We start from the raw sequence: 62,332 nt of genomic DNA on the forward strand, positions 1-62,332 counted from the left end.
TAAACCTCATTGTTTTAAACAATGTACTCCAAAATAGTTAACTAAGAATACGACGGTCTAAAAAAAAATGCCAACTTTTCCAAAGTACTAAGTCTACAGAGCAAAACAAAGCTATTAAATAAAATTCTCCAACAATAAGTGCCCACTTTGTATTTAATACACTATGCTCACATAGGCTTACCCATGTTTCCTATTCTTGAACTTTCGTTGAAGTATCCAAAAAATCTAAAAAATATTGTGAAGATAAGGGTTGACTTATCAACAATTCAGTAAGTAGAGGACATATATTAGCATGCAAACATGAGCATTTATAGAGTACAGTATGTAGAACAAAATATTTTTCAGAGTTATCATGCAGAACAAAACATGTTTTTAAACGTAATAGAGTGATGATTTTAAGACATAAAATCCAGAGTACTTTGGTATAACATAACCTGAGCATCATCATCACATCAAAACAGAGCATCTCACATAGCAGAGACCATGTTCCACCCCGTGGTAGGGTTGTGCTATCCTCAGTAGCCAAACCGGACAGAGACAGAGGTGAAATCGTTCTCTTATTACTCTCGAAGTCCCGAGTGTGCACATAGGAAAGACCACATAAAACCACTTTGTTTTCAAAGTGGGTGCACTCAGAGACAGAGAAGTTGGTACCAACCCAAACAAAGCAGAGTAGAGCATAACATAGTAGAGCAGAGACAGAGTCATATACAAAATCAGTACACCATGCCAAAGGTTTTCAAATGCCATATTAAAACAAAACAAAGTACCAAAACATATTCAAATTATTCTCACATACTAAAAAAAAATCGGAACACCTTTCTAAATCAATGCAAAATTTTTCAGATTTTCAATATCACTCTTTTTTGAAATTTCAAAGACAATCATGACAAAATATAGATCATGTCTATACAATGCATGTCAGAAAATATTTTTATTTTTCATATAGATTTTATGAGTAATGCAAATAAGCGACCGATGTTGATTTTTCCCAAGTTCTTATTTCATCACAAAATATGCAAAATTTTCAAAAAGTTAACCTCAGTCTCAATAATTCTTGTAAAGCCTAGCGTAGGAACCCTGCTTACCTGGACTTTTAGCTTTTTCATAATTTCTCCACAACAATACTGAACGAAAATCAATCGTCACCTATAAAAAATAATTATATAATTTCTATAAATATCCAAAATTATCACCTTTTTCAATACTTGAACTTGAGACGCTAAGTAACCTATTTTCCTAAAAATCTAAATTTCTCGAAACCATAAAATATCATCCAATCTCAAATGCATCGATTTTCACTCAATTTCCAACGAAGACAAACTCTAAATTCTTTAGACCTTAATATCAACTGCCATTTAAAAACCTTAACTATTTTATGCCAAAAAACTTTTGGACTAAAATAAAGTGAGAAGAAACTCACATAAAATAATATACAAATTTTCTATAATTATCTTGAAACCCATCGTAAAATCATGTCCAAAATGGAACCATCCTAATGACAAGGGAGTTTTGGAAAATAACTCATAAATATGCATGGGCTTTTGGGAAAAATATGGAAACAGAAGGAATATGAAATTATGAAAACTACCGGACCAAAACCATGCTACAAAGGGGTGTCCCAAACTCACCGAGAGAGAGGGAGAGTCGCGACGGCTGATGAACTGGGTGGAGATCGAAGGTGGTAGGCACGGCGGCACAGAACTGTGAGAGAGATAGATTTGATGGGAGAAAGAGAATGGAGAGTGAGAAAGAGAGAGCACCACGGCGTGAGGGAAAGATGTTACCGAGAGGAGGGTGGTGACTTGAGGCGGCGATAGTGCAGTACAGTAGTGATGGCGTGGAGGAGGTTGGTGGTGTAAGGTGGTTGATTGCCTATGGTGACCTCCAACGATGCTATGTTTTTTAGAAGTAAAACAGAGTTTCATATGGTGGCTAAGCAAACTGTTTTGGTTGTTAATGGAGGGACACGAGCATGGAGTTGGGCAAAAGAAAGGTGACTTCTGTCCTGCAAGGGAGGTCTCATCACATTGCTCGAGCTATTGTGCTGTGAGGTGGAGGCCATATGTGTGTGCTAGTGGTGCAGGGGTGATGCTGTGGGGTGGCTAGGTTCACAGTTTGCCAAAAAGCTAGTGGTGCTCGGTGGTTCTTTGGTGCAGGGTGGCAACGGTGCAGTGGTTGGCTTCTATTTTGCTTCAGGGTGGTGAGGGCTGAGTAGTGGTTTGGGCACGGTGATTCGGGTGGTGTAATGGATTCGTCGATTGAGTTGGCGAATAAGGGATGAACATGTCGTTGGTTGCTCGACAGGGAGAATGGAAGTCAGCAAGCGTGTAACGGAGGGATCATCTCTATATACATGCGTGAGAAGACTAGCGGTTTCGAGGTTGATGTTTTGAAAGTTATAGTATCGGTGAGAGAAAAATCAGGAGATGATGGAGAAGAGAGATCTGGACATGGAAGTGGGGAGAATATGGAAAGAATTTGAAAACTGAAAGTAAGAGAACTTACATACCTAAACGAAGCCGTTTGGCACCTCCGTTGGTATGGGTATTACACTATAACTCAAAAATTTTATCCAATCTGGCATTGAATGACACAAGAAGTTCTAAAATAATTTAAAAGGGGGTGTCAATAAGTCATCTTAGATTTTTAAAAGTCTACAACCTTTGATCATCTTCTTTTTCACGATACCAATCCATGATATGAGATTGGGAATTGCCATGAATTTTAATGTCAGCTTGATTAAAAGGCATCCAAAGAGCCACTGTCGAATTAATGCTATTAACTATGGTGCAGCGCGCAGGCATTGCAGAAGCCTAGGCTAATGTGCTAACTTGTAAAGTTTATGCAGAAGTGGTTGGAAAACTTGATCCATTGATAATTATAATCTGCCACAAGAGTTTAAACAATTGAAACCACAGAGCCGTTGACCATCTCATGATAGGTGGAAATTCTACCTACCTCCTCCCTGTTTTGTATCTTTAGTTGAGGTAATTTCCCTCATGGTTTGATGGTTAAAGCTACAGTCGCTTCTTTTATAAGCATTTTAGCAAACCTCAAGAGACATGAAATTGGTTTATCTCGCACCGTGTCAAGAGTATGAGGGTTGTCGAACAGACAAAATGTCATGCTACATAACAAATTGTTTCTTCCCATGTCATTCCACAACTATAAATATCATTTTTAAAAAATCTAAGTCTTAAGTGCAGCTCAAAGTTTGATTGGTTTTATTTTTTTAAAAGTAATATTAGATACAATTTTAAGATATGCAAGTACCACATACACTCTCTTTAAAAAAAAAATAGGATCCGTCGTTAAAAAAATTAATTTTTTTATGTGAGATCTAAATTTACTCATATTTTTTTAAAAAAATACATAGAACTTGCAAACACTAGAGAGTGCAAATATCATTTGTACATAACTACAACCATCTACCTCAGACTAACAAGTATCAACAATCACCGCAGCACAGCTGCACAACACAATACAAGTTGTTGCCCCTAAAAAATAGCTCATTGTTTAGACAGCTACCAAAGCCATCAACCGCTGTAACCATTCTCTTGGAGTTTGGATCTAGAAAATACTTGACAGGATCCTTCTGATCTATTTTTTTAGGATTTGTTTTCCTTCTTTTATGTAGCTTTGTCAAATTTGTCTCAAGGCTTTTGTTAAGATTCTACCCCTCTATTGGTTTACATTTTTTTTTTTTTATGATATTGCCATTGTATAATGCTAAGAACAACGACAATAATAATAATTAGTAGAGGGTGAGGCATATGAAACATTTAGAAAAAGGTGCGAGCCTTTTCTCCAATCTCTCTCCAGAGGTCATTTTCTCTCTACCCAACCGTTGGCATCCTTCCATTTCCTCCGTCTAGAGGAGGGTTGGAGCTTCGGCTCCTCCCTCCCTCCTCTTGTTTGACCAATCCTAGAGCTGTCTATAGAGTTTTTTTTCCCTGCCCATAGCATCAAGATGTGCCGATCTACTACCTACTAGCCACCTACGACTACCACACGCCTCACCAGCTGTCGATCTGTCAGAAGGTCGAAAAACTGCTCAAAAGAGCGGCGCGTGAGTCTCACATGCGGCTTATACCGCGCATGAGTTTCACGTGTTGTTGTACCAGAGAGAGCCTTCTGCCATCACGCGTGGCACCACTGGGATCAGTAGTTTCGAATCTCTTAGATTTGACCACCGCCTTATTTCCTAGATTGGCAATGAACCACATGCGCCACCGCAGATAGTGAAGGTCCTATGCCGATGTATCTACGCATCCTCTGGTTGCTACATTCATATGTTCCGCTTTCCCTAACCAATAATCAAGTGAAAGTGGATGTAAAAGTCTTTTCCAGCCAACCCAAACCAACAAGATGTAGCACACAACTCTTCACTATGGCTTCTAGCCGCAGTATTATAGTCTATTTATCAGATTATATTAAAACCGCTTCAAGTGGCTTCCCCTGATGAGAAATGGGTGAGAGCCAAACTTTTGGCTCTAGATCTATTTTTTCTTATTTTCGTGATGTATCTGTTGGTTTTGAGAAGACTATAGGGGACTCCCACCCCTTTAGAACTTATATCTTGTAATTTACTAGTTTATCTATGAATATTTTACTTGCTAAGAAAAAAAAAAACATTTAGAAAATGTGCCATATTCATTGGCTTTCCAACTACAATGAGGTTGTTTGATAATGTAGCATTGTTTGGTGGCATGAACCCAAAAAACAACAGCTAAGTAATAATTTCCTAGGCTATAAATGTAACACCTCATATAACTGTATAAGTAGTGAATAAAATCGCACAATATTTAGGAAGAAGAACTTGTTGACATTTATATTGATTTCAATAATGCTGGAATTCTAACTTTTAACATGTTGTTTGGGATATAAGCCTTGGCGTAGTTTGAACTTTTCTTATGTTATTACAAATGATATTAAAATCAAACTGATCATTTTATAGTGTGGAACATAAGTGCATCAAAACATAACCTCGCAAGGGCATTACACATATTAGAGGGGAGATGTAACACCATATTTCTCTAGAAAGGTAGTGAATGAAATTTTACGTTGTCAAAGAGAGAGTTCTTGACATTATATATATATAAAATTTGAGTTTCACATATAATTTTGAGTAATTATTTTTTTTAAAATTTGAATTAATATATTATCTTAAAACTGTTACTGTCAAGAGTTTAACCGTGACCATACAAGCAATGCCATTAAAAGGTACCCACTGAGTCACGCAATTCTCCCATGTCATCTCTCCCAAGCATGGTCCTATTTGGCATATGGACATGGATGATCATATCAATAGGAGGATATTATTGGCAATAAAAAGGTTCTCTCAAGTTATTGCTTGAATTTAAGGCCCCTAAGAGAGAGTAAAAAGTGAAACGAGCCATACAAAATGAGCAATAAACCGTCTCAAGGGAACCTTAACCTTGTCGGCAGGCTATTAAGGTTTCGTTTATTTTTACAGATGAGATGAGATGAGATGAGATAAGTTGACATTAAAGTTAAAACTTAAATAAAATATTGTTAGAATATATTTTTTTAATATATTTTTTGTTTGTTTTAGGATTTGAAAAAATTGAATTCTTTATTTTATTTTATATGAAAATTTAGAAAAGTTGTAATAATTATATGAGATGAGATGAGTTGAAAACTTTTCTAGAAGAAAGAAACGAGGCTTAGAGTGTGTGCTGTGAAATTGGGCTTCTTGTTGCAACTGCATGTATCTTGCAAGTCAAGAAATTGATGGCCAGATGCCAATGCCTTTGTAACATTACTAGCATTGAAAAAGTCCATGTTATTCGGTATTGTTTGCGTCATTTTTCTCTCTATTACATTTGTTCAACGTGCGACTTAGTGGGTGGCAACCTCCAACATCAAAATTCAATGAATGACAGTGACCTTGTGGAAATTTATTAAATAAATAAATAAATAAATTATTTTATATGACAAAGTAGAAATTACACCAATCAAATTCTCATCAACCTCTCCCTGAGTTACACAACAGATGCCAAGAGAGAGATACCACATATGGATGGAGATCAAATGTAGTCAATGATTTGGAATCTCCCAATATTGTTGAGCTCCAGACATATTACTACAAATATTTCTGCAAAATTTGAAGCAAATTACTGAGAAGATGGAATCCACTCATCTCCTTGGATAAAATTCTTGACGGAATATGTGAGTATGTGCTCTGTTGGGATTTGGTTACTCCAGATTACTCTCTTGGACACATTAGAGCCTGGTCCAGAATTCCCAAATTCCCCATAATAGAGTGTTTGCAATGCAAAATCGCCATCCCATGGCATCCAGCCTTCTGGTGTAATAAGAGCTTCTAAGTTACAGTGTATAAAGACGGTCCTCGAGTACAACTTCCATGGCCTCCCTAAATAATTAAAGTGTACTTTGGGATTGTTATGATACAGTACCATGTATTCGTTAGTGCCATTTATCAAGCAATTCTGAAAAACAAAACCTGTGGATTGTGCAGGGTCGTTTCTACTATGTGCAGTGATAGTATTTTTTTCGCCCTTTGCTGGATCTACTTGCCGGGGGCAGATTAAGATCTGGCAATCTTGAAAAACTGATGCTGAGTTTCCAAAAATGAAATCCACATTTCCCTGGATGCGGCATGATTTATAGAATTGGCGGAGGGAGCGAGCATAGAGTGTATCTTGATGGCCTAAGAATTCGCAGTTCTCAATGACGGATAGATCACTGTCTGATCTGAAGGCCACTGCTTGGTGTGCATCAGGACCGGCCGTGTTTTGGATTGTGATGCCGCTGGCCATGAATCCATCGCCAAGAACAGCTATTCCAAAATGATTCAAACATAAGAACAAGAACGGAATTTGATTCAAAGCAACTCAAGAACAAGAAGGGAATAACAAAGCAAAGCTAAACTCATAAATTTTACGGCTTCCTAACATCTGTTCTCTAAGGACTTCTTCTACCATTTCATAAAAGAAGTCATCTACAATTGTAGTCAACATTTTATCTTTTGTTTTTAGTACTAACTAGCCCTTTTTCCTAAACTCTTGCAACTAAATAGTTAACTGTGAATAAGTTTGCAACCCAATTTCATTTGACACGGGCTCTACACGAGGACAAAAGCTGGAAGGATGGACTTGTGATTGCAGATGTTTAAATGAACATCAAACGCATTGACTGTTTAGTGAAAAACAGCCAAACATCGTGTGACGGGAGGGTGCCCAAGTCGATGGTTAAAATAATCATAAACTTTATTCGGTACGGAATGCATACAATGTAAGGTGACAAACTCATGGAAAAACCTAAGTGCAAGAAGCCGTAAAACCTAACATGAGCACCTCCCCAACAGTATTTATTGACTCCATCCACAACCTTGAAAATAAAAACACATATTCAAAAAGAAAAGACAAAACAATAACAAGGAAGAATGGCCACGCACAATGAAGTAATATGCATTCAAAAGGCTTACCAACTGTGGCTGTGTTGTATGTCCAAATCCCGGGCTGGCCAACGTTCAACGACCCCGTAATGACCGTTTTGCCCATCCCGTCTCCTAAAAACACCACGTTCTTCTTCTCTAACGGGATTCTGACGGTTTCCTCGTATACCCCCTCCTTTATATGTATCACGAACTTCCGTTCCCCGGCGTTATCAGGTGCGGCGTTCACTGCCTCCTGCACCGTCTTGTAGCACCCGCCACTCCCGTCCTTACACACGGTCGCATCCGCCTTTAGCTTCGACGGGAAGCCGCCCCGGAAATCCGACCCAGAGCCGCCACCTCCCTCCCAGAATCGGTCCCGCTCGGTCTTGGGCGGGGCCCACGACCCGGTCTGGTTCCCGAAAATACTGTACGAGAACACCATGCTCAGCGCGTTACTCGTGAGCCCAACCAACGAGTCCAGAAACGACATCGTCGAGTTCACCATCTGGGTATCGTTCGCGTACTTGAGCGCGGACCAGCAATCTTGTTGGTAGAGCAAGGAGGCGCTCATCCAGATTCTCGCATCCTTGATCCTGCCATGTGGCAGTGCGTCTTCGGTAGTCCGAGAGATCCGGTACTCGGAGCTTGTGAGGGACTCCAGGCAGTTTTTGGCGGCCGAGGTGCGATTCACATTCCCCGCGGACGAGTCCAGGATGGACTTGACCATGGATTGGGCGGTGTGGAGGTTCTGGGAGGAGACCCAGATAGCGGACTGGATGAGCTGGAGAGGGGTGGGGTTGGGGGGCACGTGGTTGGATTGGGTCAAAGAGGTCTCGCATGGGATAGGGAAGCGAGTAGCCTTGCAGGCCTGGCGGATCGCGGGAGAGATGGAGGAGGGAGCATCAGGACTGGGTTTGACGGCACCGGGAGAGAAGGAAAGAAAAAGGACAAGGGAGACAAAGAAGATGCAGGCCATGGAAATTACAAGAAGTGTGGATGGCTTAGAAAACAGGAAGGTGTTGGAGCTGCTTTTATGGACAAGTACTTCTGTGGATTTTCTTTGGTGACTAGTGGCCATATCGAGTCGATCCACTAAAATAGCGCGCACTGGGGAGAGAGAGATCAATTTGGATGGTAGTGGAGTAGGTGGACGCGGTAAGCATGAACGAGAAGGGAGGTGCGGTGACTCGGAAAAGGAAAATGGAAGGCGGGGCTGGGTTCACGGGAGATTGATGGGGATTGGTAAGACTCAAAAAGTCACGGGTTGTTATGGTTATTCGGTAGGGTAGAAGTTGAGTGAGCTGTGCGCCTGCGTCTTCGCATACAGACTCAAACCCTCAAACGGGTGGGGGAATGCTCTGTTTGGACTTTTTGGAGAAGAGGGTCGCGGGGGAAACCTTCTGGTGGGAGTGTCTCTTTTGCAGAGGAAATTGCTCGAAAGAAAAGAAGGGCAAGCATGAGCAGTCCACTGATGAACTTACTCAGTACCTGTCAGAGCCCCCAGCTCCAATACCAACAGATGTTCTGGAGTGGTGGAAGGTTAATAGTACACGCTACCCCGACTTTCTGTTATGGCTCGAGATTTCTTGACAGTTCAGGCAACTTCCGTAGGACCTGAAGATTTGTTCTGCAGCAAAGGTGATGATGTAGCGAAGCAACGATTTTGCATTCCGCATGATAGTACACAAGCTCTCCTTTGTATCAGGTCATGGACTCAAGGTGGAATCAAGTTGAAGTTCAAGTCCACTGAGATAGACTCTGAGATGTTGATGGAATTGGCAGCTGCTGCTTCAGCAGATAATAGTAATGCTGGTTCTGAGAAGAAAAGTGATGACAGTGACACAGCATTGCTTGGTGTATTATGGATATTTGCCATCCATTTCCATTACAAAGAGTGGGAACTCTAACCCAGAAAGATAAAGAAAGAAAAGAGTCATATCTTGAGATGGCTACGTGTAATTACCTTCCCATCTCAGAAGGGGAATCATGGGTGTGCAATTGACATTTTGCATTTCCTGTATTTATTAGGTGAACATTACGTACTGACGTACAGTAAAACTGAAAACGCAACTAGAGACGGAAACAGATGATAGGTGTATCTGATTATTTGAACATACGAATAATGTAATGAAGCAGCCAAGCAAAATCTTGTTGGTATTGTAGCCTACCTTTTTTGGAGCTCAAAAACATGAAAAAGTATATACATGGGTTGTGTTATCGCGTACAAATTGAAATCCTAGCTACTCTTTTTATAAGAGAGACACTAGTGTTTTATCTTTTAAATCTTGTTTCCATACTCGCCTCGTAGTAAATAAAATAATAGTCTTTTATTATAAGAATTCATAGATATCAGTTCAAAAAAAAAAGAAAAAAAAAACAAAATACTATGTTGGAATTATTTCTTCTCGTATATACCGCTCGTGATTCCAAGTAATGTATCATGCGCCCAACGATGTCGTTTTTTAATGAAGCACCAATTTAAGTTATCATAAACAAAATACAGAGAAAGAGGATAACGTCCTCTCTTAGAACATTCCTATTAGATTCTCCATATTTTCTCTATCCCTATAATTTACAAAAAATTTTAGAATTTTGAAGAAAAATCACTCCCCATCCCAATACCCATTTTTTGGTTAAGGTTTACGGTGTGTACAGTCGTTCCCCATATATGGAGAACAACTGTACATCCCATCACCTTCGGTTTGGCCTTCGTCTCGCATCTTCTTCTCTCTTGGTTGGCCCCTTCCTCGCAACACCAACGATAGCAACCCATCTCCATCGGCAATATTTGTAAGTTTGATTTCGGTTTCTTCAAAATCATTACTGTTTATCTCTTCCCTCATTTTCTTGTATTTTTCTTTTCCTATCTCTTTTATTCTTTGTTTCTCTCTTTTCATTTTTCTTCCTCCCGACACCTTGATCAAGGTATAAGTATGCGATGGAGAGCCTACAACTCTCTCTTTGCATCGACGATCTCTTCGCTTTTGGCTACCGAGAAAGTTGTGATGCTTTTACCAACTTCATTTTTTTTTTTTTTTGTCGCTCTTGTTTAGAATTTTAATTTTGGGCTTTGTTTGAGGAAACCACTTCTCAAACACTGGGAGGGGTTGAAACCCCTTTGATAGTTGATGGCAACCACCACGTCTGGTATCTCAACAAATTGTTCTATCTCTCCTTCCAAATATGTTGAAACCCCTTGGATAATTGATGCAGGTGCTACATATCATATGGTCTATATCATCTCCCTTTTAACAACCATCATTGATTAGTTTCCTATTCTGTAAAAATGCCTAATGGTGATGAAGCACCTGTCACACACATAGGCATAATCAAGCTCGGAAACCACCTCCTCCTCTAAAATGTCCTTTGTGTTCCATCATTCACATTCAATTTAATTTCAGCTAAAAGGCTTGCAAACTCACTTGCTTGTTGCCTTCTTTTCTTTTTTGATTCTTGTTTCCTTCAGGACCTTTTGTTTTGGTCAATGATTGGGAAGGGTCAAGTGAGGCATGGACTCTACCATCTGCAACACACTGAAGTGCCTCCAACAGCTCTTGCTGACCATTTTTTCAAGCTTTCGAATAAAACCAACTTCGTTTTAGCCTTAATGCTTAGCAATTCTTCACTGCCAGATCTTTGGCACTATAGACTTGGTCACACCTCTTTCTATAGGATGTCTTTAACTAAAGATCCTCCTGTAAGTATTGAGATTTCTAATTTCAATAAAGCTCCTTGTTGCATATGTCCAATGGCCAAACAACATCGACTCCCTTTTCCTCTCAGCACATATACAAGTTCTAGAATATTTGAAATTGTCATTTGTAATATATTGGAATCCCTTTAAAATATTGGAATGAATGTGTCTTACCTGCTGCATATATCATCAAAAGAATTCTTTCCCCTTTGCTACACAACATAACACCTTATGAGTTACTTTTCAATAGCAAACACAAATATGTCCATATGAAAGTTTTTGGTTGTTTGTGTTTTGCATCCACAATTTCACATGGTCGAACAAAGTTTGATTCAAGAGCCAGAAAATTTATTTTTCTTGGCTATCCATTCGGTATCAAAGGCTATAAATTGTTTGATCTTGATACCAATACTATTTTTTTTTTTTTTTTATCTCCAGAGACGTTGTCTTTCATGAAACCACATTTCATACTTCTCTTTAAAAATTCTAACCCAATACCAGATTCTTCTCTCGCTGATAATTGCATTCCATTTCCAACTGCATCTCCTCTTCATCATAATCAAACAACAATTGTTCCCTCAACTCAATTTCAGTCTCCCACCCTGCATAACTCTGATCTACCTATAAATCCAAGTCCATCACCTGTTCCTGAGTTGCCTATTTCTTCACCTTCATCAACATCCACTTCTATAATAGAAACACCTGCTTCTACTCCTCTTCCCATTTGCAAGTCAACAAAGACTCGAAAGGCACCTCAGTACCTACAGGATTTTCACTATCAAGAGGCCCACTTCACCTCTCCACATTAATCTTTGGCTAAGCAATTCTCCTCTACTAAAGGTATTGCTTTTCCCTTACAGAACTCTTTATCTTACCATAGATTATCTTCTGCTTTTGTTGTTTTCTCCTCTTCCATCTTGAAATTACCCAAATACCTTGTAGTTAGTGTAACGCCTGTTCTTGTAGTGGGACTTTTTATAAAATGTTTTTAAAAAAGATGACGAGAATTACTGTTCGATTCAAAACTTTTTACTTCCATACCTAAGGTGCAAGCATCTATGCTATAAAATAAAATGTGCTTTGAGAATAACAGAGGTTTACAATGAAAATCATAAAACTTTGAAATAAAAGGCCTCTCATGCAATTAAAACCCTCATGCCTAGACTTCCGTGCTCTTCCCATTGGGCCGTGTCCGTCGTAATGCATACTACTCATTTAGTTCTTGTGGGGAGGGGCACTCATAAAAACTAAAATGAGTCAAATACTCAGTAAGCATTACTTCATACCGTTGAAATATAACAATATAGGTTTTCATTCATGTATTCATCATTCCATACATACTACACATACATGCATATATGCATTCATTTGGAAACAACATTGAACAAAGTTTTTCTTTAAAAATGATTTTATTTTCGTAAAACGTATCTCTCATCAGTGCCTTCATTTCTTAAAGAGTTCATACATTCATAAATTTTTTCTTATCACTTTCTTTGGACGGTACACATTGTTACTCCTCGTGTATTGGGGTTAGCGGTCTTTCTTCGGACCCAGACTCCGCCTGTGGCCAAGGGTTGGGAATCCTTTTCATAGGGGGCAACCCTGAGTGCACTACCAGTACTACTTACCCGGCATTGTAATCTACGTATTCCTTGGGTACTCTTTTCATCCATTCATATGGTCGTTACGTATTTTCATACATTAAATGTTCAGTCCTTTCATTCAGTTTAGTCCTTTCATTTCAATCCTTTCCTTTCATTCATTCCTTTTCATTTAACAGTTCATTCATGAAAAAATATCATTTAAAAGCATGGGCTTAAACATCATCTTTCATGGCATAATTTAAAGCATTAGTTCATGGCATCCTTAAAACATCGGTTCATAGGGACCTTTTAAAACAATATACTTTCTTCGCGTCGTTTAAAGCATCCGTTAAAGCATCAGACATAGGTCTCAATATTTCTGTTCGTGAAAAATATATACAATAGATACTGCGTATAGTCATCCTTTCACATGCACACAATTAATACTTTGGGTGAGAAAAAAGGGGCTGCGAAGAAGGGCCATTACATACATATACATTTAAACACTTGGTATGTTTTTCATAAAGCATTGTTTCCTTTCGTTTCGTAAATCATTGTAAAGGAAAAACATTTTGTTTTCATTTTCATATCCTTTTAGAAAACTCTAGAAGAGTATGAACGTAATACTTACCTGGACTCCATGCTACTTTCATATCATGCAATCCATTCATGTGCGTGTCAGATGACAACCTACATGCATACATATAACCTTAACGTCATTCTTTATCTAATGCATAACAACTAAACTAGAAGTAGAACTATACTTCACTTGGAACACTCTTCTTCTATCCCATGCTCTTACGTGCCTTTTACTATGTTAAAACCTTCAGGATCTACTTATGGTCACTACCTCTTCCAAACTCAAGATCTGACCTCGAGTGTTCATCTACTAAAGTGAATCCATGATTCACCTTAGGAATAAGACACTAAGACATTCCTTTTATTCTTCCTATTGATCACATTCTGATGCATGATTCCAACCGACGAAGTCACACATCCCAATCCTAGACAATACACCCGTCACTGGCTTTATGCATCTTAGCTTACACTAGATCCTCATTCTCATCCATACATGCCACATGGCTTTAAGCTAACTCTGAGGCTTAAGCACCGTGTAACCATGCTTAGGACAGATTATCTATTACATATGTTGAATCTGTCCGGTACATGTGTCTTACCAGATTACACATGTACCTTATTTCTTTATCACCTAAGGTCAATATATAACATGTTGATCACATACTCTTAGGGACAAGTGCCATACTCCGATATCAACCTTTTCTTAACCCGACTAGCATGACTCTTCATACTACCCGTCCCTTTTGACATTTCATCCTAACACTTAACACAAAAGGACTCCATTCATCACTACGCTTTATGTCACATCATATAGCTCGAAACTACTCCTAAGCTACACCGTGACCTTGTTGCGTCACCTAACATCCTGTTACGTCATTTCTACGCCAACTCCTAACTCATCATGAGTACGGTCCCTCACGTACTCCTGACACATCGTGACATCTCATCACGTTCCTGCTACGCCATTCTTAAACTAACTCCTCAACCATCACAAGCACAACTTTTGGTTTAACCATGTCACTTCGTGAAGTTGCCTAGTCATGCTTCCGCTACACTACTCTGATACTATCTTGCCACTTCACACATACACCCGGCCATAAGTCAACTACAAGGCGACACTTGTCACCTTAGACTACAGGCCACATCATAATTATTTCGAGACACTGTTTCATAGTTCCTGACATTACTCACAACACTCTACACCTATCAAGTACGCAACCATCCTTGTCTTCGTGACACGCCACACGGTGCATCGATGCACCTCATGGAGTACACTCCACGTGTACTCCCTTCACACACACCATGACACATCACCGCTACAGCATACACGCCCTATGGTACATCACTCCACTTGTATTCCCTTCACACACGCTACGCCACACAAAGTACACTCCATGCGTACTCTTCTCAATCCACACTTCATAGCATAGGTCACAACACTACACAGCACACCTCCAAACTACGCCTAATACTTCACGTACACAACACATCACATCACCACACTACCCAGCGAACTCCACAAATACTAACAGCACAGTCCACAACCTAACCAACCAACTAACATTTAACATAATAACGAGGGATAGAGGGTTATACTATCGACGGGATAACCTGTGCGTTGCTCGTTGTTCGGCATGGCTAGTGGCGTCGGAAGCCACTAGCTTGGGCAGTAGTGTTCACTACCGTGACCTTACAATGAGACAATCTCGGGGACCAGAACTAGGATTCTAGTAGATGGATCTAGGCTATGTGAGGTTGGCCGACATGGTGGGGAGTCCGTGGGTGGCGGCTAAGGCCGTGTACGGTGGCTGTCCACCATGTAAAGTGGCGGCTTGGGCTTAGGGCAAGGCTAGGGGAGGCCAAGGGAGGCTGATGGTGGTCTCATAGTGGCTGGGGTGGCGGAAACACGGCAGAGCCATGGGTTTCCAAGGGGAACCTGTGTGTCTCAAAGCATGGAAATGGATGGGGAGCTTGGTTGGTCGTGGCTAGCCATGGAGGGGCTTAGGGGGTTACTGGTGGAGTTATGGTGGTAAGGTGGAGGAAGCACGGTGGCTGGAGGGCGGCGGATCTAAGCCATGCGTGAGGGAGAGTCTGTGAGAGAGAAGGCGTGCGTGAGGGGTAGATCGGGGCTATGGGTGGCTGGGGTAGGCCGATGGTGGCTAGATGAGGCTCGAGACGGCAGTTGGACACCATGGGTGGCGACGTATGCCGATTGAGGTGGAGGAACCAGTGTGTGAGGGAGAGAGCCCGTGCATGTGAGGGAAGGGATACCGGCTTCAGGTCAAAGGGAGGAGGAAGGGGGAGTCCAAGGTGGTCTCATGGTGGTGCTCGGTGGCCTGGGTGGCTGCGTACGGCGGCGCTTGGAGGAGATAAATGGGTGAAACTCATTTCGGTTGGGCTACTGTGGGAGGGGAGAGAGAGAGAGAGAGAGAGAGAGAGAGAGAGAGAGAGAGAGCTGCATGGGGTTCATTGGTGGTGGGAAGGTGCTATCGGCGTGAGAGGAAGATGCCGACGGTGGTGGTGAGTTTGGGCGGCGTGCGGCGGCACTAGGCTGGAGGAGAAGAGAATCTGGTGAGAGGGAGAGGGAGGAGAGAGAGAGAGGGAAGGGAAAAGTGAAGGAGAAAGAGAGGGGGCTTGGGTATTTAATCCATGCCGTTCATCTTGGGATCCTCCAAATGATCTAATGATAAGAGATTAAACATTGATTTAACTTAAAAATGCTAAGAGGAATTAAGGTAGAATATTATTTAAACTAAACTTTTTTTTGTAACAACGGATCTCATTCCATTCATTAATAGAGGATGTACAAAGTTGACTTAAAAAACAAGCTAATTACAAATGTTAGTAGTCTTCTAGCACACTTTCGTGACTAACATGGTCTAGTCCAGATGGTAAATCTCTAAAGACCGAAGTCTAAGAGATAACACAATTTTATCCACGATAGATGTAGTAGTAACCAGGTAACAAAACTCCATATCCGACTAATCAGAGTATGGAGAAATAATATATTCCTTCATCATTAATAAAATGATGATGAAGTCTTATTTAGTATATTTAAAATAATAAAACCATTTAATTGATTAGAGTTTTCAACATAATTTAAATCTTATAATATTTTAAATAGCTGAAATCATTTTAATAAATAATATTAAAATGATTTCCGACAATTATAATATTTTTGGCACTCTTCAAAAATATTATAATTGTCTTATTTAAAATCAACCTTAGTTCAATAATGCTATAAATACCTCATATAAATATTTTCAATGCATTAAATCACTGGGCATACTTTAAAAATCACATAATATCTTTAAAAATACGCTATCAAGATTCGACATGCATAACGAGACTCACAGTAGAATTTGCTTACGTCAAAAAGAAGGAGTGGACTGTTACAGTTAGATCTCACGCTTCACCACACAATTAATCAAATTGATTAGTCACTTGTTATGTAAATAATCAAAAATATAAAGTAATAAAAGTACTTAAGATCAATTTTTGTCACGAAGGGAAATCCTTTGAAGAACTCCTCAAAAATAAAATCCTACAAGCAACCAAACCAAGGAAAATCAATTTTATTATTTGAAAATCAATTACAAGTAAACCACAATTACAGAACCTTTGTAACTTGACTCTCTTACTTGACCAGACAAACGACCCGTTTGTCTTCTACCATAGTAGTAGCCAGAACCTCTGGCGATTTTAAAACCATTGACTTCCCTCCTGGAACTCTAGTGGCTGAACTTGATCACTTCCACTCTGACACGGAGTAAGTACGCACTCAAAGAGAAAAAGAGAAAAATACTGAAAAATTATTCACAAGAATTTTCTCACACTCAAGCTCTTGAATCCCACGTAGATCTCCAAGCTCTCTGAAAATTAACTGATCAAAAGATCCAACCCTCAGCCAAATCCTCAATTAAATAATCTGCCCAGTGTTTGATCTGTAGTAGGACTCTGCTGACGGACTCAATCTGTTAGGACTTTCAGGTGCGGTAGGAATCTGCTGACAAGAGAACTCTGCTAGGAAACGATTTTGCTGACGATTTTGTTAACACCTGGCACTGAGTCTTCTTATCTGATATAGATTTCATTTAACTGGATAATTCTAGACTTCTTGAGCTTCAGATACACTCTTATGATTTATCTAAGATATTATCAAATAACCGCTTAATTCAACTTAAATGTTTTTAGATAAAGATAAAATATTTACATTTATCCAATCTCAACAATCTCACTACTTAAATAAATCTCTATCGTCTTAGTCAACTAATCCTAGCCAATCTCTTTTACATTTACAATCTTCACCTTTGGCGAATTGGTAACCAAATACTTAGTAGATGAATGTAGTGTGTACCTGAAACAAAACACAACCAGCAGACCAAAATCTCGTGAAGCATCATTAACTAATATTAAAAGTTCAATTCATAATTTTCACTTGAAACCTTTCATTGTTTGATTACAACTTTAACTTGTCTTTGAATTTAATCAAATATAAGAAAATAAGAGCATTAAACATTTAGCAAAAAATTTTCAGATGCACTTCTTTACTGGTCCTACTCCCCCTTAGTCTTCTACTGCTGCTGCTGCTCTCCCCCTACTTTTTACTTTTTCTCCCCCTTTTTTTGTCAGCAATGTGTCAAAGGACTGCTACTCAAAATTAGAATCCATAATGCACCCCATGACCTGCTGCACATCTAAGGATAGCTGCACTAATCTATCACTAATTTGCATCCCATCTGTTCGTAGTGTAGTTATCTGTTGCGCCATCTTAGTCTGTCGAACTTCCCACACTTTTCAGCAAATGAATCAATCTTTTGAGAGAGAAGAGTGATTTGTTCTAGCAAACTAGAGAGAGGTACTATAGGATCAGGAGGAGAAGAGGCTGACTCAGTATGTGGTCTTTTCTTGCTCAGGACAGCTTCTGATTTGATCACCGTGAGAGTCAAAATGGACCCTTGCAATTTCATGGTGGGTTCATTTGGTCTCAATGGTACATTGGCTTTCATAGCCAGCTTGGTGATTAGACCACCAAAGGGGAGGCTTAACTCTTTTTCCACATGTGAACGATGAATAATATCAATCACATGTCTCGAGAAATGTATGAATACACCCATAGCCAAAGCAAACATAAACTGAGCCGTTTCCAAAGATAATTTAGTGTGTCGACTGATTGGCCATAAGTTTGTCAATACTATCTAGGCCAATACTCTGCAGGGTGGGAGTATTGCATGCATAGGCAATCGATGAGCCCGGGGATTCCATTTTGGCACTTGAGGCCTAGCAAAGAGGTTGTGTACGGCAGTCTTTGTTGGGGCCCCCATTTTCTTGTAGGGATATTCGGGGTTCACAACTTCAGGCAATTCATACAAGTCTCGTATTATTGCTGGAGAGGTATCAATTTTAACTCTCCTCACTGTGGAGGAGATGCTATGATCATCAATGTTAAAATGGGCAAGGTTGGAGTAAAACTCACGCACCACCTCAACCCATGGCTTGGGTGAGGGAAGTGTGAGTTTTTCCCAATGTCGCTCAGTAAATATGCGACCGATGATACCAAAGAATGGATCAGGAAAGTCATGAATACTTACCTCTCTCTCACCTAAAATAGGTCGGTGAGAAAATATACTCCTATATGAGCTTCTGCTTCAGGTGAAGCAAAGCGCTCGAAAGCACCAGGTGTGGAGAGTTCAGTTTGAGATTTAACTGGTTCTGTTATATCCACCATGGTTTCCTCAGTGTGAGGAGTTTCTGTAGGAGATTTCGTCTCACTCACTACACTGGGAGGTGAGCCCAGCTTAACTACCTTCTTCCTTTTGGCTTTTTCCTTGAACCTCATCTAAAGTATAAAAGCACACAAAGTACTTTAGTAGTATCATGTAGCAATACCCATAAGAAGTACAAGTTATTTACTAGGACCTTATGAGAACCTATGTATTCAATGGAGATTAAGCATGTAATATAAAGAATAGCATGCCATGCAGAATATGTATTCCATGAAAAAAAATATGATTCAATTTTTTTATGCATAGAAGAGTCAATTTAATGAAGTTAAAACAAAGCATAAACATGAACGAGTGCGTAACCAACAAGAATTGTAATGAAGAATTTGTTTGAGTTAAACACTCGAACACTTGCTGGGCAGTTCTTCGAAACCAAGTGATGGACTCACGGAACCATCAAGATCCTTCCTTAATACAACTCAATCTTAATCCTAACTCAGATGATCCAAAGTTCTATACACTATTCTCCGTAAAACACCTCATCAACCCCATCTATTTTGCAAAAACCCAATCGGGAATCCTGTGCCCTAGAACTTGAGAAACAGTAATGGAGAGATGTACGGGACACTTACCTCGAATCGTAGTAGTGTAGGTGTAGAATCCTTCTTGATTTCGAACTCAAATAGTGGAGAGATACTCACTCAAAATAGTGTGGGGACACTAAAAGGGTCTGTGCGGACTGTACGGAGTGAGGAATCGGGAAAGAAGGTCTTTGGCCTTATCTTCCTATGCGAGAACTTAAGTCACTTAGGAAAGAGACCATGCTATGCGAGAACTTAAAGCTACGTTTGGATAGTGAGAATACCTGAGAAGTGTTGAGAATGTTTGTGAATAGTAGTAAAAAAGTAATGAAAAAGTAATAATAAAATATTAAAAAGTAGGTGAAAAGTAATGAATAGTAGAAAAGTAGACAAAAAGTAATAATAAAGTAAAGAATAGTAGTGAGAGTACCTCAAGTACTCTCACTTGCCAAACACACCCTTAAGTCAAGTATTCAAGATGTCTCAGAGTCCCAATGGGACTCACTACTACTGAAAAAAAATTGGCGATATATATTTTTTATTCATTTATTTATTTTAATTATAACTCATAAAACCAAACCAAACCAAACAAAAACACGAAAAAAATTTTTACAATAGGTGCTGTGTTACTCACAAACATAACTTACTACATTGAGCAAAGTTTAAGCCTCTAGTGTAGCACAAAAGCCAAACATCATTCTCCTCATACTATCCACCCAACCAGGAGATGCACTTTCTCAGCTGTAGCCATCACCACGGTGTCTTGTACTGCATTAGTTGAACATCCAAAAGTCGGGTGTGTGACTGAGGTTTTTATTTTCTTCCCTCTCCCTCCCCCACCTCTTTTTATTTTATCTTATTTTTGTTTTTCTTTTTGCTTGAGATACTCTAAAGGGATGATATTTTTCCTTAAAAGTCAAACTTTATGCTAGGCCTAGATACTTTAAAGAGTATCTTCTCCAAGCATGAGGTGTTTTGAGCTCTAGTCATGTCCATGATTGAATTGCTCATCTTTTTTCACAATGATTATAATAATGATTTTTCCTATAAGGACTTTATAGATCAGATCCATTTAAAGTATTTGTCTTTTTTCATAATGATGAAACACTTGACTTTTTCTATATGGATCCACCTTTATGCTTGGAAAGAGAAGATATTTTCTTTTAGTACTAGATTCAACTAGTAGTAGTCAATTTAAGGAATATACTTCTCCCTTTCTATTGAGCATTATAAGCAATTAGGAGGTAGGATTAGGTTCCTCACAGTGAATATATGAAAACCTTTGAATGCTCGACCATAAGGTTAGCCCCCCCCATGATAAAATGCTTAACCAATACAAAGTGCTTCAATTCATACAAGACTGATATGGTGAGGATTAGAATGTTCAACCACTTGGCAAACACCTTAGCTTGTATCTTGCTCAATGTTGATTCCATTAAGTTAGCGAGAAAACATGCTAAAATTAAGGGCAGGTTTGGATAGTGAGATGAGAATTTTGTGTTTTGTTTGAGAGTTTAAAATATTATGTTTTAATATTATTATTATATTGGGATTTGAAAAATGTGAATTGGGATTTGAAAAAGTTGAATTGTTTATTATATTTTGTATGGGGATTTGAAAAATGTGTAATGATGAGATGAAATGAGATGAGAATTTTGTATCTCATCCCATCCCCCAAACCTGCCCTAAGTCTACTCACAAACAAATTGAAAAAAAAAACATATAATAATGCAGAAACTTAGATGCAAGAAGGTCATGAACCTTTAATGCATATCACACACACCATTGGCTTTTCTTAAATATTCGAATCTTAACCCATCTAAGGATTTTGTAAATAAATCAGCCAATTGATGTTCAGTAGCCACATGTTCCAAGGACACAATTTTTTACTCAACCAAATCTCGAATAAAATGATGCCTAATGTCTATATGCTTGGTTCTAGAGTGCTGAACTGAATTTTTTGAGATACTAATTGCACTAGACTTATCACAATGAATTTTTATAGTATCTTGGGAGAAACCATAGTCCTCAAGCATCTTTTTCATCCAAAGAAGTGGAGTACAACAACTTCATTTTGCGATGTACTCGGCTTCAGCAGTAGATAAGGAAATGGAATTTTGCTTTTTACTCATCCATACAACCAGATTTCCACCTATATAAAAGCGACATCCTGATGTGCTTTTTCTGTCATTTGCACTCTCAACCCAATCAGCATCCGAATATCCAACTAGAGTCAAGTTAGAATCTTTAGAATACCAAATCCCATAATCTACAGTAGCACTTAGATATTTTAGAATTCTTTTTACTGCAGTGAGATGTGATTCCTTAGGATTAGCATGAAATCTAGCACATACACCAACGCTAAAGGCAATATCGGGTCTACTTGCTGTAATATACAGCAAACTCCCTATCATATTTCTATAAAGTGTAGGATCAATGTTCTTACCTGTAGGATTTGTTCTGATTTTTATTGAAGTGCTCATAGGAGTACGAGCATGAGTCTTTCCTTCCATTCCAAACTTCTTAACAAAATCTTTAGCATACTTAGATTGAGAAATGAAAATGCCCTCATTTGTTTGTTTAACTTGAATGCCCAAAATGAAATTCAGTTCACCAATCATACTCATTTCAAATTCATATTTCATTTCATTAGCAAATCCATAAGAAAGCGAGTCAAGAGTTGCTCCAAACACAATGTCATCTATATAGATTTGAGCAATAAGAAGTTGTTTACCAATTTTTCTTAAGAAAAGAGTTCTACCAGCTTGTCCTCTTGTGAAACCATGTTCAAGAAGGTAAGCCATCAACCTTTCATACCAAGCTCGTGGTGCTTGCTTTAATCCATATAGTGCCTTCTTTAAGAGGTACACATGATCAGGGCAAATATGATTAATGAATCCTTTAGATTACTCAACATATACCTCTTCTTGTAATAGTCCATTTAAAAGTGCACTTTTAACATCCATTTGATATAATTTAAAATTTAAATGACTAGCTATGGCAAACAATATGCAGACTAATTCTAAACGTGCAAACAATAGGGGGTGTGTCTTGTACATTGCCTAAAGACCTCTCGGTTTAGAATATAACTTGCTGTGTTGACAGTTTCTCCCCCAAAATATAAAGCCATCTTTTTGTTGTTTAGCATAGTCTGAGCCATCTCTTGAATAGCTCTATTCTTTCTTTCAACTTCTCCATTTTGTTGAGGTGTAATTGGAGTAGACAACTCTTGATATATGCCTTGTTCATCTCAAAAAGAAGAGAAATTAGAGTTTTCAAATTCCTTACCATGATCACTACGAATTCTAGAAATAGAAAAGTCATTCTCTATTATTAATCTCTTGAATAGCTTTTTGGCAAGATCAAAAGCTTCAGATTTTTCTCTTAGTAGTATTGTCTACGTAAATCTTGAGAAGTCATCCATAGTGACCATAATATATTTCTTCTCACCAAGGCTCTTGGTTTGTATTGGACCCATCAAGTCCATGTGGAGTAGTTCAAGAGGCCGAGAGGTGAGTATGTCAGAAATTTTCTTATGATGAGACCTTGTTTATTTTCCTTCTTGGCATGCTCCACACACTATCTTTTTAACTTTTAGAGGCTTTGGTAACCCAGCTACAACATCCTTTTTGGATATTTTTGATAGGTCTCTTAGGTTGATGTGACCAAGATGTTGCTGCCAAAGCTCCGTTTCATCCAATAGTACTCTATGACAGCATATGCTTGTTGTTGGAGAGATTCCATAGCAATTGTCCGATGTTCTAGTGCCCTTCAAGATCCATTTTTCAGCTTGATTATAGACATAACATTCATCCTTTGAAAACTACACATAAAGATTCTCATCACAAAATTGACTGATGCTAAGTAAATTTGCCTGAGGCCATTAACAAATAAAATATTATGAAGAGTAGGTAGTCCAGGAATTTTTATACTTCCCTTTCCTTCAACTATGGCTTTGCTTCCATCACCAAAAGCCACGGTTCCTCTACTAAAGGATTTAATCATTTTGAATAGACTTTTGTCACCCAACATATGTCTTGAACATGCATTATCCAAGTACCACAAGCAATTTTCCACTGTCTTAAGTGTTGTATGTGCCACTAGATACACGACATCTTCCTTAATCACCCACTTGGTTTTGAGTGTTGCCTTGTCCACATCTCTTGATACTTATTTCTTTTTATTTGAAAGACAAGCATTTGCAAGTTCATCAAGCTTATGACTTATGGTGATGACTTGAAGACTCAAGTTATCAACCTTGGTTTCTAAGTTTCTCTCTTTTCTTGTGACTTTTCTTTTTCCTTTTTTTTCCTACACTTTTCTTAAATTAAAGCAGTGTGGTCTTATATGACAAAGCATACCACAAAAATGACACGGCTTTCTTGTCATTGATCTATTGTGTGAGGCTCTTGGACCATGAGTTTTAAACACAACTTTCTTTGGAGTTTCCTTATCTTGACTCCCTTTAACAAAATTTATACATTTTGATGTAGTGGCAAGGGATGATGAGGTCTTAAATTCCATACATTGAGAAGTCATGTACCTTAAGCCCGTGCGAGCACAACTAGATTTTTGAAAACTCAACATTTCATCAAGTTTCTGAGTTGTAATTTTTTCTTTACATTCTTGAATCTTTTTCAAATCTATCTCAAGTACACCTCATTGAGCTTGTAAGCTTGATACTTCAATTTCAGATATCTTTAGTGCCTTGGACAGGTTGCTCTTCTTATTTTCTGCAGCTGTAAGCCTTTTATACAGCTTCTTATTTAATTTCTTCAGCTTGACCACCTCTTCACATAGATCATTGTAGGCTTCTTGTAAACTTAGCTCATGATAAACCACAACTAAGACCACCTCCAAATCACTATCATCATCATCACTCTCAGATTTGGGTAGATTAACATCAGAGAATTCTCTAACAATAGCAGCAAAAGCTATAAATAAAGTTTCATCCTCAGATGATAAATTGATGTTTTCATATTCAGATTCGTCACTAAGAGTGACGTTAAGAGCTTTCCCTTTATTTCTTTTGAAATTGGGACACTCAATTCTTATGTGACCATATCTTGAGCATTTATGACACTTAACTTTATCTTTTTGCTAGGTTTATCCTTGTTCCATTTTTCAGAATCATTTCTTTTAGTAGGAAATTCCTTACCTCTTTTTTGTTTTCCATTTATTTTCTTGTTAAACATGGATTTTTTGAATTTTCTAGCAATAAGTGTTATATCCTCATCATTCAGATTTTCCTCATCAGAAAAATCTTCACGTTCTTCTTTTAAGATTTTTAATGCAATAGACTTACTTTTTTTTCATTTGAGGAGGTGAAGATTTATAGGTTTGTAGAGAACCTACTAATTCTTTGACCTTGATTGCATCCAAGTCCTTATTTTCCTCTATATGTAAGGCCTCGTGTTTGTGAGGCCCGGACCCGTGCGCAAAGGCCCAGCCCTTTCCCTTGGAGGAGTTCAAAATGGCGCCGTTTTGGGGTAGGTCCCCCTTCTTCCTTCTCCCTCTCTTTCTCTTTCAGTTTCTTTTCTTTTCTGGGTTCCCCACTTCCAGACATCTCCCTCTCACCCGTTACCCACTTCCCTTCCCAATTTCATCTCTTTACTTTCGTTTGGTTTGTTTTCGTGAGTTTGAGTTCCATGCCCTAACATTTCTCCATTTTCTTTTCCCTCACTTTCGGTTTTTCTCTCAAAGTCGACGTCTCTCTCTCTCACGTTCCTCCATTACTACAGATTAGTGTTTCTCTCTTCAAACTCATCTTTTCTCTCCCTCTTGCGCAGTGTCTTTATCTTTAGGTATCTCCCTCTCCTCTCAAGTCGACACCTTTCCTTTTTATTGTTTTACTTCATTTTATCCTCTGTTTCAATGCGCTGCCTGCTTTAGGTTTTTCCAGGTGGTGTTGTTGCGTTTTCTCCCTACTGGTTGTTTGGCTTTTAGACGTCCACCCACTCTCGCTTCTCTCTTGTTCTCTCCCATCAGCGAAGTGGTTAATCTCCTTGCCATAGTGTTGACGTCGAGCTCTGTCAAACGAGTAAGGAAACCGAGTGTTGTTTTACATTCCTTTTTCATGGTGTAAATTAGTGGCTTTTAATGTTATGATCAATGGAAAATTTCTACTGTTTATAATCAAATTTGAGGGCTTTGTAATCTGATGGTGTTTTGTTGTTGAAGAAGAATTATAAAGGGTGGCTATTGGGTTTGAAGTGGTGGTGTGGGAGGAGTTTTGAAATTGTGTAATGTTGTTTTGGTTAAATTGTTGGTGGTTGCTTGGGGTTATGAGCTGCTGAAATGAGTGTGATTTATTGATTATTTGAGTTGACATTGGTTTTGGTGGGCGTATAGGACAATATCAAAATTAGTATATGATATTTTGGGTTGAAGTGCGGGCTGTCCAGATTACTATATGGTTGTTTTAGTGAGTTGTTTTTGCTATAATATGGTTTGGGATTATGAGTTTTAATTATTTAGATGGAAGTTGTGTCAATTTTCTTTTAACACTCAGTGTATATTTATTTTCTATCAATAGGTGACGAGATTTTTAGATGTCAAATTCAAGACATATATAATACGCTGCAAGAGTCAGGTAAGCGGGGTTCCTATGCTAGGTTTTATACAAGTTAATAAGACTAAGATTGACTTTATGAAAACTTGCATATTTTGTGATGTAATGGAAACTTGGAAAAATAAAGATCAACCTCGGTTGCTTATTTGCATTATTCATGAAATCTGTGTGAAAAAGGAAAAATATTTTCTGACATGCATTGTGTAGACATGAGTTAATTTCTGTCATGTGATCTCTGAAATATGAAAAAAGAGTGATATTGAGAATCTGAAAAATTTTGCATTTATTTAGAAAGATGTATTGGCTTTTGTTTTCAGTGTGTGTAAACTATCTGATTCTGTTTTGGTACTCTGTATTATTTTGATATAACATCTTAAAACCTTTGGCATGGTGTACTGATTTTTGTATCTGACTCTGTCTCTGTTTTGCTCTGCTCTGCTCTGCTCTGTTATGCTCTGCTCTATTTGTGTTGGTACCAACTTCTCTGTCTCTGAGTAAACCCACTTTGGAAACAAAGTGATTTTATTGTGGTCTTTCCTGTGTGCACACTCGGGGTTCCGAGAAGAATAAGGGAAAGATTTCACCTCTGTCTCTGCCCTGTTTGGCCATCGGAGTTAGCACAACCCTACCACGGGGGTGAAACATGGTCTCTACTCTGTGTGATGCTCGGTTTTGATGTGATGATAATACTCAGTTTTTGTTATGTCAAAATATTACAAGTTTTATTTGTCTTAAAACCATCGCTCTATTACGTTTGGAAAACATATTTTGTTCTGCATATTGTACTTCATAAATGTTCATATTTGCGCGCTAGCATATGTCTTCTGCTTACTGAGTTGTTGATAACTCACCTCCTATCTTCATAATCTTTTCAGATGATGTGGAGAGTCCAACTGAGGACCGGGATTAGATTGGTGAGCTTGATTAAACTGAGGAGATGATGTTAAAAAAAGGAATTTTGATGTCCTTTAAATTTAATGTCTCTTAGATTTAATTTTAACTTGGGTTTAGTAAGACTTATGAAATTATCAGTTTGGTTTGTTATGACTACCAAGAGATTGTGGACTCCTTAGTTTATTTTTGTTCTATTGCGGTAATGTCTTTGTGGAGTTTTCAAGGTGTTTATTTAGAAGACATGAAATTGAGTTTTGCTAATAAAATTTATTTTGGAGATTTATTTTAGTTGTGTTGGGAAATATGTTTATAAATGACAGGTAGTAATTCTCCAAGCCACCCGGGCAATATGTTTATTATGTGTTGGGAAATATGTTTATTTTAGTTGTTTGTAAATATGTATATTATTTACAGTTGTTAACCCATCTCTTGTCCATGCATCAATAAGAGTCTCATGCTTAGTTCATCCTTGCTCTATTGCATGCCAAACCCACTCATCCAATGATTTGAGGAAGGCCCTCATCCGAACTTTTCAGTATGTATAGTTTTCTCCATCAAAGTGTGGTGGAGCTGATAATGACGACATGATCAACAAGAGAACGGATCACACTCGAATGAGTGAACCATTCTCTGATGCCAATTGAAATTAACCAAGTACCCTTGTAGTTAGATCTCACGCTTCACCACACAATTAATCAAATTGATTAGTCACTTGTTATGTAAATAATCAAATATATAAAGTAATAAAAGTGCTTAAGATCAATTTTGGTTATGAAGGGAAAACCTTTGAAAAACTCATCAAAAGTAAAATCTTACGGGACAGCCAAACTCAAAAAAATCAATCTTATTATTAGAAAATTAATTACAAGTAAACCACAATTACAAAACCGTAATTTGACTCTCTTACTTGACCAGACAAACGACTCGTTTGTCTTCTACCGCAATAGTAGCTAGAACCTCTAATGATATTCAAACTATTGACTTCCCTCCTGGAACTTCAATGACTAAACTTGATCAATTCCACTCCGACACGAAGTAAGTACAAACTCAAAAAGAGAAAGAGAAAAACACTAGAAAATTCTTCACAAAATTTTTTTCACACTCAAGCTCTTAAATCTCACATAGATCTCCAAGCTCTCTGAAAATTAACTGATCAAAAGATCCAACCCTCAGATGAAATCCTCAATTAAATAATCTGCCCAATATTTGATATGTAGTAGGATTCTACTGACGGACTCAGTTTGTTAGGACTTTCAAGTGCAGTAAAAATCTACTGACAGGAGAACTATGCTGGGAAACGATATTGCTAACGATTCTGCTGACACCTGGCTCTGAATCTTCTTATCAGATATAGATTTCATTCAAATGGATAATTCTAGACTCCTTGAGCTTCGGATACACACTCTTATGATTTATCTAAGATATTATCTAATAACTACTTAATTCAAATTAAATGTTTTTAAGTAAAGATAAAATATTTACATTCATCCAATCTCAAGAATCTCCCAACTTAAACAAATCTCTATCGTCTTAGTCAACTAATCCTAGCCAATCTCTTTTACATTTATACATCTCATCTCAACTTGACCCTCAAACATACAATCAAGCTGTCATGGACCCGAGATGGTGTGAGGCCATGCAAGCTGAATTGGATGCTCTTGAGCTCAACAAGACATGGGTATTGACTGATTTTGTCACTTGGAAAGAACCAATTAATTGTAAGTATGTCTACAAGACTAAGTTTCATTCAAATGGTACTATAAAGAGGTTAAAGGCCAGGCTAGTAGCCAAAGGCAACACACAAAAGGAGGGGATTGATTATCACGAGACTTTTTCTCTAGTGGCCAAGGTGGTCACAATTTGATGTCTTCTAGCTCTTGCAGCAATGAATGGTTGGCATTTGCAACAATTTGATGTGAATAATGTCTTCCTTCATGGAGAGCTAGAAGAGAAAATATACAATTTGCAAGCCACCTGGCTACACCAAAGGAAAACCTGGATAGGTTTGCAAACTTCTCAAGAGTTTGTATGGCCTTAAACAAGCATCTAAACAATAGCATGCTAAGTTTTCCACTTCATTGATTCACTATGGTTTTCAACAGTCTAAGTCAGATTATAGCCTTTTCACAATGCTTATTGGAGACACTTTCACAGCTTTGTTAGTTTATGTAGATGATATAGTTGTTACTAGCAACTCTCTTGATTGCATCACTTCTCTCAAAAGTTTTGTGAATACTCAATTCAAGATTAAATAACTTGGTTCACTTTGTTATTTCCTTGGCATTGAAGTAGCAAGATCTAGTCAAGGGATTCATTTGTGTCAAAGGAAATATGCCCTTGACATCTTGTCAAATTCGGGCACCCTTGGATCCAAACTTGCCAAACTTCCTATGGATCAAAATTAAGTCAATTTATGTCTCAGCCTACTGATGCTCATTTACATGCTGCTTACAAGATTTTGAAATACTTAAAGGGCAATCCAGGCGAAGGGATTTTGCTATCCTCTTCTTCCCCCTTGTAGCTGCAAGGGTATTTTGATTCAGATTAGGAATCATGCCCTGATACTCACAGATCCATTACAGGTTTTTGCATCTTCCTTGGGAATTCACTTGTCTCTTGGAAGTCTAAAAAGCAATCAATGGTCTCTCGTTTATCTGCAGAGGCTAAGTATCGAGCCATGGCAGCAACTTGCTATGAATTCACTTGGATCCAACAACTTCTAGCTGATATGCACATCTCATACTCCAATGTTGCCATTCTTCTCTGTGACAATCAAGCAGCCCTACATATTGCTTCTAACCCTGTCTTCCACAAGAGGACTAAGCATATTGAAGTCAATTGCCACCTTATTCAAAATAAAATTAAAGGAACAATTGTGACTGCACATGTTCCTACTCATTCTCAATTGGCCGATATTTTTACTAAGGCAATCTCCTCTATAGTTCTCAATCCTCTTCTTTCCAAGATGAGAATAGTAAATCTCTATTCTCCATATTGCGGGGGTATTGGAAAATGATGATCATACTTCCCATGATCATAAGCTGATGACTGATGATGAAGTTGTTTTACATAATAGCCCTCAAGTCAACCTAGATGATAAAGGGTAGCTGAAGTTTTTTATGTAATTTAGTAGTTAGTTATTTTTATTCTGACATTTGCTGAGTTGTATAGCTTTTAGTGGTAGAGTTAGTTATTTTGGCAGAGAGTGAATATTCCTTTTTGGATCATGAGAAAGGCTATACAGAGTACTACATTTACTGCTTTTGTAAATTCAGTATTCATTGAATGAAGAAGATACAAAAGTTCTTCTGTAACCTGAACATTTCCCATTTAGCTTTCCTTCTTTTGTCTTATTTTTGCTTATCTCACACAAGTACCAACCACAGAAACATAAAAGAGAAATTTGTATTCGAGAAGGATATATATATATATATATATATATATATGCACATACATGTGCATGTACACACAGCATAAAAGAACGTGAGAACTGGATAACAAAAACGAGTATTTCAGCTGGAGTATTAAAAGACCATTTGAAGGTGTTGTGCCCTTCAGAAAGGTTCAATGAAATGTACAAACTCAAAATAGAGTCAAATTGACTCCAACTCCATGCCAAAGCACGTAGATCCGTGCATGGACTAGGTAGGTTAAGGTCATTTCAGAAGTTCCAACTGGATTGTGGTGGTCTAGACCTCTTCAGGGTTGGGTGAAGTTGAATACTGATGGTAGTAGTTTGGGTAATCCTGGTCCAGCTGGTGCTGGTGGTGTTATTCGTGATAGTTTGGGCTAGTTCCAAGTAGCTTATTCTGTTTTCTTGGGTCAGGGTTCTAACAATTTTGCTGAATTGAGAAGTTTGTGGGAGGGGGTTGAGAGGTGCTATCAGTTTGGTTTTTTATGGGTTGAGAATGAGAAGGATTCTCAGCTTGTTGTAAATTGGCTTACTAAATATGTTTGTCATCTTTGGTAACTTGAGGATTATTGGGAGGATTTACTTGGCCATTTAGAGTGCATGGAGTTTCATGTGAATCATGTTTATCGTGAAGGAAATGTTGTGGCTGATTTTCTTGCCAAGAGAGGTGCAAGGGGTTCTGATATGGATTGGTACAATGATAGTGATCATCTGCCTAGCCAGTTGCATGGTCTTCTCATAATGGATAGAATTGGTGTTTCTTATCTGTGCATTTCATAGCTTCTATCCCAGGTACGGTTTTTGGTTTTAGTTAGACCGACTTTCTATCATTATTTGCCTCTGTGGTTTTTTCTTCTTGCAAGTTTTGATTTTGTTTTTGTTTTTTGTCTTGGTTTTGTATTGGTTTTTTCTTTCTGAACATTTAGTTTGTAGCTTGTTTGTTGATTTAGATGTTTGGGAGTTGGGTTTTTTATTTTGCTTATTTGTACATCCCAGGCGTCTAAAGTTTGTAACCATGGTTTTCCTCCGCCATAAGTGAAGGCTATCAATAAAATTAAAGTACCGTCCTCTTTCCAAAAAATAAAAAATAAAAAAGCCTTGGTGACACATTCCTCAAATCTTGTTGCTTAATCGGCCTTTTCTTGTCATTACCTTTTTCTTATGAATCAAAATGCTGACATTCGATCATATGATATCGCTTCTGTGGGGGTTAGGTGTAGACTCAACTCGGTGTTTGTTCTAAGTAGTTGTCAATTGCCTATCGTTTCTACTATCTTCTAGTTGTTCCTTTTCCTTTTGATAATACAAGCAGTTAATATATATATATATATATATATATATATAAATATATATATATTATCATTTTAATTTCATATCAATGTCATTCTGTCAGCAAGTTGTCCTTTTGGTTACCCAGAAAGGGATAACATGAAAGTTGTATCATATGTTGATTTTGGCCTCTGAAAAAGTAAACCATTGATATCTTCTACTGATTAAATTGACACATCTACTGGAAGCTACAACAATGCAAGTTCCTGTTCTTGATAGATTTTTTCTTCAAGCATGTTATTCTTTCTAATTTATTTACTGGTCTGTTCTTTTCTTTTGTTTACTAATTTTGTTATTAGATTTCCAAAGAGCAAAGCTAAGCCTTTACATATATCCATTCAAGATAGAAGTTCAAGATGCAAGTTTTCTCTGCTGAAACTTGTCCTCCTAGTTATCGTATCTGGAGCATTTGTAAAACTCCTACACTCTCCAGACGTTTACAACAGCAATGGGCTAGCACATTCTGGTTCTAGGTATATGTAATCTTACATTATTGATGGCACTGCTTTTGATATTTTGAAGTTTTGCTTTGTGACAATTTTTCCATTTGGCAACGGACAAGAGCCAGGGCATCTACAAGAAAACAATTTCCATGGGGTTAGTGGGGGAATTTATGGGCAGCATGCCGTAAATTGTAGGTTTTTTTTAGTAAAATTCTTGCTGCATTCTGTAAAATGTAGGCTTGTTGGAATCATCCCCTGCAAATGCAATTAGCTTTCCTTTGATTCCTGTTAATCACCTATTCACCTGCTTTTCATACTGTGAAACTACATTGCAGGAAAAATTATAACATTTCCAACTTCAATTTTAACATTTAAGCAATGCAGGTCAAGTTTTGTGGACAGGTGGATATGGGGTGGTCAAGATCCTCGCTATCGATCAAATCTAGACATTGAATGGGATGACATTATGAAAGTTCTGGAAAAGGTGACCGAGAATCATGAAAAATGGGGAATCGGTCTTGTAAACTTCAATAACCGTGAAATCGATCATTGGAAGCAGCTTATTCCTGATGCCAAACACATTGTTCCGCACTTGGACTACGCTGAAAAAAATGTGACATGGGCTTCCTTATATCCAGAATGGATTGATGAGGAAGAAGAAACTGAAGTACCCATTTGTCCATCTCTACCAAAGATTGATGCCACAGGAATCCGACTTAATCTTATAGCTGTTAAGCTTCCTTGTCGGAACGAGGGGAATTGGTCCAGAGATGTAGGTCGGCTGCACTTGCAGCTTGCAGCTGCTGATCTAGCAGCCTCCTTCAAAGGCTTGTATCCAGTGCATTTGCTTTTCATTACCAAGTGCTTCCCTATACCAAATCTGTTTACTTGCAAGGAACTTATTGCACATCAAGGGAATGCATGGCTATACAAACCAGGCCTGCATGCACTAAGAGAAAAAGTCCATCTCCCTGTAGGCTCTTGCGAACTTGCACTTCCTCTCAGGGGCAATGGTCAGTCATACCTCAAAATTTTAACAAGATGTACAATACAATTGTTGCCACCATCTCTCTAAATCATAACCTATTTTTTTTAGAAGAACTAATGAACATCAAGGCACGCACTCGATTGAATTTAATAGAAAATAGCAGTTTTGAAGTGTTGATTTTGCTTTAAAAACTCAGACACTATGACATGCTACCAGCTCGCTAGTAAGTTATTGATTTCTTTGTGAATTGTATGAGATGCTTCAAATTCTACCTGGTAATATATGGTTCTTCCATCTTGCATAGCAATTTGTTGATAGAAATCTAATACAATTCCTTCAAATACAGAGCTGATTTACTCAAGAAATATGCCCTGAGAAACATATCCAACAGACAAAATGTCGGTCACAATCTCAAGAAGAGCATTCATGCTACATAACAAATTGTTTCTTTCCATATTATTCCACGACTATAAATATCATTTCTAAAAAGTCTATGAGTCTCAGGTGCTGCCCAAAGTTTGATTGGTTCTATTTTGTTAAGAGTAGTATTAGATACAATTTTAAAATATGTAAGTACCACACTCTCTTTAAGAAAAAAATAGGATCCATCATTAAAAAAATTAATTTTTTCATGTGAGTTCTAAATTTATTCATATTTTTTAAAAAAAGTACACAGAACTTGCAAACACTAGAGAGTGCAAATATCATTTGTACATAACTAGAACCTTCTACCTCAGACTAACAACCACAAAGTATCAACAATCACCGCAGCACAGCTGCACAACACAATACAAGTTGCTGCCCCTAAAAAATAGCTCATTGTTTAGACTGCCCAAAGCCATCAACCACCATAACCACTCTCTTGGAGTTTGGGTCTAGAAAATACTTGATAGGATCCTTTTGATCTATTTTTTAAGGATTTGTTTTTCTTTTTTAATGTAGCTTTGTCAAATTTGGCTCAAGGCTTTTGTTAAGATTCTACCCCTCTATCGGTTTACATTTTTTTATGATATTGTCATTGTATAATACTAATAACAACGACAATAAGAATAATCAGTAGAAGGTGAGGCATACCAAATATTTAGAAAAGATATGAGCCTTTTCTCCAATCTCTCTCTAGAGGTCATTTTCTCTCTACCCAACCGTCGGCATCCTTCCATTTCTTCCGTCCAAAGGAGGGTTGGAGCATCAGCTCCTCCCTCCCTCCTCTAGTCCAGCCAACGCTGGAGCTGTCCATAGAGTTCTTTTTTTTTTTTTTTTTTCCTTTTTTCATAGTTTTATGCCCATAGCACCAAGATGTGCCGATCTACTACCTACCAACCACCTACAACTACCACACGCCTCACCAGCCAATGATCTGTCAGACAGTCGAAGAAAACTACTCAAAAGAGTGGCATGTGAGTCTCACATGCAGCTCATACCGCGCGTGAGTTTCCTGTACCGTTGCACCAGAGAGAGCCTGTCGTCGTCACGCATGGCACCACTTGGATTAGAAGTTTTGGATCTCTCAAATCCGACCACCACCTTATTTCCTATAGTGGCACGTGAACCACATGCGCTACCGCAGACAGTGAAGGTCCTATGCTGGTGTATCGACTCATCCTCTGGTTGCTATGTTTCTATGTTCCTACTTTCCCTAATCAAGGATAAAGCGAATGTGGATGAGAAAGTCTCTTCTAGCCAAACCAGACCAACAAGATGTAGCACACAACAGCTTCTAGCCGCAGTATTAAAGTCTGTTTATCAGACTATATTATAACATCTTCAAGTGACTTCCCCTAGTAGGAAATGGGTGAGAGCCAAACTTTTGGCTCTAGATCATTTTTTTCTTGTTTTGTGATGTATCTGTTGGTTTTGGAAAGACTGTAGGGGACTCTCACCCCTTTAGAACTTGTATCTTGTAATCTGCTAGTTTATCTATGAATATTTTACTTGCTGAGAAAAAAAAACATTTAGAAAAGGTGCCATATTCATTGGTTTTCCAACTACAATGAAGCTGTTTGATAATGTAGCATTGTTTGATGGCATGAACCCAAAAAAAAAAACAGGGTAATAATTTCCTAGGCCATAAATGTAACACCTCGCATAAATGTATGAGTAGTGAATAAAATCACACAATATTTGGGAAGAAGAACATGTTGACATTTATATCGATTTCAATAATGCTGGAATTCTAACTTTTAACTTGTTGTTTGGGATATAAGCCTTGGCGTAGTTTGAACTTTTCTTATGTTATTACAAATGATATTAAAATCAAACTGATCATTTTATAGTGTGGAATGTAAGTGCATCAAAACATAACCTCGCAAGGGCATTACACATATTAGAGGGGAAATGTAACACCATATTTCTCTAGAAAGGTAGCGAACGAAATTTTAAGTTGTCAAAGAGAGAGTTCTTGACATTAATAATGATTTCAATTGAGTTTCACTTATGCTTAAGGGCATGTTGCCTGATGGCACAAGACCCACATCTCTAAAATAGATATCATAAGTTTGACGCCTCTCACCCCAATATATAATAAATAAATAAATAAATAAATCAGTTTCACATATAATTTTGAGTAATTTTTTTAAAAAATATGAATTAATATATTACCTTAAAACTATTACTGTCAAGAGTTTAACCGTGACTATACAAGCAACACCATTAAAAGTACCCATTGAATTCTTCCTTGTCACCTCTCCCAAGCATGGTCCGATTTGGCATATGGACATGGATAATCATATCAAAAGGAGGATATTATTGGTAGTAAAAAGATTCTCTCAAGTTATTGCTTGAATTAATTAAGGCCCCTAAGAGAGAGTAAAAGTGAAATGAGCCATACAAAATGAGCAATAAACCGTTTTAAGCGACCTTAACCTTATCGACAAGCTATTAAGGTTTCGTTTGTTTTCGAAGATGAAATGAGATGAGATGAAATGAGTTAAGATTGAAGTTAAAATTTGAATCAAATATTGTTATAATATATTTTTTAATTTATTTTTGTTTTGTGATTTGAAAATTTTGAATTCTTTATTTTATTTTCTATGAAAATTTGAAAAAATTGTAAATGGGAAGCGAGTGGCCTTGCAGGCCTGGCGGATCACGGGGGAGATCCACCACAATAGATCAGGTTCGATCATTATATAATAAAGTAAGTTGTCATGAGGGCCACCTTGAATAGAAATTTTTTATATCTCTATTTTGGAGGTTTACCATTATCTTGAATTCTCATGTTAGAACTTATGAAGCCCATTGAAAAATAGACAAGTTTAGAAACTTTCAAACAACCATATCCAATTGTCATCTTTATTCAAAATTATATATGTTTTACACTGGACAGAAGCCATACCTCTGAAACATACTCAACATATTTCTGAAGCCAACCCACCTCTCATTGGCCTTAAAACTTCTTGGATTCTATACCCACGGCTCTAGCATTTTGTAGCTAAACAGATCTAAACAAATTTGTTATTTATTTTTCCTTTTATGTACATGGCAACAAACTCAATCTTCAAGTGCGTAGAAAAATATTTATTTATTTTTCCTTTGTTCAACTAAACAGGTCTAACCCATAAAAATACTCCTTAAATATTCTCATCAAAACAAACCCAAAATCAACAAGCAGAGAACAAAACATACAGAGAGAAGAAAACATACCCACGGATGAAGATGACGGCATGAGGATCTAACCCATAAAAACACTCCTCAAACATTCAAACATTCTCATCAAAACAAACTCAAAATCAATAAACAGAAAACAAAAACGTAAACCCTCAAAAACTTAAAAAAAAAAAAATCTATGTTTAAAAAAAGAGAGCAGATCTAGAAAAATAACGGCATATACTCTTACCCACAAAAGATTTGTCCAAAGGCATTGCTCATAGATCGAGAGACACAGAGAGAGAGAGTTACCGAAGTGAGAGAGAGAAGAGAGACTTACCGACCGGAAGTTCGGCCAACGGCGACGGCGAGAGAGAGAGAGACGGAGGCAAAACTTGAAGGAGAAAGTTAGGGTTCCATACTTTCATGGCTCGAGGGGGAGAGAGAGAGGGGAGAAGTGAAGTGAGATACGATTCAGCCAACGGGTTTGGGGGGCTTAGTTAGGCTTAGTTTTTTTTTTATTATTATAATCGAGTATCGAGGTTAAAATCTGGTACCCGGATGTAATATCGTAACCGGCCCGGGTTGGGCTGATTAGGAGTGATGCGGGTTCCGTATCAGGGCCGGAACCCGTAACCTGGTTTCGGACCGGGCCGAATAAAAGTCCAACTTGGATGAACAGTCTTGGGAGGAGGGAGCATCAGGACTGGGTTTGTTGGTACCGAGATTGATTTTGGAGTTGTGTTGGTGGTGGGAGGCTAAAGAGAGGGAAAGAAAAAGGACAAGGGAGACAAAGAAGATGTAGGCCATGGAAATTACAAGAAGTGTGGATGGCTTAGAAAACAAGAAGGTGTTGGAGCTGCTTTTATGGACAAGTTTTGTGGATTTTTCTTTGATGAGTAGTCACCATATTGAATCGATCCACTAAAATAGCGTTCAATGGAAAAGGAAACTGGAAGGCGGCGCTGGGTTCACGAAAGATTGATGGGGATTGGTAAGACTCAAAAAGTCACAGGTTGTTATGGTTATTTGGTAGGGGAGAAGTTGAGGGAGTTGTGTGCCTGCGTCTTCGCATACAGACTCAAACCATCAAAGGGGTGGGGGAATGCTCTATTTGGACTTTTTGGAGAAGACGGGTCGCGGGGGAAACCGACAATGTAAGTTAGTATAAACAAAATACAGAGAGAGAGGATAATAAGATCATGAGTTCTAATCTAGCAAGACTCATAAGATAATAAATATAACTTATATGAGCTGAGATTTTGTTACTAAGAAAGACAAGATGAACAACTCTCATATGTCTAAACTTTTCATGGATTAAATGCACCTGATGTATGAGCATGAATGTAAGTACAATCATGAGAAAATGAATGAACTAATTTGGTTGAGACATAAAAACAAACACTTGATGAGCACTAGTTTAAAACCAAGTGGTAGAATGTAGAAACCCACCGAAATTGAGCCTTCTATACATGATTAATATAATCCAAAAAGATCATAAGTTCAAGCAGACACTCAACCAAACAACTCAGCACAAATCATCAACGCAATCCCCATATATATATATATATATATATATATATATATATATATATACCAAACCTAGAACTTGAGAGATAGAATGTATGATTTGAATGAATTCAAAATCTTACCGTGATGAAGACTCTTTTAGGCTTCATTTGGAAGTCAAACTCATCTCAACTCATTATTACAATTTTTTTAAATTCCAACACAAAATATAATAAACAATTAAACTTTTTCAAATCCCAAAATAATAATATTATTAAAAAATAATATTCTAATAATATTTTATCATCTCAACTCAACTCAGTTCAACATCTAAACGTAGCCTTAGGCAAGAAACTCAGAACCAAGTATTTCTCCCAAGTAGATGGTATGAGATGAGGATGCGAAGAGAAGTGCTAGGGCACACTTATGTGAGGTGCCGTGTGTTTGGATGAGTATTATTGGGGTGCTGAGAGCGTTTGTGACTAAGGGTTGTGCAAGGCATGCGCTAGAAGATCTCTCTGAGACTCAACATGGATATACACGAGTGTCCTACTGCGACTTAGTCAAACTAATATCACCAGATTTATATCACTACCCAATATCCACCCAACCTCCAATAATATTTTATATTTTTATTACTTTACTCATTTTTCATAAAACGAAAATAATAATAATAATAATAACATACTAAACATAAAAATAATCCTTTTTTTTAAATTATATATAAACTATGAGGCAAATAATATGCCTAGATGCATCTTAGTTCAAGCATGGTATCACGCACAAAATAATTTCAATAGAGTACACTCATTTGCAACAATCACTATGGATGTTCACACCTCATAATATCATCAATGTCAAAGTTCAAGTGAGTGTGTGAGTGAGCAAGCTTATATAGAGCAGTAACTTTTTATTTCTTTTTCTCATCAATATATTTTTAATAATATTATTCATGAATATTTTCTTCTTATAGATGCTCCCAAAAGATTGTCACTCACCTCAAAAGTCAAACTTTATGATAGGCTAAGATACATGAGTATCTCCTCTAAACACTATTTTGCACAACCTCTTTCATGTCCATTTTTGTTGCTCACATTTTTCCACAATGATTTGAGCCACAATTATTTCTGTAAGAACTTTAAGGGATAGGTCCGTGTATAGTATTGGTCTTTTTCCACAATGATACAATACCAACTTTTTCTATATGGACCAATTGTTTGTGTTTGGCAAAGGAAGATCTCTTTATTATTGTACTAGGTTCAACTAGTATTAGTCAATTTAAGACATGAACTCCTTCTATGGTAAGCATCTCAATTAATCAATATAACTTTTTAATTATAAGTTGCATGCATATAAGTTCCCCACAATACTTTGTAAATGAACTTTGATAAGATGACTCATAAGATTAGTATGCACAAAGTGAACTACATAAAATAGAGAGATGCATAAGTTCAAAATTTTATTTTGTGAGAACACATGTGCTTAAAACTTTGGCATAACAAACATGCACTTTCAAAAAAAATTAGAAACAAACCAGAAAATTTTTATATTATTTTTCTTATTTTAAAAACTGAAAACATAAACAATTAAAAAAAGAAAAATAAAATGCATGTCCTAGACTAATAAAATGAAATGCAACGAATGCAAGAACATGCAAGTGGTCCTATCAATTAATGTGACACGTTATCTTCTTTGACCACCCACTTAAATTTTGGCCTATTATGTTCATCAAAACCACTTTGTATGATCTTTTCTTTGTTGTGAAGATAAAATTCTGCTAGTTTACCTAGCTTTAGACTTATGAATGTGATTTGTTGACTCATCTCATCAACTTGATTTTCTAGAGTCTTTCCCTTCTTTTTTAACTTTCTTTCACCTCCATTTTTCTTAAATTTATTCAAGTTAAAGTAATATGATCTTATATGGCCAAGAATACCACAATGATGACAAGTAGGAATAAACTTACCTTTGGACTTACATTGGTTGAGCTTGGTCGAGCTTCTTTGCCATTGATCTATCATGTGAGACTCTTGGAGCATGAGTTTTAGACATGGCTTTCTTTAGAGCTTTGTCATCTTCCTTTAATAAAAATGATACCTTTTGATGAAGTGGTAGCGGATGATGAAGTTTTAAGTTCCATACCTTGGGAAGTCATGTATATGTCAAACCCGTACGATCATAACTAGATTTTTTATAACTCAACATCTCATCTAATTTTTGAGTAGCAGTCTTTTTTTGGCACTCTTGAGAACTCTACAATTCTTTGTCTAGTGCATCCTTTTGAGCCTTCAATCTTGATATCTCAACTTAAAAAATTTTCAGTGCCTCGGAAAGATTATTATTTTCATTCTTCACAGCTGTGAGTTTATTGTACATCTTCTTATTGAGTTTTTTCAACTTGACCACTTCTTCACATAAATCATTATATGCTTCATGTATACTCAGCTCATAGTCAACATCAATAATAGCTATATCCAAATCACTATCAGCAATTTCACTTTCAAATTTTGTATACACAATATCAGAAAAATTATTAACAATAATAGAAAAAGCCACAAAAGAATTTCATCATAAGATGATGAACTTGAATTTTCAGATTCTGAATTGTCACTAAGTATGACATTTAGTGTTTGTCCTTTATTTTTCTTAAAGTCTAGACATTCAATTCTTATATGACCATAACTTAAGCATTCATAGTTTTTCACTTTATCTTTTTGCTCAGATTTTTCTGTATTCCAATTTTCATAATATTTTTTCTTTACAGGAAATTCCTTACCTTGTTTTTTCTTTCCTCTAGCAGAATTTTCTGAATTTCCTTACAATGAGATCTATATCCTCATCATTCAAACTTTCTTTATCAAAAAAATGATTTTGATCATCTTTTACTGTTTTCAAATCAATGGACTTATATTTTCTTATTTAAGGAATAGACGAATCATATATTTGTAAGGAGCTAACCAATTCTTCAACTTTAATAGTATCCAAATCCTTGTTTTCTTTTATGGCCGTAACCTTTGGGTAGGGGTGTCAAATCGTGTTAACGGGTCGTGCTTGTGTCGTGTCAAGACATGTATATTATATTATATAGGTCAACCCTAACCCGACCCGTTAAGCTTATCGTGTCAAAATCTCAAACCCTAACACGACCCATTAACATAACAGGTCGTGTCGTGTCAACCCGTTTATGTAAATGGATTGAAACAGATCCAAAATTGACTCATTTTATCTAATTAAGTTTACATAATTTTATATAAATATTAAAATCATAATATCTATAAAAAAAAATAAAAAACTAACTACAAGTCCAAAATTACAATCAAAACAAAAAAAAATATCGAAATTAAAATCCCAACAATTTTATTTTTTAGGTATAAGGGTATAATTGTAACTTTAACTTTCTTAACGTGTCATAACGGGTTGACCCGTTATTAACCCGTTAAGCTATCGTGTCTTAACGGGTCAACCCGTTTTGACCCGAACCCGTTAAGGGTAAACCCTAACCCGCTTTTATCGTGTCGTGTTCGTGTTGGGTTAACGGGTCGTGTCACATATTGCCACTCCTACCTTTGGGCGAAATCTTTCAGGCAAGGACCTTAAAATCTTTCTCACGACCCTTGAATCCCCCATCTTCTCGCCAAGATTAAACCTATAATTAACAATATCATTAAGTCTAGCATAAAAATCATTAAAGCTCTCATCTTCAAGCATTCTAATATCCTCAAATTTTGAGGTTAACAACTGTAATTTTAAATTTTTTACAACCTTTGCCCCTCATGTGTAACCTCTAAGATTTCTCATGCTTCTTTAGCAATTTCACACATTGAGATTTTTTTTAAATTCATTGAGAGATGCAGTCATGAAGATAGCATTAAGTCCTTTGCTATTCCAATTAGAGTTGGTGATCTCATCTCTTGTCCAAGCATCAAGAGATATCTCGTGCTTAGTCCATCCTCGTTCAATTGCATACCACACACATTCATCCAAAGATTTAAGGAAAGCCCTCATAGGAACTTTCCAATAAGCATAGTTTTCTACATCAAAGTATGGTGGGACAAATAACGACATGGTCAACAGGGGAACAGATTAAACTAGAATGAGTGAACCACACTCTTTTGCCAATTGAAATTACCCAAGTACCCATGTATCGTAATGCAACGGAAATATCTACCAATTCACTCAACTAATTTGTTAGATCTCAATCTTACAATTATTTAATCAAATGAACATATAAAGTAAATAAATAAATTGCATGGCACCACGATTGGTATCAAAGGGAAACACTTTAAAAGTAAGACCCTACGGGATAGCCAAACCTAGAAAAGTCAAGTTTATTATTTGAAAATCAATTTCAAGTAAAGCTCAATTACAAAATATTTGTCAATTGACACTCTTACTTGACCAGATAAATGACCTATTTGTCTTCTACCGCAGTAGAAGCCATAACCTCTGATGGTCTTCAAACATTGGCTTTTCTTCTGGAACTCCAGTAGCTGAAAGTTGACCAATCAATTCTCTAACATGGAGCACAATCACGCTCTTTTAGAGAAACAATATTGAAATTACCCACGTACCCCTTTAACGCAGCGGATATATCTACCAATTCACTCAACAAATTGGTTAGTATTTAAGCATACAATTAACTTAATAATTAAATAATAACGTGAAATAAATAAATTACATAACACTAACAATGATATCTACTAATGGGCTCGGTCTATTAGGACTTTCAAGTGTAGTAGGAATCTGCTGAAAGGAGAACTCTGCTAGGAAACGATTATGCTTATAATATATATAAGCAAATATATATTTCATTAAACTGGATAATTTCAGACTCATTGAAACTTGATTTTTCTACTTATAATTTGGTTGGTAATTCCTAAAACCAATCTGTCGTGAAGACGTCTCTTGACGGAATGCCGACACCGGTGATAACTCTTCACTACAGTAACAGATTTCAGATCAGCCTCTTCTTTGAATAAGTGCAGATTCCTTAGGACTCAATTTTCTCACTCATGACTTATCTAAACAACATCTAATACATCTTAGATAAACTTAATATTGTTATAGATAAAGTCAATAAATAATTTACATTCATTCAAAATTACCAACTTAATAATAGGATAAACTCTATCATTTTAGTCACCTAATCCTATACAAACTTATCAACTTAGTCACTTAGTTCTTACCAAACTTTTACATCTACAATCTCTTCCTTTGGTGGATTGGTGACAAAGTCAACTTGAGGAATGTCTTACATCTACAATCTCCTCTTTTGGCTGATTGGTGATAAAACCAACATGATGAATGTAAAGTGTACCTAAGACAAACATAACTAGCAGACCAAGATCTCGTGAAGAAAATCTTAATACAGTAATGAGAAGAAATGACATAGAACACTCTTGGAAATTAGTCTCAACAAAATCAAAAGTTAGATGTAATCTAAACCTACTAAAATAGTGTTCTAGTCATAATTAATAACCATGTTCAGTACTTAGTTCTCCCCCAATATTTTGCTGCTCTCCCTCAAATATATAGTTCTCCCTCTCAATATTCTGCTGCTCCCCCTCAATTTCTCCCTTTTTTTAGCAATACACTTACTTCACTTACTCATTCAATTCTCTCTCAGTTTGTTCAACTCCCCCTGAACACATTTAAACCTCTCCCTTTTTGTCACTAATCTGACAAGAGTCATAAGATAATAAATACCACTTATGTGAGTTGAGATGAAGACATTAAGAAAGACATGATGAACACCTCCCATGTGTCTCAACTTTTCATGGATTAAATGTACCTGATGTATAAACATGAATGCAAGTAAAATCATGACAAAATGAATGAAATAGCTTAGTTGAGACATAAAAACAAACACTTCTAGGCATTAGTTTAAAACCGACATGAATAGTCCCATAACCCACCAAAAATCATCATCAATACATGCATAATATAGATCCATATAATCATATGTGTAAATGTCTACTCAACCCAACCAAACTCCAAGACCCAACTTTACAAAACTAAAATCAACAACCTAATCTCCATAAATATGTGCAGAACCCTAGACTTTGAGAATGAGAAGGATTTGATTGAGATATAAACCTTACCGTGATGAAAAAATGTAGATTATAAGTATTTGTTCTATGTCTTAATCACGAGAAGCACGCAACCGATAAGTGTGAAGTGGGATATGGCTAGGCCTGGAGAATGGACAGTACCGTGTATCTGGGTGAGTTCTTGCAAGTGAAAAGGAAATAATATCGTTGGTAAGTCCTGAGCATGTACTTTGTGTGGGGCTAAAACATTTAAATGACTATTGTCGTGCATGGGTTACTCGATAGGGGCTTAGAAGCAAAACAGAGACCCACCACTGGGATTTATGCAGCAAATGCAAAAAGTGCTCCTAACACTAACCCATACCTCAATATATTTTATGTTTTCAAATTTATTTTATATAAACTAAAATAAATAAATAATAAACAAAATTTAACAAAATTTTTACTTTTATATATATAAGCAATGGGGCAAGTAACATGCCTGGATGCATCTTAGTTGAAACATAGTATCACTCACAAAAAAATTCAATAGAGTACGCCCTCTTATTTGCAACAATCACTATGGATGTTCATATATCATAAGATCATCAATGTCAAAGTTCATGTGAGTGTGTGAGTGAGCAAACTTATATAGAAAAGTAACTCTTTATTTCTTTTTCTTTTCAATATATTTTTGATAATATTATTCATGAGTATTTTCTTCTTATAGATGCTCCCAAGAGTTTGTCACTTACCTCAAAAGTCAAACTTTATGCTAGGGTCTAGATACATGAGTATCTCCTCTAAACACTAGTTTGCACAACCCCATTTATGTTCATTTTTGTTGCTCATCTTTTTCCACAATAATTTGAGACACGATTATTTCTATAAGGACTTAAGGGATAGATCCGAGTATAATGTTTGTCTTTTTTCGCAATAATATAACATTGACTTTTTCTATAAATATCAACTATTTGTATATGGTAAGGGAAGATCTCTTTATTATTATACTAGGTTCAACTAGTATTAGTCAATTCAAGACATGTACTCCCTCTATGGTGAGCATCTAAATAATAAATATGGAACTTAATTATAAGGTGCATACATATAAGTTCTTCACAGTACTTTGTAAATAAACTTTGTTAAGATAACTCATAGGGTTAGTATGCACAAAGTGAACTGCTCAAAGTAGAGAGATGCAAAAGTTCAAAATTTTATTTTGTAAGAAAACTTGCTCAAAACTTTGATATATCAAGCATGCACTTCCAAAAACAAATGAGAAACAAACCAGCTATTTTTTTATATTATTTTTCTTATTTAAAAAACTAAAAACAGAAACAATTAAAAATAGAAAAATAAAATGCATATCCTAGACTAATAAAATGAAATGCAACGAATGCAAGAACATGCAAGTGGTCCTATCAATTAATGTGACACGACATCTTCTTTGACCACCCACTTAAATTTTGGCTTATTATTTTCATCAACTCCACTTTGTATGATCTTTTCTTTGTTGTGAAGATAAAATTCTGCTAATTTACCAAGCTTTAGACTTATAAAGGTGATTTGTTGATTTATTTCATTAACTTGATTTTCTATAATCTTTCCCTTATTTTTTAACTTTATTTCACTTCCATTTTTCTTCACTTTATTCAAATTAAAGCAATATGGTCTTATATGGCCAAGAATACCACAATGATGACAAGTAGGAATAAACTTACCTTTAGACTTACCTGAAGAAGTCATTATTGCCTTGCCTTTATTCACAGGTTCTTTGAGATATTTTCTACATTACTTCCTTTTACAAAGATGATACCTTTGGATGTAAAGGCAGCGAATGCTTTATGATGTGAAGTTTTTGAAGTATTGTATCCCAACCTTGTGTGATCGGAACTATCTCTTTGAACTTTTAGTAGTTCATTGAGTTTTTAAGTGGGAGTCTTTTCTTTGACTTCCTGACAAGCTGCTAACTTCTTTTCAAGTACCTCTTTCTATGCACGTAGCTTTGTCACTTCTAGTTTTTTCACTTTCAGTGCTTCCACCAAATTGTTTTTCTCACTCTCTATGGTGGTTAGGTTTTTGTACAGCTTCTTATTTACGTTTTGGATTTTCACAAATTCTTCACATAAATCCTCATATGCTTCATGCACACTTAAATTATGATCAGTAACTTATGTGGCAACATCAATGTTAGTGTCACTAACAACCATGTTGTCGTCAGCTTATAGTTTACTCGTGTCATCATAATCAGTACTAGAAGCAGAAAAAGCAATAAAGACAGTTTCATTATCAGAGAATGTATCTGAACTTTCAGAGTCAGAATCATCACTTGGAGTAGTATTCAAAGATTTTGATTTTTTTTTAAAATTTGGACACTCAATTTTTATGTGACCAAAACCAAAGCATTCATGACATTGGGCTTTATCTTTAAACTCTGTTTTGTCTTTATTCCATTTTTCAGATTCGTTCTTTTTAGTGAAAGTCTTACCCATTTTCCATTTACTAGAATTCTTTTTATTAATCATAAAGTTTTTTAATTTTCTGGCCACAAGTGCATGGTCATCATTACACAAGTCTTCAAATTCAGACTTATTTTCTTTCTTAGTAGTTTTGAGTGCAATGGACTTACCTTTCTTCTGTTGTGGAAGAGTAGATTCATAAGTTTGCAAAGAACCTACCAGTTCTTCTACTCGAATTGTGTCTAAATCCTTATTTTCTTCTATGGCTATCACATTTGGTCAAAACCTTTCAGGTAGGGATGTCAGAATTTTCTTTACAACTCGTGCCTCCTCTACCTTCTCTCCGAGATTGTACCTTGAATTAACAATATTATTTAGTTTTGCATAAAATTCATTGAAAGTCTCATCTTCCAGTATCTTTATTTCCTCAAACTTTGAGGTCAATATTTGTAATTTGAGATTTTTCACCATTTTGGTCCCTTCATGTGTAGTTTCTAAAATATCTCAAGCATCCTTAGATGCTTCACACATGAAAATTCTCTTGAATTCATCAGGAGATACTGCCATGAAAATGGCATTTAGACCTTTATTGTTCCAATTATAGCTGCTTGATTATTCTTTGATCCATTCTTCTATAGGTATTGTGGGTCTTGTCCATCCTGACTCCACCATTAGCCAGACTTTCTCATCAAGCGATTTTAGAAATGCTCTCATTCTTACCTTTCAGTAGGCATAATTATCACCAACGAAATTTGGTGGTGATGATCATGACGCCATGATCTTCTAGGGGAACGGATCTTACTCAGATTGAGTGAACCACGCTCTGATGCCAATTGAAATTACCCAAGTACCCCTATCACTCAGCGAAAATACCTACCAATTTACTCAATAAATTGGTTAGTCTTCAAACATGCAATTAGTTTAATAATTAAATAATAACGTAAAATAAATAAATTGCATAACACTAAAATTGGTATCGAAGGGAAACCTTTTAAAGAATCCTGTAAAAGTAAAATCCTACGAGGCAGCTAAACCAAGAAAAGTCAATTTTATTATTTGAAAATCAATTACAAGTAAAGCTAATTACAAAACATTTGTCAATTGACACTCTTACTTGACTAGACAAATGACTCATTTGTCTTCTACCGCAGTAGCAGCCAGAACCTCTAACGATTTTCAAACATTGGCTTTTCTCCTGGAACTCCAGTGGCTGAAACTCAACTAGTCAATTTTCTAACATGGTGCATGATCACACTCTTTGATAGAAACAATATGAAAATTCTCCAATGAGTTTTCTCACCAAAATATGCACTGAAAAGTGCTCTAGAAAATATCTAGATCTGAATCTCTACAGATCTTAACCAATAAGATCCCTTAAATAAACAATCTGAAAATTAATTCCAATTGCAATAGGATTATGTTGACACCTGGCGCTGAGTCTTCTTATCAGATATATATTTCATTTAACTGGATAATTTTAGACTCATTGAAACACAATTTTCCTACTTATAATTTAGTGGGTAATTCCTGAAACCAATATGTCGTGAAGACATCTCTTGACGGAATGCTGACACCCATGATAACTCTTTACTACAGTAACAGATTTCAGATCAGCCTCTTCTCTGGGTAAGTGCAGATTCCTTGGGACTCCTTTTTCCCACTTATGACTCATCTAAACAACCTCTAATATCTCTTAGATAAACTTAATATTGTTATAAATAAAGTCAATAAATAATTTACATTCCTCCAAAATTATCAATTTAATGATAAAATAAACTATATCATTTTAGTCACCTAATCCTATACAAACTTATCAACTTAGTCACTTAGTCCTAACCAAATTTCTACATCTACAAATATGAAAATTCTTCAAGAAATTTTCTCACCAAAATATGTATTGTAAAGTACTTTAAAAAATATCTAGATATAAATCCATGCAGATCCTAAGCAATAGGATCCTTTAAATAAACAATCTGAAAGCACTTTTAGTTTTCGTAGGACTCTGCTGACGAGGCGAGTCTGTCGCGAAGACATCTCTTGACAGAATGCAAGTTTTCTCTGCTGAAACTTGTCCTCCTAGTTATCGTATCTGGAGCATTTGTAAAACTCCTACACTCTCCAGACATTTACAATAGCAATGCGCTAGCACATTTTGGTTCTAGGTATATGTAATCTTACATTATTGACGACACTGCTTTTGATATTTTTAAGTTTTGCTATGTAACAATTTTTCCATTTAGCAACGGACAAGAGCCAGGGCATTTACAAGAAAACAATTTCCATGGGGTTAGTGGGGGAATTTATGGGCAGCATAACGTAAATTGTAGGTTTTTTTTTAGTAAAATTCTTGTGTTGCATTCTGTAAAATGTAGGTTTGTTGGAATCATCCCCTGCAAATGCAATTAGCTTTCCTTTCAATCTTATTAATCACCTATTCACCTACTTTTCATACTGTGAAACTACTTTGCAAGAAAAATTCTAACATTTCCAACTTCAATTTTAACATTTAAGCAATGCAGGTCAAATCTTGTGGACAGGTGGATATGGGGTGGTCAAGATCCTCATTATCGATCAAATCTAAACATTGAGTGGGATGACATTATGAAAGTTCTAGAAAAGGTGACTAAGAATCATGAAAAATGGGGAATTGGTCTTGTAAACTTCAATAACCGTGAAATTGATGAAGCAGCTTATTCCTGATGCCAAACACATTGTTTTGCACTTGGACTATGCTGCAAAAAATGTGACATGGGCTTCCTTATATCCAGAATGGATTGATGAGGAAGAAGAAACTAAAGTACCCATTTTTCTTTTTTTCATAGTTTCCCGCCCGTAGCACCAACATGTGCCGATCTACTACCTATCAGCCACCTACGACTACCACGCGCCTCACCAAACGTCGATCTGTTAGGCGGTCGAAGAAAACTGCTCAAAAGAACGGCGCGTGAGTCTCACAAGTGGCTCATACCGCACGTGAGTTTCACATGCCATTGCACCAAAGAGAGCCTACAGCCACCATGCACTGCACTACCAGGATTAGTACATTGGAATCTCTCAAATCTGACCGCCGCCTTATTTCCTAAAGTGGCACTTGAACCACACACGTCACCGCAAACAGTGAAGGTCATATGCCGATGTATCGACGCATCCTCCGATTGCTACGTTCTTGTGTTCCCACTTTCTCTAACCAAGGATCAAGTGAAAGTAGATGTGAAACTCTCTTCTAGCCAACCCAAACCAACAAGATGTAGAACACAACTCTTCACTACGGCTGCTAGCTACAGTATTATAGTCTGTTTATCAGACTATATTAAAACCGCTTCAAGCGGCTTCCCCTGGTGGGAAATGGCTGAGAGCCAAACTTTTGGCTCTCGATCCATTTTTTCTTATTTTCATGATGTATCTGTTGGTTTTGGGAAGACTGCAGGGGACTGCCACCCCTTTAGAACTTGTATTTTGTAATCTGCTAGTTTGTCTATAAATATTTTACTTTTTTTTTAGAAAGATGACGGTATCTCAATTTTATTGATACTTCTCACTTGTGGCGGAGGAAAATCGTGATTACAATTTTAGACGCCTGGGAGGTACAAATAAGCAAAATAAAAACCAAATCCCAGACATCAAGAGCAACAAACAACAAACTACAAAACTAAATGTTCAGAAATACAAGACCAATACAAAACCAAAAACAAATCCAAACCAAAACCAAAACCTGCAAGAAGAAAAGACCACACATGCAAAAAATGATAGAAATGCCAGATGGAGTATGACCAAAAAATCTTATCTGGGATAGAATCTACGAAAAGCGCAGAGAAGGAAGACCAATTTTATCCATTATGAGATAACCCCATAACTAGCTAGGCAGAAGACTTCTATCATTGTACCAATCCATGTCAGAATCCCTTGCACCTCATTTGGCAAGAAAATCAACAACATCATTTCCTTCACAATAAACATGACTCACACGATACTCCATGCACTCTAAATATTTTACTTGCTGAGGAAAAAAAAACATTTAGAAAAGGTGTCATATTCATTGGTTTTTCGACTACAATGACGCTATTTGATAATGTAGCATTGTTTGTTGGCATGAACTCAAAAAACAACCCTAAGTAATAATTTCCTAGGCCATAAATTTAACACCTCATATAACTATATGAGTAGTGAATAAAATCGCACAATATTTAGGAAGAAGAACTTGTTGAAATTTATATCAATTTCAATAATGCTGGAATTCTAACTTTTAACTTCTTGTTTGGGATATAAGCCTTGGCGTAGTTTGAACTTTTCTTATGTTATTACAAATGATATTAAAATCAAACTGATCATTTTATAGTGTGGAATGTATGCACGTCAAAACATAACCATGCAAGGGTGTTACACATATTAGAGGGGAAATGTAATACCATATTTCTCAAGAAAGGTAGCGAATGAAATTTTAAGTTGTCAAAGAGAGAGTTCTTGACATTAATAATGATATCAATTGAGTTTCACTTATGCTAAGGCATGTTGCCTGATGGCACAAGACCCATATCTCTAAAATGGAGATTATGAGTTCGACCCCCCTCACTCATATATATATATATATATATATATATATATATATATATATAATTGAGTTTCACATATAATTTTGAGTAATTTTTTTTTTTTAAAATATGAATTAATATATTACCTTAAACCTAATACTGTCAAGAGTTTAACTGTAACTATACAAGCAGCGCCATTAAAAGTACCCATTGAGTCACGCAATTCTCCCATGTCACCTCTTCCAAGCATGGTCCTATTTGGCATATGGGCATGGATAATCATATCAAAAGGAGGATATTATTGGTAGTAAAAAGATTCTCTCAAGTTATTGTCTGAATTTAAGGCCCCTAAGAGAGAGTAAAAAGTGAAATGAGCCATACAAAATAAGCAATAAACCGTTTTAAGGGAACCTTAACCTTGCCGGGAAGCTAATAAGGTTTCATTTATTTTTGTAGACGAAATGAGATGAGATAAGATGAGTTGAAATTACAGTTAAAAGTTAAATAAAATAATGTTAGAATATATATTTTTAATATTATTTTTATTTTGGGATTTGAAAAAGTTAAATTCTTTATTTTATTTTGTATAAAAATTTGAAAAAGTTGTAATAATTAGATGAGATGAGATGAGTTAAAAAACTTTTTGAAAACAAACGAGGCTCAGCGTGTGCTATGAAATTGGGCTTCTTGTTGCAACCGCATGTATCTTGCAAGTCAAGAAATTGATGGCCATATGCCAATGCCTTTGTAACATTACTAGCATTGAAAAAGTCCATGTTATTCGGTATTGTTTGTGTCATTTTTCCCTCTTTTACGTTTGTTCAACGTACGACTTAGTGGGTGGCAACCTCCATCATCAAAATCCAATGAATGACAATGACCCTGTGGAAATTTATTAAATAAATAAATAAATAAGTTATATTTTATATGATGAAGTAGAAATTACACCCATCCAATTCTTATCTACCTCTCTCGGAGTTACACAATAGATGCCGGGAGTGAGATACCACATGGATGGAGATCAAATGTAGCCAATGATTTGGAATCTCCCAATATTGTTGAGTTCCAGACACATTGCAGCCAATATTTCTGCAAAATTTGAAGCAAATTACTGAGAAGATGGAATCCACTCATCTCCTTGGATAAAATTCTCGACGGAATATGTGTGTACGTGCCCTGTCGGGATCTGCTTACTCCAAGTTACTCTCTTGGACAAATTAGAGCCTGGTCCAGAATTCCCAAATTCCCCGTAATAGAGTGTTTTCAATGCAAAATCACCATCCCATGGCATCCAGCCTTCTGGTGTAATAAGAACTTCTAAGTTACAGTGTATAAAGACGGTCCTCGAGTACAACTTCCATGGCCTCCCTAAATAATTAAAGTGTACTTTGGGATTGTTATGATACAGCACCATGTATTCGTTGGTGCCATTTATCAAGCAATTCTGAAAAACAAAACCTGTGGATTGTGCAGGGTCATTTCTGCTATGTGCAGTGATAGTATTTTTTTCGCCCTTTGCTGGATCTACTTGTCGGGGGCAGATTAAGATCTGGCAATCTTGAAAAACTGATGCTGAGTTTCCAAAAATGAAATCCACATTTCCCTGGATGCGGCATGATTTGTAGAATTGGCGGAGGGAGCGAGCATAGAGTGTATCTTGATGGCCTAAGAATTCGCAGTTCTCAATGACTGATAGATCACTGTCTGATCTAAAGGCCACTGCTTGGTGTGCATCAGGACCGGCCGTGTTTTGGATTGTGATGCCGCTGGCCATGAATCCATCGCCAAGAACAGCTATGCCAAAATGATTCAAACATAAGAACAAGAACGGAATTTGTTTTCAAAGCAACTCAAGAACAAGAAGGGAATAACAAAGCAAAGCTAAACTCATAAATTTTACGGCTTCCTAACATCTGTTCTCTAAGGACTTTCTTCTACCATTTCATAAAAGAAGTCATCTACAATTGTAGTCAACATTTTATCTTTTGTTTTTAGTACTAACTAGCCCTTTTTCCTAAACTCTTGCAACTAAATAGTTAACTGCGAATAAGTTTGTGCAACCCAATTTCATTTGACACGGGCTCTACACGAGGACAAAAGCTGGAAGGATGGACTTGTGATTGCAGATGTTTAAATGAACATCAAACGCATCGACTGTTCAATGAAAAATAGCCAAACATTGTGTGACGGGAGGGTGCCCAAGTCGATGGTTAAAATAATCATAAACTTTATTTGGTACGGAATGCATACAATGTAAGGTGACAAACTCATGGAAAAACCTAAGTGCAAGAAGCCGTAAAACCTAACATGCGCACCTCCCCAACAGTATTTATTGACTCCATCCACAACCTTGAAAATAAAAACACATATTCAAAAAGAAAAGACAAAACAGTAACAAGGAAGAATGGCCACGCACAATGAAGTAATATGCATTCAAAAGACTTACCAACTGTGGCTGTGTTGTATGTCCAAATCCCGGGCTGGCCAACGTTCAACGACCCCGTAATGACCGTTTTGCCCATCCCGTCTCCTAAAAACACCACGTTCTTCTTCTCTAACGGGATTCTGACGGTTTCCTCGTATACCCCCTCCTTTATATGTATCACGAACTTCCGTTCCCCGGCGTTATCAGGTGCGGCGTTCACTGCCTCCTGCACCGTCTTGTAGCACCCGCCACTCCCGTCCTTACACACGGTCGCGTCCGCCTTTAGCTTAGACGGGAAGCCGCCCCGGAAATCCGACCCAGAGCCGCCACCTACCTCCCAGAATCGGTCCCGCTCGGTCTTGGGCGGGGCCCACGACCCGGTCTGGTTCCCGAAAATACTGTACGAGAACACCATGCTCAGCGCGTTACTCGTGAGCCCAACCAACGAGTCCAGAAACGACATCGTCGAGTTCACCATCTGGGTATCGTTCGCGTACTTGAGCGCGGACCAGCAATCTTGTTGGTAGAGCAAGGAGGCGCTCATCCAGATTCTCGCATCCTTGATCCTGCCATGTGGCAGTGCGTCTTCGGTAGTCCGAGAGATCCGGTACTCGGAGCTTGTGAGGGACTCCAGGCAGTTTTTGGCGGCCGAGGTGCGATTCACATTCCCCGCGGACGAGTCCAGGATGGACTTGACCATGGATTGGGCGGTGTGGAGGTTCTGGGAGGAGACCCAGATAGCGGACTGGATGAGCTGGAGAGGGGTGGGGTTGGGGGGCACGTGGTTGGATTGGGTCAAAGAGGTCTCGCATGGGATAGGGAAGCGAGTGGCCTTGCAGGCCTGGCGGATCGCGGGAGAGATGGAGGAGGGAGCATCAGGACTGGGTTTGACGGCACCGGGAGAGAGGGAAAGAAAAAGGACAAGGGAGACAAAGAAGATGCAGGCCATGGAAATTACAAGAAGTGTGGATGGCTTAGAAAACAGGAAGGTGTTGGAGCTTGCTTTTATGGACAAGTTTTGTGGATTTTCTTTGATGAGTAGTGGCCATATCGAATCGATCCACTAAAATAGCGCGCGGTGGAAAAGGAAAATGGAAGGCGGGGCTGGGATCACGGGAGATTGATGGGGATTGGTAAGACTAAAAAAGTCACGGGTTGTTATGGTTATTCGGTAGGGGAGAAGTTGAGCGAGCAGTGCGCCTGCGTCTTCGTATACAGACTCGAACCGTCAAACGGCTGGGGGAATGCTCTGTTTGGACTTTCCATGATTCCAAGTGATGTATCATGGGCCCGACAATGCAAGTTACTACAAACAAAATACAGAGAGAGAGGATAATAAGATCATGAGTTCTAATCCCCCCACGTAAACGTCTCTCTTATTAACTTATTAAAAAAAAAAAAAAAAAAACTAGAGAAGTCAATAATAGTTATTTCGTACAGATAAATTAAGGCGTTTGGATGATTAACTTATTTCAATTCTTTTCAATTTATTATTATATTTTTTTAAATTTTAATATAAAATATAATAAATAATTTAATTTTTTTAAATCTTAAAATAATAATAATATTAAAAAATAATATTTTAATAATATTTTATTATCTCCACTCAATTCAACTCAATTCACTTCAACATCCAAACGCAACCTAAATATACCACAAAGTGTTAGAAATAATAAAAATGTGTTTTCTATTGACATTGAAAGATGGTCTTCTTCTGCGAAGTTTGCTCAATGGTTTTGAGGAGTTTGAGCTATTAATTTTCCCTTGTCATCTTCCCATTATACTTCACTGGTGACTCAAAATGCTTGAAGAAATCACAAACAATCTTCAACTCCATCTCAACAAGTAAAGCAAATCAACCTTGTCTAGTCGCAGTAGCCTCGTGATCTCTCTCCTGCATGAACTTGCTGCGCGGCGCACAGCACATATGATGATATATCATCACAACATAAGAACCTCTACCACCCTTCCTTATCACAAAAAAAAAAAAAAAAAAAAAAAAAAAAAAAAAAAAGAGCAAATTATAACTCGATGGAAGAATTGAAATTATGTCATTATTCCAAGTTTTGGGAGTAGTCTTTTTTTTTTTTTTTTTAATTTTATCTTATCTCACGAACTTAAATACTTTTGCCAACAGTTTGCTTATAAAAATGGTGCACCAGAGCCTGGAGTGTTCCAATGCAATTCACACTAGTGTAATTAATTATTTTTTCTAACTAGTTTAGTGTTCACACTATCATCTCTCTTTTCTTTTGTTTTTTATTTACTTTTTCTTTTTCTTTTTTTTTTCTTTTTGTAAAGAGGGTTTAGGAATATGAAGGCTTAATTTTGGCCATTTTTCATAAAAAAAAGGATCATAGATATCTTTAAATATTGATCTTACCATATAATTATAACCATTTTTTTGAACTCCTCCCCCCCCCCCCCCCTTTCATTTGCGGTCAATAGATTCTTGTAACATTGAAATAAGCCATGTAAAATGTTCATAATATCATCGCTATTGCTTTCCGTGACAGATCTCAAACGAAAAAATACAATATATATGAATCTATTTTAATAGAAGTTAGATGCATTTTTCAATCCTAACTATATATATGGTCGGAACCTTTTCTCTCAAATGGTGATTCTTGGTGCTAAATCCATTACAAGTCTAAGGTATACAATTCACTATAAGTAGAGTTTGATACAAGTTTTACATCCTCATTAAGATAATTTGTGAATAATAGTGAGATGAGATGAGAATTTTGTTAATAGTAATAAGATAATGTGTGAATAATAGTGAAATAGTTTGAATTGAGTATTTTTTAGATTTTAAGAAATGAGAGAGAAAAAGTTGAATAAAAGATATTATAAAGTTAAAACATTGTAAAAATATAGTTTTATAATTTATTTTTGTTTGGGTATTTGAAAAAGTTAGAATTATTTTTTATTTGAAAGTTTGAAAATGTTGTAATGATTAGTTTAAAAATTTTATATTTGAATTATATTTGGGAATAAGATGGGATGATATGATATGAGATTAGATGAGAATTTTTTATCTCATCTAAGCCCCCAAACCTACCTCCTTTTCAAAGACCCATACTTCATACTCCCAACCCCAAAAGTTATTTATCAAAGAAGAAGATGTTCATCATGCTTTCAAGTTATGGCCTCAATGATGGTCGATGGCTATACAAGCAACACAATTAAAAGTACCCACTGAGTCACGCAATTCTCCCATGTAGGGCTATTTGCCGACCCTACCCGAAAAATGCAATTTCCCACCCGACCCGAAATAGGATTGTTCTGTTTAGCCGTTTAACCGTTTGGCCGATTACCTGACCCGACATCAGTTTAGGTTGAAACGAGTATTCCAACCCGATTGTGTGTATGGTTGTTGTTGTTTTTTTTTTTAATTTAAAAATCCTCTCCGGTATAATTAATTCTCAAATACTTCATTTGGGTCAAACCTGGACATTGAATTCTCAAAAGAAAATAAAAAGTAAAAATCCCAAACATGGATAGATGATGGTCTTTCGTCAACCCAAAAAGAGACCTTGGTGGGTTCTCTCAAAAGCAGGTTTTGATTAAAATATCGAAACTAAAGAGGAAGCTGAATTCAGACTTGCAGACATAGTAAAAGTCGCTTCTTTCTCTGGCCATGTTTCTACTTCTTCATCTTCAAGCAACTGGCATGGGCAAGTTGTTTGGAAAGAACTTATGTTAACTCCATCTCAGCCATCCGCTGGATTCTCATAGCTGCCATTGGTGTCAACTTCTTCATGCAAGCCTCCAGCAATGATGCAGTTATCTTTTACAGCCCAGAAGTGTACATGTCTCTCCCCATCGAACTCGATGGGTTAGTCGTTTCTCTTCAGAAGCCATGGAAGGAGAAGCACAATGACTACCACCTTTTTGCTGATTCAGAATTGGCTTTGCCTGTGGGAAATGATCTAAAGAATGGAAGAAAAAGATATTGGGGTGATGAGTGGCGCAGTGCTCAATTCTCCCATGTCACCTCTCCCAAGCATGGTCCTATTTGGCATATGGACAAGGATAATCATATCAAACGAAAGATATTATTGGCAGTAAAAAGATTCTCTTGAGTTATTGCTTGAATTTAAGTCTCCCTTAAGGATCCTTAATACATTAGTTAAAACTAAAGTACAATTTTGATGAATGTAAAATGAGTTCAGCTTTTGGTTATTTCATTTGTATAAGCCATCACATTTGAATAACTATTTTCTCTTTATATAACAATAAAATAATATAAGATGAATTTGACTTTTACTATTCACATCAAATCCCTATATTAGATTATCCATTTAATCATTATATAGTAATGAGTAATTAATAATTAAAAACATATTTAATTTTTTTAATTATTAATTGATTTTATTTTATCATATTTTACCATTTTACCTGTTATATATTAATTAATAATCATATTCTAATTAAATTATGTTAATTAATATCATATTCTAAATAATAATAAAAAGAAGGTCTGGTACCATGCGAGGCCCCCCAACACATGAGCCGTGCATTAATGAATTTTTTTTTATGAGTAAACTAAAGCCGTGCATTAATAGTTACTTAGAAAATATAGACATTTACTTGAAAGTAGTTAATTTACTTGAATTCATGCCCCCCAAATTGTTAATTTACTTGAAGTCGTACCCCCTAAATATCACCTAGTAATATTACTTTCGTTCAACTTGAAAGTAGACATGAAAGCAGAGAGAGATAAATGATAAAATATACATTTGGTGTATCTACAATAAATAGCAAATTTAGAAATGATTTTGGTGTTCACTGTAGCTAAAGTTCAAATATTTAGATTTTAGCTAATCTATTGTGAAGATATTTTGGGGTCTAATAGCTAAATATGTGATGAATTTAGCTTTTAACTAATCCATTGAGGATGCTGAGAGAGTAAATAGAGAAATGAGCCATACAAAATGAGCAATAAACCGTTTTAAGGGAACCTTAACCTTGTCAGCAAGCTATTAAGAGTGCATGCCGTGAAATTGGACTTCTTGTTGCAACTGCACATATCCTGCAAGTCAAGAAACTGATAGCCAGATGCCAATGTCTTTGTACCATTACTAGCATTGAAAAAGTCCATGTTATTCAGTATTGTTTGTCATTTTTCTCTCTTTTACGCTCGTTAAACGTGTGACTTAGTGGGTGGCAACCTCCAACATCAAATTTCAATGGGTGATAGTGACCCAGGGGAAATTTATAAAAATAAAATAAAAAATAAAAAGTTTTATTTTATACGATGAAGTAGAAATTACACCCATCCAATACTCATCTACCTCCCCCAGAGTTACACAATGATATAAATTTACTGTTGATGTCGTATTTCGCACACCCTTGGACCAGGCTCCAAACAACTCAAGTCTTCACAATGGGCCCTATAAGGAAAATGATGAATGTGGATTGAGAGGGCGGCTTGGGAGTAGGGGAGCCTTCGATGCCAAAGTCAGTAAATGTTTTTGGAGTGTAGTAAATAAGTGAGGAAACTTCAAAAACCAGAGAGAATCCTCGTACCTGGGATTAGCTATTTATATTAGAAATTCGGTGAGCAAATCAAGTATGTTGCTATGGGATCTGGAGTCATCGTACTGTTCATTCTGTCAGATTCTTTAAATGTGGCGTGGTCCTATGACGGTTCAATTAATGTAGTGTGCCGCCTTGGCGGCAGGGCCATTAAATGAGGCATGGTTCTCCAACCTTCTTCTCTTGTTCTGCTCTTCCCCTAGTCTGTCCATACTTTCCTTGTCAGTAGATCGACGATCCTCCACATATTGCGCCTACCAAGTGGGTGGGCACTTGATGTTTGGACATTACCCGAGGGATCTCAGACCATCGAGTCCCGACGAGTCACATCTCCTATTGCACTGTCTTTTTTCTCAGTTCGTGTATATGGGGTTCTCTTAGCAGGCTAGGTCTTTCCCCTTTTGTCTTGGGTTGGGCTTGGCTGGGCCTCCTGGGCCTTAGGTAGGGGAGGAAATCTCCCGTATAGTTACCCCGCTAATTCTCACAGGCCGAGTACGGTCAGAATTTTTATTGTGAATTGCCTCACCCTCCTCCCAAGGCCACATATTGTTTTTAGGCTTCCAGTTGTCTGGAGGGGGGCTTCTACGAGTTGGCTACTTCTGACGATGCTCCCTCATGATGGACTCATCTTTTCATCACACCTTCTCAAGCTCATTAATGAAGAGGTGGCAGGTGACTCTTCGCATGGATGTCGCTTTGTGAATTGCATTCCCTAAAACTGAAGCTGTGTGTACCATAGTTGTGACAGTTTGTGGGAGCCTTCCCGTTGCCTTCTTTTATAAAACGTGGAGTGGGTCCCAGCTTGCTTTTCATTCCTTTACAATTGTCTCGCCATTCTTGTCTTTTTTACTCTTTTTCTTTCCAATCAGTTTCTTCGCTTCTTTGCCCTTCGGTAGTGATGGCCCCTGAAAAAGCCCATTCAACCCAGCGTTACTGCCAATGCTGGTCCAGTGTTTTTGGGGAGTGGGTGGCTCCACTGATAAATCCGTACTGGCCTCCTTGGCCTCCACATGTCGAGTGCCAGAAACCGTCGCCTTTGAAATCCCAAGCCCAAGTGAGGGTGCTGTTGACTCCGATGGCCATTCCAACAAAGTAGCCCTATATCCTTCCATGTTTTCGTGTGGTTTTCGACTGCCCTTTCCTTGACCCATCTGCAAACTTTTGGACTACCAGGGATTGGGCCCTTCACAACTGCATCTGAATGCCTAGAGGTTATTGATCTGTTGAAGCATCATCTGGCGACGGGCATTGTTGGAATCCTACCTAGAGGATGCTGACCTTTCTAGTCATGAGTTTCTACTAGCGCACAGGGTGCTTCGCTTAAAAGGTAATGTCTGCAGTTTCAAGGCATCCCATGCCTTGGTTACTTTGGAATAACGGTATCAAAAGGTAAAAGACTGCTCCCTTAAGTTTTTCTTTGTCTCGGGCCATGGTTGGGAGTTCTTGGTGGGTCAAGTGGGCCGCCTAGAGTTCCCCATATAGACAAATTGGGGAACAGTTCTGGAGGATAAGGTCGTGCATCCAATAGCCACTCCTTACTAATCAACGCGCCTCGTGATTGTGCGGGAGTGGGAACAAAAACATCCTGATGGCATCTGCTCTAAGGTTCTCCTTTCTAAGGAAAGTCTGAAGAGTTCCTTACCTCTCTTGGGGCGCCTTTATTCTGGTAATAGGTCACTGACTGCGTCGCCACAGGCTGCCCTACTCTGAAAGTGCACCTCGAGCCTTCCTTTCTCAGATAAAAGGAAGAAATCTCACAAGGTCCGCCGAGGGCAGACCCCTTTCCAGAGTTCAGGTCCTTTTGGAGCGGGAAGCGGCATCTTTGGAGGTTGGTCATTTGATTACCGATGTGGCCTTCGCTATGGTCACAATAGTCTAACAGGTGGCCAGTCCTCCCGCGGTACCTTCTCTGGTGATGATTCAAGATGCACCCGAGGTTGAGGTTGACATGGGCAACCTCCTCGAGAATATTTTTGCATACTCTCCTCTCTGAGAGGGGTAGTATTCTACTTCTTGGGTCTTTCCCCCTTTCTCGTCTCACTCGGCTGCCAAGGATCCCTCCCGTGAGGAGGCCAATGAGGGAAGGGAAGCTTCTTCAGGTCCCCATGCGGGTGCAGAAGGTTGCATGGAAGGTTGCATGGGAGAGTTGCATGGCAACTCTCTTCCGGATGCTACTATCGGCCCTCCCATGGGGCGTTTAAGTGATGACCTAGCTACTTCCTCCGAGGTCCGTGAGGAGTTTTCCAAGTTTTTTGATCTTGAGGAGATCTTCCCTTCCTTGTCTCAACTGAAAATGGAAGGGAGCCGAGATGATGTTGTGGGGCAGGTTGTCAAATGCCTATCATCCTTCTTTCGTGAGGTTTGACTGCTCATTTCCTCTCCTTCTCTTGTCTCTGTTCTCCTTCTCTTCTTAACATTACTTTTGTGTCATCAGGGCACTTCTCAGCTTGCGGATTTTATTGTGGACGATCAGGAGGCGGCTGCTCTAGGGTGTTTGGATCGTGCTCGAAGCCACAAGGAAGAGAATGAACGGCTGAAGTCCGACACCAGGAGCTAAGGTAGGACTTGTCAAATGAGCGCAAGACATTGACAAGGTTGGAGCGTCGTCTTCGGAAGTGCAAGAAAAAGTGGGAGGAGAAGAAAACCTGACTGGAACAAATCAATCACAATCTCCTGGCCACCTTTCCAGAGAACAGTCAGAGAAAAAGTAGTTGTAGGGGAAGTTGACCAGGTTGAGCAGTTGTGCACGAGCCTCTGGGATGCCAACCTTTTCTTACATAAGCAGCTAAGATAGTTCCCGACTCTCTGCGATAAGGTGTGAGGGCAAGAGGTCAATAAAGGTCATAAGTCGATGCGGTCATTTCTGCTCTAAAGCCCAGAGCTGTGTTTAAGATCTTTTGCCTAGTATATTCAGCGACTTGCGTTTGATGATATCCCAACCAACAAGGTGTCCTTTGAATGCAACCTCGTTCTAGGGAAAAGCAAGATGCTGACCAGTTTCATGCCATTGCGGACGTCTGGGGATCCGGTCG

General features: G+C 37.4%; 4 protein-coding genes across 4 annotated transcripts; 1 reads left to right on the plus strand and 3 right to left on the minus strand.

Moving 5' to 3' along the window:
• Nucleotides 1-5,794: 5,794 nt before the first annotated feature.
• Nucleotides 5,795-8,942, minus strand: LOC121248998 (probable pectinesterase/pectinesterase inhibitor 51). Its single transcript, XM_041147636.1, has 2 exons — nucleotides 7,475-8,942; nucleotides 5,795-6,826 (listed from the first exon to the last, which is right to left on the minus strand). Exons 1-2 carry the CDS (start codon nucleotides 8,502-8,504, stop codon nucleotides 6,141-6,143), a joined length of 1,716 nt encoding a protein of 571 aa, XP_041003570.1. The 5' UTR covers nucleotides 8,505-8,942; the 3' UTR covers nucleotides 5,795-6,140.
• Nucleotides 8,943-21,655: 12,713 nt separating this feature from the next.
• LOC121249275 (uncharacterized mitochondrial protein AtMg00810-like) lies at nucleotides 21,656-22,390 on the minus strand. Its single transcript, XM_041147987.1, has one exon. It carries the CDS (start codon nucleotides 22,388-22,390, stop codon nucleotides 21,656-21,658), a length of 735 nt encoding a protein of 244 aa, XP_041003921.1.
• An 8,673-nt stretch (nucleotides 22,391-31,063) lies between these two features.
• Nucleotides 31,064-49,505, plus strand: LOC121249276 (UDP-glucuronate:xylan alpha-glucuronosyltransferase 1-like). Its single transcript, XM_041147988.1, has 5 exons — nucleotides 31,064-31,230; nucleotides 32,092-32,265; nucleotides 32,620-33,248; nucleotides 47,444-47,531; nucleotides 49,325-49,505. The coding sequence occupies exons 1-5, from the start codon at nucleotides 31,064-31,066 to the stop codon at nucleotides 49,503-49,505; spliced, it is 1,239 nt and encodes a 412-aa protein (XP_041003922.1).
• Nucleotides 49,506-52,056: 2,551 nt separating this feature from the next.
• LOC121249005 (probable pectinesterase/pectinesterase inhibitor 51) lies at nucleotides 52,057-54,879 on the minus strand. The gene is made up of 2 exons (XM_041147639.1): nucleotides 53,781-54,879; nucleotides 52,057-53,128 (listed from the first exon to the last, which is right to left on the minus strand). The coding sequence occupies exons 1-2, from the start codon at nucleotides 54,706-54,708 to the stop codon at nucleotides 52,443-52,445; spliced, it is 1,614 nt and encodes a 537-aa protein (XP_041003573.1). The 5' UTR covers nucleotides 54,709-54,879; the 3' UTR covers nucleotides 52,057-52,442.
• Between the last annotated feature and the right edge of the window lie 7,453 nt (nucleotides 54,880-62,332).

The sequence above is a fragment of the Juglans microcarpa x Juglans regia genome, chromosome 2D, assembly GCF_004785595.1.
Source record: "Juglans microcarpa x Juglans regia isolate MS1-56 chromosome 2D, Jm3101_v1.0, whole genome shotgun sequence".
Classification (NCBI taxonomy): Eukaryota; Viridiplantae; Streptophyta; class Magnoliopsida; order Fagales; family Juglandaceae; genus Juglans; species Juglans microcarpa x Juglans regia.

What these genes read in the sequence shown, in the direction of transcription:
- LOC121248998 (XM_041147636.1), bottom strand. Translation starts at nt 8,504, where the DNA reads ATGGCCACTAGTCACCAAAGAAAATCCACAGAAGTACTTGTCCATAAA. An exon ending in ATACAACACAGCCACAGTTG is followed by an intron (nt 6,827 to 7,474) that starts GTAAGCCTTTTG and finishes ATTTTGGAATAG; the next exon opens with CTGTTCTTGGCGATGGATTC.
- LOC121249275 (XM_041147987.1), bottom strand. Translation starts at nt 22,390, where the DNA reads ATGGCTTACCTTCTTGAACATGGTTTCACAAGAGGACAAGCTGGTAGA.
- LOC121249276 (XM_041147988.1), top strand. Translation starts at nt 31,064, where the DNA reads ATGGAGTTTCATGTGAATCATGTTTATCGTGAAGGAAATGTTGTGGCT. An exon ending in ACTTCCTCTCAGGGGCAATG is followed by an intron (nt 33,249 to 47,443) that starts GTCAGTCATACC and finishes ATTCTTCTATAG; the next exon opens with GTATTGTGGGTCTTGTCCAT. An exon ending in GCTCTCATTCTTACCTTTCA is followed by an intron (nt 47,532 to 49,324) that starts GTAGGCATAATT and finishes TAAGCAATGCAG; the next exon opens with GTCAAATCTTGTGGACAGGT.
- LOC121249005 (XM_041147639.1), bottom strand. Translation starts at nt 54,708, where the DNA reads ATGGCCTGCATCTTCTTTGTCTCCCTTGTCCTTTTTCTTTCCCTCTCT. An exon ending in ATACAACACAGCCACAGTTG is followed by an intron (nt 53,129 to 53,780) that starts GTAAGTCTTTTG and finishes ATTTTGGCATAG; the next exon opens with CTGTTCTTGGCGATGGATTC.